Raw genomic sequence first — 72,089 nt, forward strand, 5'->3', positions numbered from 1 at the left:
TCAGAGGTACAACTTTATCAGGACTTGGCTCCGGTAACCCTATCTAAGCGGTGCATGCTGCGCCCGCTGCTAGAGGCATTGAAAGAGAAAGGCCTACAATACATGTGGTTGTTTCCATTTGGGCTGGCAGTCCTGAAACAGGGCCGCAGAATTGTGATACGCTCGCCTGCAGACCTCGAAGCCGCATGGCCCCTGTTGGGCATCCAGCCTATTCCCATTCCCTACTGGCAGGCACTCAATATGGACATAACTGCTTGGCCTTCGCTTCCCAGCATCACCGGGCCGGATCGCCCGTATAAGCCAAAGTCTCCCAAGGCAAGGAAGACACTTGTCCCCTGAACCCTGGATTTTCAGGATCTTATACGACTTCACCCAGACCCTGGACTTCTTTTTTGGCACATCTTCGCAGTTTTTTGAACTTGCGCTATGACCCCATACCCAGAGCGCCTCAGTATTGCTTAAATTTATGGTTTTCTTTATTCTCATGCTACGCCGGGTCTTAAGTCATGTTTCACATACTGGCAGTGTTGGTGGCAGATTGCTTGAGGCAATCTGATTTATACTAGTTCTTTGGCATTTTTATTGCTTAGTGTTATTGTATCCTTGGGGGGGGTTCCCGCCCGTGGCCCTGGGGTACCGAGGATGGGCCCCGCGGCCCCGGGTGGCCGCCCTTTCCCAGACCCTGCATTGCACACACGCAGCGGTTCAACCTGTCCAGCTTATATGGGCTGTGCGGGTATGTTTCGTGGGGCGCCTCAATCTCTAGTTTCCTCTGTGAATAGCCAGTTATTGCGTCTGTCCTTATCGGGCATGTGCAGATTTTGGGATATTCTGGTCTGCTAATTGAAACGCCGGTAATATGTGTCCTTCATGCTCTCTCTGTTTTCCCCCCTCAACTCACTCCCCTCATCCCCCCCCCCTCCTCTACCTCTTATGCCTACTTCCAGGGTCTCCTACCCTCTATGCTATGTGTCTACCCCTTCTTTAACTACTCTCCCCGTTTCACCCTCTTTGTATAGTTATTTATCTCCTGTTTGGAGTGGTTGGCCGATGACCACGATTGGACTTTATCTCCTACCTCCGTTTAGCTGTCGTTTGGACAGTGTTTTGCATAGCTAGCGGATATCAGGCTTGCCGCTGCTATAATACGCATAATTTGACTGTTATTGCTTTATACTGTTGATTGCTTTTCACATTAAACTGTGGTTGTTATTTGCAGTGAGAACCACTTCTGTCATTTGCAATTTCTCGCTCTTTTTTACTGACTACCTCTAATTGTACTCTCCTCCCCCTCTTGATCACCCTCTCCCAACCTTCCCTCCCCCCCCTCCCCTAATTGTTCCCTCTACCTGGGCCTTTAACATTATACCTCCCTGACCCTACGCCGGACCCATGGCTAAACTAGTGTTCACATCCTATAACACTAATGGGATGAACTCTCCCAATAAACGTTCTCAAATCTTTACAATCCTCAAACGGCTCCGCACGAATGTTGCTTTCCTACAGGAGACTCATTTTAAATCTGGTTCCATTCCCAGACTCCCTACTAATGCTTTTCCTTTAGGCTTCCACTCCACGAACTCGATTAAACGCACGTGCGGAGTCTCCATATTGTTTCACAGCTCAGTCCCGTTTCAATGCACACAGACTTATGAGGACCCGGAGGGCAGAGTCCTTTTCTTAAAGGGCACGATAGCTTCCCAGGCGTATACGTTTGCGAATGTATACGCCCCTAACAAGGGCCAAGTAGGTTGGCTTTTGTCGGTGTTGAAGATATTAGAGCTGTTTGCTGAGGGCCAGCTGATCCTAGCGGGGGACCTAAATGTCACTCTCACTCCAGCCTTAGATTCCTCTTCGGGGGTCTCCTCCATATCCCAGAAGGCGCTTGGTAAACTAAATCAGGCACTGTCAGAGGCGAATTTGGTAGACCTGTGGCGCACACACAATCCCTCATTGAGAGATTACTCATTTTACTCCAACCCTAGAAAATCGTACCAGAGACTGGACTACATATTTGTGTCCAAATCTATGGTCTGTAACTCCCTGGACTCACGTATTGACTTGATTTCGGTTTCGGATCACGCCCCGGTTTGGACGGCTTTGACTCTGGACCGGCTCCCTAGACGAGATTGGAATTGGCGCTTGAACGAAGCCTTGTTAGACAGAGCAGACTTTCACGCGACGGTTAAACGTCACCTTGATATGTATTTTGAGCTGAACGCGAACCCGGACACTTGCCCCGTGATTACATGGGAAGCCCATAAATCTGTTATAAGAGGAATTTTCATTTCTCTCGCTTCCAAAGCTAAGAAGGAGTCGCAGGGAAAAATGGACTCCCTCCTCTCTGAGATTGCGAAAATAGAACGCCTCAGAAAGTTGAGCACTCAACGCCCACTACACGACAAATTGTTCAAGCTGAGAGAGGAGCTTAGAGACCTAATAAACGTACGTACAGCAAAGCAATTTCTACACTTCCAACATAAGCTTTACGCTCACGGGGATAAGAGTGGGAAATTGATGACGTCCCTGATTAAGAAGAGGAAAGCTAAATGTTTCATTTCAAAAATCAGAGATCAGGCAGGTGCTTCCCATACTTCTACCCCAGATATCACTTCCGCTTTTCTCACATTTTATTCCTCTCTATACAACCTTAATGCTGATGATTCACCTTCTGACACAGAGGATAAGGGGAGAGAGAGGAAAGCCTTTCTGGAAGCTGTACCCCTGCCCTCCTTATCGGAGGAAGAGGCGACAGCCTTGTTAGACCCCATTTCCCATGAGGAAATTAAACAGGTACTCAACAGCTTTCCTACTGGGAAAAGCCCAGGCCCGGACGGCTTTCCGCTGCAATATTATAAAATTTTTCAGTCTGAACTCATCCCCCATCTTGCCAACTCATGTAATGCACTCCTTCAGGGTAAATCCCTCCCCAGCCAAGCCCAAGAGGCACACATTACACTCTTACCCAAGGAGGGGAAGGACCCCCTGTCTTGTGGCAGCTATCGCCCCATATCCCTTCTCAATTTGGATCTTAAAATCTGGGCAAAAATATTGGCCACCAGAATCAAACCCCTGATCCCACACCTTATTCACCCAGACCAGGCGGGGTTCGTGACGGGGAGAGAGGGCAGGGATAACTCCCACCGCTTGCTCCATGCCATTGCACACGCTCGTAAGCATAGATCTAAAGTAGTTTTGCTTGGACTAGATGCTGAAAAAGCATTTGATAGAGTGGACTGGAGTTTTATGCACGCAACACTTGAAAAGTTTAGCTTCCGGCTCCAGTTTATTAAGGCCATATTTTCACTTTACAATTCGCCTCATGCTAAACTCAAAATTAATGATACACTGTCTCCGAGCTTCCACATCAAAAATGGCACGAGACAGGGCTGCCCTCTCTCTCCCTCGCTCTTCTTACTGGTGCTGGAACCCCTTTTGCAAACTGTTCGCCTACATCCAGATGTATCGGGACTCCAAATAGGTGATTGCCAACTTTATTCTGCAGCTTTTGCGGATGATGTATTATTTCTGGTCTCCAATCCAGAGAAAGGCTTACCCACCATTATAAATTTGTTGTCCCAATACGGCTGGATCTCAGGCTATAAAGCCAATTTAGAAAAGTCGGAAGTTCTGAATATTACCCTCCCGAATTCTCAGGTCGCCTCTCTCGCATCCTCCTCTCCGTTCAAATGGTCATCCAAATCCTTGAAATACCTAGGCATTACCCTGACGGCGGATCCTAGCGACTTATACACTTCTAATTTTACCCCTTTGCTGAAAGAGATTCGAGCTCAACTGGCCTCATATAAGAAGCTGCCATTCTCCTGGCTAGGCCGTAAGAATCTTCTTAAATCATATGTCCTTCCTAAAATACTTTATAACTTACACATGCTCCCCATAAAACTGCCCCCAATTTTCTTCAAAGAAATCAAATCCATGTTTGCGACATTCCTTTGGAATGGCAAGAAATCCAGGCTCCCCCTCTCGCTCCTCATGAGGAAAAAGACGGAAGGAGGCATAGATATGCCGAGTGTCACCGACTACTATAAGGCGGTACAGCTGAAACGGTGGTTAGACCTGACCAATATCTCCACCCCTTCTCTGATTTCAAACATTTCTTTGAATACTTTTGGGGTACGATCCCAGGCAGATCTCTGGCTCTATGGGTCACCTGGACATCGTCCAAAGGACATAGACCAGCTCTTACTGGGAGCTTGCGAGACTTGGAGGGACATGAAGGGACAACTAGCCCCAGATTCCTCGCTCATGTTTCCTGTAGGTCTCATTCCCTCACAGTTGGGTCATTCTCACTCCTCCTACGGCGATGTTTGGGAACGTCTTCTGCCGCATAGGCTGGTTGATAATTTGGATAGTAACTCTGAGATTGATTGTGACATGCTGGAATCACGCCTACCCCGTTCTACACTCTCCTTTCTCCAAAAACATCACTTATCTAAGTTGACGGGTGATTGGTTACAGGTTTACAGACCTCGTACGGCACTCACGCCTTTTGAACGCTCGGTTTTGGCGAACAACTCACAGCTGAACAAGACATCCTTTGTCTTGAAACACTACATTAGCCCGAAAGTGTTTTATAAACCCGCCTATGTCTCGTCTTGGGAGTCCGATCTGGGGCTCAAACTAACGGACGAACAGGTCAGTGTAGTCCTGAGCAACTCCCATGGTTTTTCTCCGTGTGTGCGCCTACAGGAAACGCAATTTAAATTATTGACAAGATGGTATCACACGCCTGAACGCCTCTCACGCATGAAACTGGGTGTCTCAGAGTTATGCTGGAGATGTAAACTGCACACAGGTACCCTTTTCCACATTTGGTGGCAATGTCCACTAATTTGCGCCTTCTGGGATGACATCCAGGACACTGTCAGGAAAATTACCTCGCAACCCTTCACTATTCTCCCCTCTATGGTTATTCTTTCATTGCCTAGCTCCGATTATGCCCCATCCAGGTCCAACTTAGTCTCCTTTTTGTTGTCAGCAGCGAACTCTCTGATTCCGGGCAGATGGTTGAACTCTGAACCCCCAACCAGAGCTGAGTGGATTGCTAAAGTGAATCAGATTGCCAGGTTCGAGGAACTCTCTAGCTGGCGTCTGCGAAGGCACCAGGCTTTCCTTAACACTTGGGAGCCATGGAAACGTTTGAATTCATAATACACTATTAGCCATTCAGAGATCTCGTGATTATCAGGCCTTCCCCCCCCCCTACCCCCTTACCCACCCTCATCCCTTCGGCTCCCCTTCCATCCCACCCCTTCCCATTCCCCTCCCCCATTTTTCTGGGTACGTCTTCTTTCATCTATTCAGTGACCTAGGTTCTCAGATACTGCTTGCCACGTCATTTTGGTTCTTCTCACGATTTTCCTTATTCCCCTCTTTATTTATTGTTCATTTCCATAGGTAATGGTCATGTTGACCTCATTGGATTACCCTTTCCTTGTATGTAATTTTTTTTTTTGGTATTCTTATTCCCTTATGTATGACACCATGCGTATGTATCTTTTGTCATTGTATTTTCGCAGAAGCCGTGCCTTATTTATATATGCATGCTCCATTTTGGTATGTCTATACTTTTTGAAAATCAATAAAAATTATTATAAAAAAAAAAAAAAATGATGGCAATCAGCGGATACACCATACTATTGCTAGAGATGTTGGAAAAGAGTTAAAAACAAAGTACTAATAAAATACACCTTCTATTTTTGGTCCCACATTGGAGAAACACAGTTGTTGCAGATTTTCTTGTGCTATTTTGAGCCAAAACCAAGAATGGGTTCAAAAGGAAAGGGAAATATATAGTAAGTTCTTAGGGAGCTTTCACATAGGGCAAAATGGCTCGGATTCTAGCGCGACTCTGCGCGACTCCCCATAGAACTCTATAGAGAGGCTTTTTAACCGCGTGGATTCTGGCAGCAATCCTGCACGGAATTTGCGTGGACACTGCATGAATTTCACCCAGAGTCGCACCAGAATCCGAACCCTTTTGCCCCGTGTGAATGCTCCCTTACAGTTCTACCTTTGGTCAATCCACTCCTGACTTTAGCTAAAAAAAAAAATCAGCAAAATCTGCTACAAAATAAATTGTGTTTCTACAACAAGGGGCCTCAGACTATGGGATTTATAATATAAAACACCTTTTGCAACCAACACCCTACTTAAGCAAATCAATACAATTTTCTACATATTGTTGATGGTAAATAATATCAGAGATGAAGCTTTGGTTTTATTACTACATCCCATAAGGGTCCATTCACATGGTGAAAATGGTGAGAAATTTGGTGTGAAATTTCAGTGCTGAAAAAAAAAGCCTCCCATTGACTTCACTGGGTAGGAACTCATTGAAGTCAATGGGATGATTTTTTTTCAGCACTGAAATTCCACACCAAATTCCACACTATTTTTCTCCATGTGAATGCACCCTTATAATGCTATACATTCTCTAAGGGGATATTGTCACTCCTTAGGGAGAGACCACCATATCGGTGTGTGGAGACTCATTAAGCCTTTAGCACTCCACTTTGCAAAGGACCATGGGAAGAATATGCAAATCTGTCTTCCATGATGTAATTAGGAAGTCAGATGCTGCCTCTGTATTGCAAACCAATAGAGGGCGCTCACTGGAATGTGCAAGCCTATCTTCCCTGATGTAGTTGGGAAGACAGAATTCCAGTGAAATAACCCAATAAAGGTTGCTCCCTTTTGCGTCATGCCCAACCTTCCAAGAGGCTTGCACATTCCAGTGAGCGCCCTCTATTGGTTTGCAATACAGGGGCAGCATCTGACTTCCTAATTACATCATGGAAGACAGATTTGCATATTTTTCCCATATACATTCTCTATACATATCAATGTATTTATCTTATTTCTTATTTTCTTACTTCTTGTGAGCTGCAATGAATATGACGGCCTTATAGTCAGAAAGGTCACTCACAGCTGTTCTCTGTTGCACCTTACACTCATCTATTATAAAGCCTTCTTTTTCTAGAACTTTCCTGGCAAAATCCTCATCATATGAGAAAGCATGGAACTTCTCTTTCCCAACTGTGTAATATGTCTCTCCTAAACTCCCAATTAATAGAAAGTGTCCTCCAGGTTTCAGCAATCTTGAGAACTTCCTGAGATATCTGATGTAATCGTCTTGGTCTTTGCTGATAAACTCTAGTAGCCAAGCACTGATGATACAATCGGCTGGAGGTAAAACTATCGGCTCGGTCATATTTTCTTTCTCCAGGTTACATTTCATGACATGTTGTATTGCTGATCTCACTTTTACTTCTTTGTCTTCTAACTGGTGACTGAAAGAAATGGGAAAAGTGAAGAAAGTGATTGTCCCACATACTAAAAACATAGACATATTTGGCATAGCCATAACCTATACAATACAATGAAAACACTATTTATATTGATCACTGAATAGGATACATAAAAATGGTGCAATGTTTTTGCTCTTTTTTTAACATAATAGTTTCTTTTTGCATTTAATCAGTAACAATCTGAGGTCTGATATTATTATACAGAGTATGAAAAGATGCCACTCCAACTATTACTGTGACCTTCCATTCATGAGCTCTCCCAGGTTGACATGTCTGATTGTACCCCTGCTTCTGTAACATCTCTGCAATACACAAAATAATCTCTTGGTTCCAGTATATATTGGATGGTTCTTTAAGCATGACATGACTACACTCAACCATCAGCTTGGAGTCAGTTGGGCGAGTTTATGTATTGCATAAAACCGTCAGTTCTATTGCAGGCTGCATAAAGTAGCCTGTAATAGAAAATATTGCATGACAAGCCTGAGAGCCTTCACAAGGCTCCCGGCAGCCATGACAACTGGATGCCAGCCTTGGAGCTAGCTACGGGCACCAGCAATCCACAGGAAAATGGCGGCGCCCATGCGTCTTCGATAAAATGGTGCCTCGGTCAGCTTTGAAGGTTTAATTTCCTCAATTGGTGCAGGCACTGAGGCTTTAGCACTTGGTATCTGTTTTATAAAACAGCAGACACCTGGCGGCTAGGGCGCCCACCCAGCTCCCAAGTAGCTGCCATCTTTATACACCTGGCATCCACCATACTATTATGGTGGATGTCAGGAAGGGGTTAATTAAAAATGACCTTTCATGTCCTCCTGCACATGCAGTTTTATATACTGCTAGAGAACCAACAGTGCGATGAATTCAATGCTCAGTCGGCTTTCCCGTTATGTGCCCTGTGGTTGGAGATATTGGTGGTGTTAGTTTCAGCACCCATCTCTGTCCACTGCCAGAAGGGTGCAGGCGGACATGAAAGGTCCTCTAAGCATATCTAAAATTTCATCAGGTTGACAAAACAAAAAAAAGACATATAAAAAAAAAAAAAGTATGTGTTTTTTATATGCCTTTTTGACAACCTGATGAAATTTTAGATATGTTTAATTAAAAGCTAAGTCTTACCAAATGTTGGACCTTGCTGGAGACATATTTTACTGCTTTTGCCTTGGACCGGAGGAACATTATCCTGTTCAACTAAAGCGGTCACATTTGGATTCACTTTCTAATTCATGTTTGTGGGCTATACACTGTTACTAGTAGGGTGGAGCCGATCTTGAGATTTCAGGATCAATTTTAAAATCCGATTTCCAATCATTTTCCAGCCGATCCAGATCGCAAAATTTGCTCTATCTTTTTCGATCCCGATCGCTCAACCCTAGTTACTAGGTTTCTTTTTTGCTAACTTTGGTTTTCCTTAATAGTTGGACAAATACTTCACCTTTTTCCTTCTATGTCTGCATGATGTTTTGCGGCATGTCCCCAATGAAAGGCTCCTGTACGTTTGTCCACCCATCTTTTCAGCTCCAGGATACATCTGTCTTTGATCTTCAGCACTATGATGTCTTTGAAAAATTCACAGGCTGAATACAGATGATGAACCAGGGAACCAATGCTGAGGTCGAGCAAGATGTCTCCTTTAATATGACCTGTAGGAAAAATCCAAATATTGTAAGAACCAACACATTAAATCATAATATATGTTGTAGATAATAACGTGTCTATTAGAGATGAGCAGACAGTGAAATGTTCAAAGTTTGAAATTCGATTCGAATAGCCACTCAATATTCGACTGTTCGATAGAATATCGAGCCCCATTATAGTCTATGGGGAAAAAAATACTTGTTAAGGGGTAAACCACTATTCGACTCAGGAGGGTCACCAAGTCCACTATGACACCCCAGGAAATGATGCCAACACCTCTGGAATGCAACTGGGACAGCAGGGGGAGCATGTCTGGGGGCATCTAACAAGCCCAAGTCACTGTATTGGCCGAATGCTGTACTCTGTATGACATTCGGCCAATCAACGCTGGTCAATGCATTCCTATAGGAAAAAGTCAGCTCCCGCATATCGCAAGCTGACAGGGATCCCGACCAGATAGAGCCCCAAAGAGCTGGGTGAGTGACATTCCCCCCTAAATAAAGGTAATCCCTAGCTAACCCTGCCTGTACATCTGTCCCTGTCTCACAGTCACATAGTTCACAGTCTCATATGAACAGGATATTAAATCCACTATTCGTATAAATTGGAGGTCACCTGAATTAGCCAGCCAATTACTTTTTTCGATTTTTTTCTATGCCTCCGGTGTCGTAGTTCCTGTCCCACCTCCACTGCACAGTTATTGGTGCAAAAACAGCACCAGGGAAGGTGGGAGGGGAATCAAATTTTTAGTGAATTTGCCACCTGGTGTTCGACTTGAATCGAACATCTCAAACAGCCTGATATCTGATTGAACATGTACTCTATTGAACGCTGTTCGCTCATCTCTAATGTCTATCTCCAGATGATATCGTTTGGCCATATCGCCTCTGCTATCGCCAAGAGATGAAGATCCTGGAAGACTTCCCTAAATTTTCCAGTTTGGTATATGAGATTGGAGTATCAGTCTTGGATGTCTCTAGGATTAGACACTATCTTTAAAACATTTTTTTAAGAAAATAAATTCTTCTCTTTAAGGAACTGATATTATCTGTCTGGTTTCTCCACCATCATTGAAGATCTGTAACTATAGCTGGACTTGGGGCACCTATGACTTCTGATGTGTATACCCTTTGTTGGGTGCACTAGTGTACATATATCTGCCCTCTCTACATCTTCTCCCCACACATTTGCTTTGTGATTTAATTACGTTTTCATTTTTTAACATTTATAGTGTAGTCAAACTTTAACCTTTTCCTTACCTGGCAGTATTTGTGTAACTCATATTGTAATATACTTAATAATCACATTGTGTCTCCTTTCTGTGAAATTCTGCATTTCTCTATTCTTCCCCCTTGCTTCCCTGTTATGATCTGTCCCTGATTCCCACAATGTATAGTGTATGGGCTTGTGTGTAACGGTGGGTGATATAGCTTGGGAGTGATAGGCACATCGGGGTGTAGAGTTACCCTTTGGTCTGTATGATGGTCATTCATTATTGGGTGTTTCCTGTATATCTTGCTTTAAGTTTTGCAAGTTTATAGATCCTTCTTATTCCTTTATACTTTTATGGGATTGGGAATAGATTTTAGTATGATTTACATTTTTAGCTTACACATTATTGCCATTTCTGCCATTAGTGACACCCTGAGCATATAATGATTGTTGGTGCATTCTCTATGTAAGAAGTGATATCTTTCATTGTACAGGAGATTCTACACATTGTCAGGTTATCATTGGAGAGAGATCGGGAAGTGACATTAACACCAAGTGGTGGACCCCAAACTGCCAGAGGACAGCAGATTTACAAGGTATTGCACCCTTACATTTTGGAGTTGCCCTTTCATCATATCATTAAGTTTTCCTGGTTTTTGAAGACTACATAGGGGGAAACGATTCTACTAAACCCTAATGTCCTATATTTAACATTATGCTCAATGCTTAGTTGTTATACCTCAGCAGTCTGGTTGTCCCTTCTGATCTTCTATATCTCAAAATAAATCCATAATTCAATACATTTGACCAATGTGTATGCAAATAAATTAATCTTCATAGACAGTCCAGATACAGACCTGCTCTGAAAGCTTCTATAAGGCTTCTAATAGGAAATATCAAGGCGTCCTCTCTGAAGACCATTTCATGTTTATCTGAAAAATAATCCTCCAGTAATTTTCTGGTATCATGGCCGTGTATATGATAGCGCTTATAAGTACAGGGATCCATCGTGTAGTTACAGGGATCCATTGTGTAGTCTTGTGGTACAGATAATTCCTTCTAGACTGGTGCACAAGGTCTGTATATAAGTACTTGGGATCTCTGTACATTAGTAGGATAGTTACATTTACTTATCACATCATGTGTTATTATATGCATGAGCCAGTCATGGGGAGAGAAAATCACACGGAAAAGAAATGATACTTAAATATATCTGTTAACCCCTTACTGTTCCATGACTTCTTTTCTGCCATGAACAAGGGGCAATTTTTGCTTATTGTCAGATATCACGGTACTATGGAGTTTGTTTATGTACAGTGTTATGGTGATGTACAGTGCAAATGTCCCATCAAATAGAACTTGGATCTGGAAAGTTTATTTTCCTTAGTGATCAGCCTGTTTTGATCTTGAATTCCGTTGTGCTATCAAGAACACTAATCCCCTATCCACAAGCTGGAGGCTAAGTGTTGGATTTTTGAGGAGCCGACTGCTGGGTTCCCCAGCCAGCAGGAGAAAGCTCCCTATTCCTCCTCCTTGTGAATAGATTTCCAGTGCGTTTGATCAACCCTCCATTTGCTACTATGGGACTACCGGAGTTGCTGGCGATTGCAGTCCCTGCATCAGTCGATGGAGCGCTCGTCCTAGAAAGACACAAGGAGGCTTTTGGATAACTTTCGGTCCCCTCTTCATTCAATCACTGGGGGACCTGGGGGTTGGACACTCAATAAGTTGACACTTACCCCCTCTATAGGGAAAAAGTGTCCATAACTGCACAACCACCTTCATGACCAAGCCATTTTTTTCAGTTTTTCCGTATTTGCATATCAGGAACTCTAGCTTCTTTATTGTTCTCTCAGTGTATGTGGGCCGCTTTTGGTCAGGCAAGTTGTAGGGGATAATGACACCATTTTGGGATACATATGTATGACTGAATACATATCAGCAATTTTACCATTGTCATTTTGATCTATAAATTGTGTACCAGTCACTGTGCAACTTAACTAACCTGATAATTGTATTCTCGGGGTCGATATGACACCTCACATCACGATGGCACCTGCTCAGATACAGGTCTATGTTTATTCACACAGGAGGACCCCGCACCAGTGCCTGTATTGGGAAATGACTCTGATCATGGGATTTTGTTCAATAAAAGTAAGTTCACACGGGGTCCAAAATTTGGTGTAGCCGCGACTGAATGCTGGTGCGGTGCACTGGTATCCATCTGTGCTCTCCACTCTGGATTAGGGACAATGAATGGGCCTAGTTGGGAGGAGGGAGTGTCGTCAGGCCAAATCGCGAGACGAATCAGCCTGAAGAATGAGCACCTCGCTTCTTTTTCCGGGAGCCAGAACAAACATTGATTTCAATGGGAGCCCCTAAGGGTAAGTTCACATGGAGTATTTTGGTCAGGATTTTGAGGCCTCCAAGGGTTACTGCTAACAGGTCAGACAAAGTGTATGTAAAAAAAAAAAAAAAAAAGCCGTTTTTCACAAAATTTAAGGACACATTTGTTTTTTCATACAGGGAAAGGTTAATTTTATCACTCTATCCCTGTATTTAAGTGCCCAGGTCAAGGCCAAGTGGTTTATTGGTGCCTCATTTGGCATTCAGTACCCGGGGCACTTGTCCCTGATTCCACCTCAATGCTGTATCCCTGCATTGTGATGCATTAAAGCCATATCCCTTTTATCAGGACATATTCTTCCCCATGAAGCCATATCGCCTCTCAAGATAGAAAAATCTGGTCTAGAACTAAACATTCCAAAATAGTAATGCACAAATTTGCAACAGATTTTGGTGCTATCCAGAAACATCCAGCGATGACAGGTCCAGTAGAGATCGTGTCGCTGTTGCTTCCTCGATTCATTACATTTCAGCGCTCGTTGAGCGTTATGTAGGCTGGAAAAGACGAGACATAACAGGTATAAAATCAAAGCGGCCATTTTCTTGTAGCACGGGCATGCACAGTTGGCTCTGCCCAGGCCCAATACCTAGCAGAGTGAATTCAGACCCGGAAGGTGACGCTGGGACGCTGCACGGAGAAGACTTCTAATGGTAGGAGAAGAACCAGCGTTGATTGGCCGACTGTATAGCATTTGGCCAATCAATGCTGGTTCTGCATCAAATTTTTCCATTCGAACAGCGAGTGGCTTTTTTTTGGAGGCTAATTTTGAGGCGGATTCAGCGTCAAAATCCTTGCCAAAAAACTTTGTACTCTGAACTGACCCTAAGGTTAAAGTGTTAAAGCACTGCAGGAACAACCACGGCGGGAATGCAACACTTTGAACAGAAAGTGGAGAATTCCTCCACGGACTTTCTGTTATCCACCTGCCACGACCGTCGCGGTCCTCCACAGACTTTCTGTTACCATTAGGGCTCGTTCACACGGGGGGCATTGGGGCGGATTTTGGCACTGAGAGCGAGGCCGGGAGCCACATCACTCTCGGGTCAAAATCCACCTGCCACGACCGTTGCGGTCGTGGCTTCCCCCTTCGGAGTCGGCTCAAATGAATGGGCCAACTCTGGAGGTTGCTGCCACCAGGCTCAGCGAACCGGGGAATCTGCATGCAGAAAGGGCAATTCGCTAGTGGTCTCCATAGACCATCATTGTATGGAGGCGGAAAATCTGCCTCCTTGCCCCCATGTGAACTAGCCCTAATATCTATGGGGAAGCCATAGGTGTTTCTGTGGATATAATTGACATGATTCAATTTCCAAAACCATGCCGTTTGTGCATGCGATTTTTACTGCAATGTCTGCATAGGATTAGTTAGAATCACATCCGTTTGCAGGTAGTGTAAAACGCAGTGTTTTCGCAACATGGGATTTCAACCTAAGTCTCGGGTTTCTTTTTGGCAAGGAGTACAGCCATGGACCTAACAGAGTGGATAACTACAACATTGGCCAATATCCATCTTTCCCTTTCCTCCTTCTCTCTCTAAATATGATTTATCAATAATTTAATTGTTTTTGACTAGTTGTCACATACTGTATGTGTTATACCCGTTGACCTTCTAAAAATCGTGTGAAAAACAGAATTTATAGCTGTACTTGTTCAGTTATTTTGCCATATGTTACTTATCTGATGAAGGGGTTTGATGTTTATACCCTGAAATGTGTTATGCATTTGGAAATCTGTTTGGGGAGTCCGCATGCGGACCTACCCCGAACGGGACACAGAATGCATTGGCAAGCGGAGAGCTTATGAGAGCACATGGACCCCATAGACTATAATGGGGTCCGTGTGCTCTCTGCATGGTGTGCGCACAGAACATGTGGGCAGAAAGTACTTTGTGATCTACTTTCATGTCCACATGACTTGTGCGGGCATCGCACGGGAAGCTCATGGACCCCATTATAGTCTATGGGGTCCGTTTGCTTTCACTGCTCACCGCTTGCCAATGCGTTTGGGATTCCGTTCAGGGGGTTCCCAAGCAAACTCCCCGAATAGATTATCCAATGCAGATGTGAACCAGGCATTATCTAGAGATGTTGAATGAAGTAGCCTATACATGAAATCAGTTGGACTGCCACTCTTGCTACCCATAGAGTAGCATAGATTTTTATCTGAACATTTGGGCTCAGACTTCACTGTCCATAGGGAATACTTCAAATTGATGCAGATTAGAGATGAGCGAACACTAAAGTGTCCGAGGTTCGAAATCCAATTCGAACAGCCGCACACTGTTCAACTGTTCGAACGGATTTCGAACCCCATTATAGTCTATGGGGGGAAATGCTCATTTCAGAGGTAGGCCACATTTGATAAAATTATACTTACCAAGTCCACGAGTGATGGTCGGGCTGGATTCTGCTTGAAGTCTTCTCCCGGCACAGGGTCCCCGCGTCCTCTTCCGGGTGGAATTCACTCTGCCTAGGCATCCGGCCTAGGCAGAGCCGACTGCGCATGCGTGTGCGGCTCTGCCCAGGCCCGACGCCTGAGCAGAGCTGACTGCGCATGCGCGTGTATGCACGTGCATGCCCGCGCATGCGCAGTCCGCTCTGCCTAGGCCGGATGCCTAGGCAGAGTGAATTCCACCCGGAAGAAGACGCGGGGACGCAGCGCAGAGAAGACTTCGGAAAGGTAAGAGAAGAACCAGCGTTGATTGGCAGAATGTATAGCATTCTGCCAATCAACGCTGGTTCTGCATCGAACCTTAAACTTCGAACAGCTAGTAGTGTTCGATCGAGTACGAGTATTTTGAATACCATAGTATTCGATCGAACACCTACTCGCTCATCTCTAATGCAGATGAATAGTTTAGACTTCTGCAGGGATTTAATCACTAGATATATTTCAGGAATCCTCTTTCTATGTTTATAGTACCCAAGATATCAGTTTATAAAGTGACCTTCACCCTTCCCTTATTGTCCCTGTGCCCGTACACCATACACAGTGAGAATCAGAGGATCTCCATAGAGTAACAAGGTAAAGAATGCCGGATTTCACAGAAAGGAGACAAAATGTGAATAACAATGTATATTGCAAAATGTATCAATGACACAAATACTGTCAGAATTAAACGGTCCAAAGTTTATGGGGAAAGTTGCAGCAATATTTTGCCCATGTACAAATGCGTCTCAATAAATTAGAATATTTATAATTTTTTTTAGTAATATTATTTTTTTTTAGTATTTTTTTTTTTTTTTTTTAGTAATTCAATTGACCCCATATATTCTATTGAGTCATTACAAACAGAGAGAACTTTTTCAAGCGTTTATTTCTGTTAATATTGATGATTACGGCTGTAAGAAGAACCCAAAAGTCAATATCTCAGAAAATGTGAATATTATATAAGACCAACTGTAAAAAAAAAAAAAAAAAAGAAATATTGGCCAAATGAAAAGTCTGTCCTGTAAATTCCCTCAATACTTGGTGGGGGTTCATTTTGCATGAATGACAGTATCAATGCACAAATGTGACCTGGAGGCATCAGCCTGTGGCCCTGCAGAGCTCGGTGTATGGAAGCCCAGGTTATATGATAGCAGCCTTCAGCTCGTCTGCATTGTTGAGTCTGGGGTCTCTCATCTTGCTCTTGACAATACCCTATAGATTCTCTATGGGGTTAAGGTCAGATGAGTTTGCTGGCCAATCAAGCACAATTATATTGTGGTTATTAAACCAGGTCTTGGTACTTTTGGCAGTGTGGACAGGGGCTAAGTCCTGTTGGAGAATGAAAATTACATCTCCAAAAAGCTAGTCAGCAGAGGGAAGCCTGAAGTGCTCTAGAAGCTCCTGGTAGACAAGGCTGCGCTGACTTTGGTCTTGATAAAACACAGTGGACCTACTGTACACCAGCAGATGGCATGGCCCTCCAAATTATCACTGATCATGGGAAATTCATTACAGATAACTACTAGAGATGAGCGAACAGTAAAATGTTCGAGATTCGATATTCGTTTCGAGTAGCCCCTGACTACTCGAATCGAATATCGAACCCCATTATAGTCTATGGGGGAAAATGCTCATTCGATCAAATTATACTTAACAAGTCCACAAGTGAGGGTCAGGCTGGATCCTCTGAGAAGTCTTCTCCGTGCAGCTTACCCGCGGCGTCTTCCGGCTCTGAATTCACTCTGCCAGGCATCGGGCCTGGGCAGAGCCGATTGCGCATGTCCACACTACAAGCCCGATGCCTGGCAGAGTGAATTCAGAGCCGGAAGACGCCGCGGGGAAGCTGCACGGAGAAGACTTCTAAAGGTCGGAGAAGAACCAGCGTTGATTGGCCGACTGTATAGCATTCGGCCAATCAATGCTGGTTCTGCATCAAACTATTACATTCGAATAGCGAGTGGTACTCGATCAAAAACGAATATTTCGAATACCGTTGTATTCGATCGAATACCTACTCGATCGAGTACTACTCGTTCATCTATAATAAATACACCATAGAATGATAAGAGGTTAATAAAAAAAATGTTTACATAAAGATCATTTCTTTTCGATGTGGTTTTCTCTCCCCATGACTGTCTCATGAATATAATAACACATGATGTGATAAGTAAATTTAACTAGCAAACTAATTTACATAAGCGCCTAAGTACTTCTCTATAGACCTTGTGCACCAGTCTAGAAGGAATCCCATCATCTGTACCAGAAGACTACACGATGGATCCCTGCACTTATAAGCGCTATCATCTACATGACCACGATTCCAGAGAACATCTAGAGCAATATTTTTCTGATAAAGCTCAGATGGTCTTTGGAGAGGACGCCTTGATATTTCCAATTAAAAGCTTTACAAATGCTTTTGCAGCAGGTATGTATCTGGATTGCTTATGTTTCATTTATTTTACCCGTCATCTTTTTTTCATATTTTTCATCTATGCCTTTCTAAATTCATACCTTCTTTTTTTTCTGTTGCCACTGTTCATTTATCTTAACCCTTATGATGCAGGGCAGTTTATCTTTTAAGGCTTGATAACTTTTGTTAAGAATTTTACAGAAATAACAATTAAAACACAAAAATAAAAACAGTAAAAGAAGAAAGAAAAAAAAGGGGGGCAGTTAACATAACAGTGGGTGAAGGGTAAGGGAAACACTCCTGATGCAGCAGGGCAATGTGTGGCATATCAAGAATACAGCTCATAGCACAATATCACATATCAGAGGATTAGATACACAGCTCAGCACACACTATCATACATCAGAGGATTAGGTACATAGTTCAGAACACAGTATCACACATCAGATGATTAGATACATAGCTCAGCACACAGTATCACACATCAGAGGATTAGATAAACAGCTCAGCACACTATCATACATCAGAAGATTAGACACAAAGCTCAGTACACAGTATCACACATCAGAGGATTAGATACATAGCTCAGAACACAGTATCACACATCAGAAGATTAGATACATAGCTCAGAACACAGTATCACACATCAGAGTATTAGATACATAGCTCAGCACACAGTATCACACATCAGAGTATTAGATACATAGCTCAGAACACAGTATCACACATCAGAGGATTAGATACACAGCTCAGCATGCACCAACACACATCAGGGGATTAGATACCCAGATCAGCACACACTATCAAACATTAGAGGATTAGATACAAAGCTCAGAACAGAGTATCACACATCAGAGGATTAGATATGCAGCTTAGCACACAACATCACACGGGAGAGCTTTCCAATCCAACCCTGCCATTTTTCTTCACTACTGTATGTTAGCTTTAAAGGGGCAGGGTGCTGTGGATGACACTGTTACACAAGTTCACATTCACACAGATCTGCTGGTAATAGATATAATTTCTTGCAAGGGATGGGATAGTAAAGCATGTTCAATGGCGAGCAATTACTAACACAGGGGAAATAAGACATATTCCAGACAAATCCCAACCCTCTCCCTAATCTCCCCTCTGACCTCCCCTCAACCCCTCAAACTTCAGAGAGAAAATTAAAACAGCTGTAGCGCAGGAAACTCCAGATTAATTAATTTTTTTCATAGAGAAGAAGACAAAGGAAAAGAAATATGGCTAGAAATACAGACACATGTTATTATCTAGAATATATACTATAGTTTAACATGTAAGGTATTTCAATATTTGGATTTCTCCTACAGGTCATATTAAAGGAGACATCTTGCTTGACCTCAGCTTTGGTTCCCTGGTCCACCATCTGTATTCAGCCTGTGAGTGTTTCAGAGACATCATAGTACTGAAGATCAAAGACAGATGTATCCTGGAGCTGAAAAGATGGGTGGACAAACGTACCGGAGCCTTTCATTGGGGTCATGTCACAAAACATCACGTAGACATAGAAGGAAAAAGGTGAAGTATTTGTCCAACTATTAAAGAAAACCCACTGTCATACAGAGCATATGGACAACACCACCACATACCTCGCAAGCTGAGAATAATCAATTGCAAACACCAAACTACCACACCAATGTCTCAGCTGAACAATCAAGAACCAATATGTAAAAATCAATAAATATTTATTAAATAACATGAAAAATTGATTACAAACATGGACTGACTAACAGTCACTAGTGATCACTATTTTAGTGTTTATTATGACACATATCATCTGTTCCCTGATACTTTTCCAGTGTTTCACAATTGCTTTATTGCTCCAATGTTGTTAGTCAGTCCATGTTATTTAATAAATATTTATTGATTTTTACATATTGGTTCTTGATTGTTCTGCTGAGACATTGGTGTGGTAGTTTGGTGTATACAGAGCATATGGAGACATGTCAATCACACATACGGAAATGCTGTCATTTTCTGTATAGGTATCATAGAGGCAAAAATTCAGCAGAGGAAAACTCTGGATTTTATGTGAAAAGTGCTGCGGAAAAAAAAAGAAATATGATAGGTTTCTGCCACAGTCTTTCAGCAATTTTTGGCTGCGTCTCGCTATGTGAGGGCTTAGCCTAAGGGTAAGTTCTCACGTAGTTTTTTGGTCAGGGTTTTGAGGCAGTATTCGTCTCCAAATCCTGACCAAAAAGACGGCTCTCACTGAAATCAATGGGAGCCGCTCAGGTCTTTTTTCCGGGAGCTATTTCTTCCTGCTCCTGGAAATAAGAAACGAGATGCTGATTCTTCAGGCCGCGATTCGGCCTGAATACATTCCCTCCTCTGGACTAATTGGACCTAATCCGGAGCAGAGTGCGCGGTTGGATGCCGATGCAGTGCACCGGCTTTCAGTCGTGGCGACCCTTCTTTTGGACTGGAACCTAAGAATATTCCACACTATGTTTTCAAGCATTTTAACCACTTCCGGACCGCTCATAGACTATAAACAACCGGAAGATGGTTGCCTTGTTCTGACAGGACGTACTGGTACGAGATTGTGCAGTTGCTGATACTGGGAGCTGTCTGTAACTTCAGCCGGAGCTCTCAGAGAGAAGGCAGGGAAGGTTTATTACCTTCCCTGCCTTCTCGACTGCTGTGTATACAGCGCCATGATGCGGCTCCCTCTGACCCGGCGGTAATGACATCAATAGCTGCTGGGTCCTACAGGACCGATATCAACTCTAGTAAGGTGTATATACAATGTGCAGGAGGCTGGATTCCTCCTGCAACTGGGGGTAAATGTACCAGTTGCAGGGGAAATAAGAACCATAATTAAAAAAAAAAGTGATCAGATGACCCCCAAAGGTCTCTTATGAGCTTATGGGGACACAATCTGAAAAAAAAAAAATAAAAAAAAAAAAAATATATATATATATATATATATATATATATATATATATATATATATATGTTAAAAAAAAAGTAAATAAAATGATTTAAAAAAATAAATAAAATAATATACTAATAAAATGCCGTCATTAAAGATTATAGCTGGAGTTGAGCTGATCTTGAGATTGCAGGATTCATTTTAAAATCCGGTTTCCGATCATTTTCCAGCCGATCTCGATCATGAACGTTACAGCCCTCAAAACCGGACATACAAAAAAAACTAATGTGTCTGGTCCTGGACCAGAAAATGGCCCGGTACTGAAGTGGTTAATGTGTGGTTCGTACTGAACTTATTCGACTGGAAACTAATTTTGGTACTGAACCACCCAATCCCAACACAAATCCAATCTCAAGAGACTCACCCATCTCTATTGATGACATGCCTTATGGTCTGCTATGTTATTGGCTGCCTCTTGTTTGGTTCCCTGTACTGATTTATTTATTACAATGAGATCTAGTTGCCCTTTCAGGTCTAATTGACCTTTTTTTTTTTTGCCCTATTGATGATGACTGTGTGACAATCACCTTCTTCACTTTTTCCATTTCTTACAGTCACCAGTTAGAGGACAAAGAAGCAAAAGTGAGATCAGCAATGCAACATGTTGTGAAATGTAACCTGGAGAAAGAAAATATGACCGAGCCGATAGTTTTACCTCCGGCCGATTGTATCATTACGGCTAGGTTACTAGATGCTATCTGCAAAGACCAAGATGACTACATCAGATATCTCAGGAAGTTCTCAGGACTGCTGAAACCTGGAGGACACTTGCTATTATTTGGGAATTTAGGTATGACCTATTACACGGTTGGGAAAGACAAGTTCCATGCTTTCACATATGATGAGGATTTTGTCAGGAAAGCTCTAGAAGGAGAAGACTTTATAATAGATGAGTGTAAGGTCCATAAGAGAACAGCTGTGAGTGACCTTATTGACTATAAGGCTATGATATTCATTGTAGCTCACAAGAAGAAGTAGCTCTAGGTAGAAATGTAATGTACTAACAAGTACTAACAAGTACTAACAAGTAACAATGTAACTAATCAAGATGATTAAACAATGTATATCTCCAATAGAAGGTCCCAACATCCATTTGACAATGAGTAGGTGCTCTTAGGCTTACATGAAAAGTTTGCAGCTTATATACATTTTTGCAGAATGTCTCGACATAGAACGCACAGACAACTTCTTAGATATACACTCAGAAATATACAATAATATGAACATGGGCTTATATCTGCATGGTTGAAATTTGTTTGAAAATCATTAAAATGGGATAAAATAAACCAAGGCTTCCTGTGTGAGGTTATTTACCAACAATTTCGGAAGAATGAAGAATCTTCATAATTTTCTTAAGTAAGGTCTTGGTTATTAAACATTATTTTACACTATCGATTCCAGAAGGTGAATTTTATTAGTGTTTCTTTTTCAAACGTTCCTAATTATACAATGTAACTACTAATTTATAGTGAATACCCATCCTTGTAAATTTATGTCAATCCAAAACTCTTTGAGTTACAATTTCTTAAACCATCCTTCTATCAATTAGACCCATTGTTTCTTATACAGAGATTTAACTCATCTGCATAAACATTAAAGTTAAGCAAAAAAATGTCATGTGACTGCAGACACCACTAGAGGGAGCTTGTAAATAAAGTGGAATACAGTGAGAGACGCATACAAGCTCATAGTGGTGACTGTATAAAACCAAAATTTTCCTAATTTGGTGGGTGTGCGGGATTACAACTGTATAACTGAAGAATCTAAACTTTACAACATTTATAAGGATGTAATGTGGAATAAATCAATACAAAAGTATGGATGGAAGAAAGTATAATGGTGGAGAATGCAGAGCACTGCTCTTATGTCATATTCACAAGTTTGACATAATGAAAGACTAATGGATAAACTAAAAAGCACAACTGGTTTTGTTATAATTGAAGAATATGATTATAGAGGGATGTATACAGGACTTTATTTTTAAAATGAATGAATGAATTGAATGAATTTTATTTATATAGCGCCAACATATTCCGCAGCACTGTACAGTTTGTAGGGTTCAAATACAGACAGAAAGATACATTACAAGGAAAGTCATTTCACACAATGGGACTGAGGGCCCTGCTCACAAGAGCTTACAATCTATGAGGTAGAGGGGGTGACACAAGAGGTAGCAGGGGCGGCATTGCTTATGCAGTATTCAGACAATTCTGTAATAGAGGTGACTGTCATTACACAAACATAAAACTGTATGAGCCGTCACCAGTCGTGTCCTGTAGCATATGGATAGAGCTTCGACCTATAAAGTTAGCCTGAAATGGCATCATATGGGGTAATGTGGGAGCGGGGACAGAGGAAGGTTAAATTTTAGGGATTCTAATTACAGTGCATAAGGGTTTACATTAGGAATTGTGATAGGCCTGTCTGATAAGATGTGTCTTTAGTTTGCGTTTGAAGCTGTAGAAATTGGGAGTTAATCTGATTGTCCAGGGTAGAGCATTCCAGAGAAGTGGTGCAGCTCGGGAGAAGTCTTGTATACGAGCGTGGGAGGTTCTGATAATAGAGGATGTAAGTGTTAGGTCATTGAGTGAACGGAGAACACGGGTTTGGGCATTAAACAGAGATGAGGGAGGAAATGTATGGAGGTGCGGCATTATGGAGAGCCTTGTGGAGGAGGGGGATAACTTTATATTGTATTCTATAATGAATAGGCAGCCAATGTAGTGACTGGCACAGACCCGAGGCATCGCTGTAGTGACTGGCACAGGCCGGAGGCATCGCTGTAGCGTCTAGCCTGGTAGATGAGCCTGGCCGCTGCATTCAGAATAGATTGTAGAGGGGAGAGTTTAGTGAGGGGAAGACCGATTAGTAAGGAGTTACAGTAGTCAAGGCGAGAATGAATCAGAGAGACAATAAGTGTCTTTAATGTATCTCTGGTAAGGAAAGGGCGTATTCTGGAGATGTTTTTGAGGTGACATGAGCATACAAGTGATTCAATATGGGGGGTGATGGTCTGAGTAAAACATGACCCCGAGGCAGCGGGCATACTGCCTAGGAGTTATAGTAAGGCCTGAGACTGCAATGGATATATCAGGGACAGATCTATTAGATGGTGGAAACAGTAGTAGCTCAGTCTTAGAGAGATTTAGTTTCAGATAGAGCGAGGACATGATATTAGAGACAGCAGAGAGACAGTCGCTGGTGTTCTGTATGACTGAAGGCGTGATGTCACGGGAAGATGTGTATAATTGGGTGTCATCAGCATAAAGATGGTACCTGAAGCCAAATCTGGTGATGGTTTGTCCAATGGGGGCTGTGTAGAGAGAAAAGAACAGGAGGCCTAGGACCGAGCTCTGAGGAACCCCAACAGCAAGGTGTCAGGGGTGGTTTCAATGGGACCACTTAAGTATATTGGATGATAGTCAAATTTAAAGATAAAGACTCGAGTCAGTGATGCATTCAACACAGAGACAAATTGAACCTGGGTAGAAGCATACCTTTATTGTATACATCATACCTTTTATACCCATTAAATTGGGTGTACATGGGGTGTACATATATGAATAAACAATTTTAGTATCCAATGACAATTTCCCAAAAAGATAAATTCCCATCACACCACATGATAGCTGAGGTAATGTTAGCTGACGTCATCTTGTTACGTGACAAGGCAAAGTCCCAATGACTATCTACTATTAATTTTTATCTGTACTGTATTAATAGAAGTTTATGACTTTATTGTGATCTGGTTTATTATCTGGGTGCACCACTCAGTCTACACATATGCTTTAATATGGAAGATGGGTCAGGCTGGCCTGGAGAGAAGCATGCTACAAGCTTAAGTGTTATTGAAAGAATGTATACACATATGGGAAATATATATGAATGTATTCACTTCCCTATCAAAGGGAAAGGGGAAGAAACAGAGCCTGCAAGTGATACACTGAAAGTGCGGTCTGAGAGATAAGAGGAGAATCAGGAGAGCGCAGTGTCATTGAGGCCAACTGAGCGGAGCATAGTGAGGAGGAGTTGATGGTCAACAGTGTCAAAAGCTGCAGAGAGGTCCAGAAGAATAAGAAGAGAGAAGTCACCATTGGATTTAGCTCTTAGGAGAACATTGGAGACTTTTGTGAGAGCCGTTTCAGTAGAGTGCAGAGCGCGGAAACCAGATTGTAAGGGGTCAAGCAGAGAGTTAGGAGAGAGATAGCGGATTAAATGAGAATAGACCAGGCGTTCCAAGAGTTTAGAGATGAAGAGGAGGTTAGAGACGGGTCGATAGTTAGCAGCACAGGATGGGTCCAGGGAGGGTTTTTTCAATAGCGGGGTTATAACAGCATGCTTGAAAGAAGATGGGAAGATTCCAGGAGAGAGAGAGGTTAAATATTTTAGTAAGGTAAGTCATGACAGCAGGCGACAGAGATTGGAGAAGGTGTGAGGGGAAGGGGTCACTGCTGCAGGTTGTAGGGCGAGATGAAGAAAGTAGCTGAGAGACTTCCTCTTCTGTAACAGGTTCAAAAGATGAGAAAAGACAGTCTGAAGTGCGGTTGGTGAGGGGATCAGTACTATGGTAGGTGATGGGATCAATGCCACCTGGGGCTTGAGCAGCTATTTCCTGACAGATTTTATCAATTTTATCATGGAAATACGTGGCCAGGTCATCAGCACTCAGGTCTGTGAATGGCGTCTGCACCTTGGGTGTGAGTAAGGAGTGAAAAGTTTCAAAAAGCTTTTTAGGGTTGCTGGAGAGAGAAGAGATGAGGGTGGTGAAATACTCTTGTTTGGCGTGGTAAAGGGCAGAACTATATGTTTTAAGCATAAATTTGAAGTGGAGGAAATCTGCAGGTGAGCGTGATTTTCTCCAGAGACATTCAGCACACCTAGAGCACCGCTGAAGAAATCATGTCTGTGGCGTGTGCCAGGGTTGTTGCCTCCTATGTGGGACTTTACAAGTGGAGGGGGGAGCCAACTCATTCAATGCATTTTTAAGGGTTTCATTATAGTAACTGGTGGCCAGATTGGGACAGGAGATTGAGGAGATGGGGGACAGAGAGGACTGTAGAGTATCTGAGAGGTGCTGGGTGTCAATAGCACGCAAGTTTCTATATGTGTGATGGGTAGGGGTATCTTGTGAAGGGGAGAGAGCACTGATTGTGAGAGATAGAAGGTTATGATCAGAGAGTGGCAGAGAAGAGTTAGTAAATTTAGAAACTGTGAAGAGACGATGAAAGACAAGATCAATCGTGTTGCCATCTACATGTGTGGCGAAAAAAGAACATTGTGAAAGACCAAAAGAAGGGGTCATTGAGAGAAACTGTGAGGCAGCTGGGGAGACAGTGATGTTACAGTAACCCATGATGAGGGTAGGAATGTCACTGAATAAAAAATGTGGAGAAGCCAAGAAGCAACATGGTCCAAAAATTGGTAGGGTGAGATAGGTGGACGGTAGATCACAGCTACATGTACGTAGAGTGGGCGGAAAAGTCTGATAGCATGGACTTCAAATGAGGGGAATGTGAGTGAGGGTAATGGTGGAATGGACTGAAAAATGCACTGTGGTGACAGAAGTAAGCTTACCCCACCACCCTGCCTGTTGTCAGGCCTAGAGGTATGTGACTAGAAATAATGCATCACAATACAGCTTTGCTTGCTTAAAATCAAATGAGAGAAGTCAACAGAACCAAGGACCATATAACTCAACAGCTGCAGACAGTGACAGACACTTATGGCGTGAAGTGTCACTTGATCCTATCACCACTAAAGACTGATCTGCAAATGGTATATTAGTACAGCAAATAACACATGATGGTATTAACAGCACATGTATGCCTATCTGTTAGGATGGGGTCCCGCAGATTTGCCTTCCGGCGCACAGCGCCACCTGCGGGCCAATCCAACCCTCGCTCCCGGCGGCGTGCGGTGAAGTCTCTGGAGACTAAGACTCAGTTTTCTCCGACTGAGCATGCTCGGACTTTTTGGAGTCGCTCACAGCCTAAGTGCCAGTTCTCTCTGACTGAGCATGAGCGGTGAGGTCATGGCCACCGCCCCTATTGGGCGGGGACTTTCCTTTAAAAGGAGTGAGTCGACGCCCACCCGGCGCTCACACTTTATCTGAAACTACCAGTCCAAAAGACAGTAGTCCCAGGGAGAGTCTCCAGTGTATAGGCAGGTGGCAGTCTAGGGTGCTAGTAGATAGACCTGTAAATCCTGAAGGACTGTCAGCTCTACACCAAGGCCTGGAGCAATAGACATTGTTCCAGCCTGTGGAGCTGCAGCAGGTGCGGTTTCCAAGTTAGCCGTGCCCGCCCTGTCTAACACCGTTGGTAGCTCCTAGCTGTGTGCAGGAGCACCCCTAGCTACTGCAGGGGATTGTGTTTGTCGCTGACCTGGGGTGAGTGTTAACCCTGGGCAGCTGTCTTGTGTTTGTTTCCAGCCTGTTCACATTGGGAGTTGCACTGTCATTCACTCAGTGAGATTAACTGGTGAACTTGTGTTGCTCCCAGTTCACACTGTGCTGTACCGCCGTACTGTTGCATATTGACATACAGCCGCCCATAGGGCCTGTGGACCTCGCTGCAGTGCCTTGCAGTCCAAGAGTTTCTGTGGTTTAAAAATATTATTTTTGTATAAATACCCAGAACCATAACACTGCCACAAGCAATTGGTGCAGAACATGATGGAGATGTTTCCATCAAGTGTCGTTGGCGGCAGAGAGGACAGTTCCTCCATGAGGCGAACAAGTGCCGTCCGGTCCACACCCACAAGGGGCACACTGTCTAAGGTCTGGGACATGCTAATGGCACCCCCTCACCAAACTCCCACCACTGAGGGGTCTAGTGTCACCAGGTGGGAATAGTATAGGCGCATGTTGTGGGAATACCTGTCCGACCACAGCCCTGTCCTCTCCGATCCCTCTGCGCCCTACACGTATTGGGTATCGAAATTGGACCTGTGGCTTGAACTTGCCCTATATGCCTTGGAGGTGCTGTCCTGTCCTGCCGCCAGCGTGCTATCTGAAAGGATTTTCAGCGCAGCCGGTGGTATCATCACGGATAAGCGCACCCGTCTGTCAGCTGAGAGTGCCGACCGGCTCACTTTCATCAAAATGAACCACCACTGGATAGAGCCTTCATTTTCGTGCTCACCAGTGTCAAGCATTCCAACATGAATTGTCATGCCTGCGCTCAACCTCTACAATTCCTCCTCATATTCCTCCACCATCTGCGTTGCACAATTCTGATCCTTCTAGGCTAAATCCACTCTGATTTCCCCAAACTCTGCTGGTTAGAGGCTCCCTCCACCCTGATTTCCCCAAACTCTGCTGGTTAGAGACTGAATCCACCCTTATTTCCCCAAACTCTGCTGGTTAGAGGCTCAAATAACCCCAATGGCCAAAAACACTGCTGGTGCAAAGCTCAACTAAGTTAAAGGGCCTCAATCTCTGCTGGTAACTCAGCTTATGGGCCTCTAACTTAATTTGGAAGGGCTCATGTTAAGGGCCATTAAAGTGAATTTTGGAAGGTCTTAACACATCACACACATCCACAATGACAGGTCAGGGTGGGTACTGTTGGATTTCCCATTGCCTATTCCAACTGTGGTTGTCATGGGGAACATGATTTAAAGGGGTGCTTGTTAAGCTTTCATTAGAGTAAAATTTGGGTTTCTGTCCATCCAATTGGGGAGTAAAGAAGGTTTCCAGGTATTTTTCAACTTTCATAGTGTTTTTTTTTTTGAGTGTGTAAAGTGTGTAGTTGTTAGGCTGTGATGTTGGGGTAATAGAGGGTCTTTGGTGTGTTAGATGCCCCCAGACATGCGCCCCCTGCTGTCCCAGTTGCATTGCAGAGGTGTTGGCATCATTTGCTGGGGTGTCATAGTGGACTTGGTGACTCTCCTATGTCGAACATTGGTTTCCCCCTAAACGGGTAGTTTTCCCCATAGACTATAATGGGGTTCGATGCTCAATAGAACAGTCGAGTATTGAGCGGCTATTCGAAACGAACTTCAAACTTCGAACATTTCACTGTTCGCTCATCTCTAATAACTGGCCTTCTGCTTATGACCATGGAGACAGTAACAGTGCCCACACAATGTCCATGATGTGTATATCAGTCAATGAGCATAAATCTCTATTCATTCATGACAGATACATACATCATAGAATGATAAGATGTGAATAATAAAAAAAATTGTTTAAGTAAAGATCATTTCTTTTCCTTGTGACTTGTTCCCATGACTGGCTCATGCATATAATAACACATGATGTGATAAGTAAATTTAACTAGCAAACTTTACATAGGATCCCAGGTGCTTATAGACAGACCTTGTGCACCAGTCTAGAAGGAATCCCATCATCTGTACTGCAATACTACACGATGGATCCCTGTACTTATAAGCGCTATCATCTACATGACCATGATTCTAGAGAACATCTAGAGCAATATTTTTCTGATAAAGCTCAGATGGTCTTTGGAGAGGACGCCTTGATATTTCCAATTAAAAGCTTCACAAATGCTTTTGCAGCAGGTATGTATCTGGATTGTCTGGGTTTCATTTATTTTACCTGGCATCTTGTTTTCATAATTTTTATCTATTTCTTACCCCTCGTTCACATCTGCGTTCGGTAATCCGTTCGGGGAGTCCGCATGGGAACCCCCCGAACAGAATACCAAATGCAATTGCAAGCGGTGTGCAGTAAAAGCACACAGATCCTCATAGACTATAATGGCGTCCATGTGTTTGCCGTGGACAGGAAAGTAGATTGTGAACTATTATACTGTCCGCAGGTTCTGTGCAGAGATTTGATGGCAAGCACACGGACCCCATTATAGTCTATGGGGATCCTTGTGCTATTACTGCACACCGCTTGCAATTGCATTTGGTATTCCACTATTCATTTATCTTAATCCTTATGATACAGGACAGTTTGTGTTTTAAGACTTGACAACTTTTAAAAAAATAGTTTTCCTAATATCCAAAATTTCTAACTTCTTTACTTTTATGTTGAATTTTGTTGATGGAGCTGTATGAGAGAACTTTTCTGGGGAATAAGTTTTGCTTTAATTACATTTTTTGGTATGTACAACTTTTGTTTTTACATTGAAAAATGTTAAGAATTTTCCAGAAATAACAATTAAACCACAAAAATAAAAACAGTAAAAGAAGAAAAAAAAAGGGGGTGGGGGGATCACACATCAGGGGATTAGATACACATATCAACACACAGTATCACACATCAGAGGATTAGATACACAGCTAAGCAGATACCAACACACATCAGAATAAATAATAAATAATAATAAATTTTATTTCTATAGCGCCAACATATTCCGCAGCGCTGTACAATTAGTAGGGTTCAAATACAGACAGAAAGATACATTACAAAGAAAGTAATTTCACACACTGGGACTGAGGGCCCTGCTCACAAGAGCTTACAATCTATGAGGTGTGGGGGGGGGGGGTGACACAAGAGGTAGCAGGGGTGGCATTGCTTATACAGAGGTCAGACAATTTTGTTATAGAGGTGACTGACATTACACAAACATAAAACTTTATGAGCCATCACCATCAGAAGATTAGATACTCAGCTAAGTACACACCAACACACATCAGAGGATTAGATATGCAGCTCAGTATACAGTATTACACATCATAGGATTAAATACACAGGCCAGCACACAGAGAATTAGATACACAGCTCAGCAGACAGTATCACAGATCAGAAGATTAGATGCACAGGTCAGAACACAGTATCACACATCAGAGGATTAGATACACAGCTCAGTATACACCATCACACATCAGGGGATTACATACACAGCTCAGCACACACCATCGCACATCAGAGGATTAGATACACATCTCAGCACACACCATCGCACATCAGAGGATTAGATACACATCTCAGCACACACCATCGCACATCAGAGGATTAGATACACATCTCAGCACACACCATCGCACATCAGAGGATTAGATAAACATCTCAGCACACACCATCATACTGGAGAGCTTTCCAAACCAACCCAGCCATTTTTCTTCACAGGTGTATGTCAGCTTTAAAGGGGCAGGGTGCTTTGGATGACACTGTTACACAAGTTCACATTCACACAGATTTACTCCAGGTATCCATAACAACCAATCACAGGTTTTTCACTGATATCCAAACTGAGATACACATGATCACATGACACTTATGGACACACACATACAACATAGAAACTACACCAGTGCAAAACTGGGCAATTCTTATGGGGCCACTACACAAACAAAAAAATGAAATATACCCGTGCAAAGCCGCATCCTCCTGTTGGTAATAGATATAAGTTCGTGCAAGGGATGGGATAGTAAAGGATGTTCAATGGCGAGCAATTACTAACACAGGGAAACTAAGACATATTCCAGACAAATCCCAACCCTCTCCCTAATCTCCCCTCTGACCTCCCCTCAACCCCTCAAACTTCAGAGAGAAAAATCAAACAGTTGTAACGCAGGAAACTCTGGAATAATTTATTTTTCCATAAAGAAGAAGCCAAAGGAAAGGAAATATGGCTAGAAATATAGACACATGTTATTATCTAGAATACATACTATAGTTTAATATGTAGGGTAGTTCAATATTTGGATTTCTCCTACAGGTCATATTAAAGGAGACATCTTACTGGACCTCAGCTTTGGTTCCCTGATTCATCATCTGTATTCAGCCTGTGAGTGTTTCAAAGACATCATAGTCCTGAAGATCAAAGACAGATGTATCCTGGAGCTGAAAAGATGGGTGGACAAACGTACCGGAGCCTTTCATTGGGGACATGCTGCAAAACATCATGTCGACCTAGGAGGAAAAAGGTGAAGTATTTATAATAATAATGATACATTTTATTTACATAGCGCCAACATATTCCGCAGCGCTGTACAATTAGTAGGGTTCAGATACGGACAGAAAGGTACATAACAAAGAAAGTTTCACATTTCACACAATGGGACTGAGGGCCGTCACCAGTCGTGTCCTTTAACATGTAGATGGAGCTTGGACCTATAAAGTTAGCCTGAAAAGACATCATATCATGTGGGGTAATGTGGGAGCTGGAACAGAGGAGGGTTACATTTTGGGGTTTCTAATGACGGTACAGAAGGGTTTACATTAGGAATTGTGATCGGCCTGACTGATTAAATGTGTCTTTAGTCTGCGTTTGAAACTGTAGAAATTGGGAGTTAATCTGATTGTCCGGGGTAGAGCATTCCAGAGAAGTGGTGCAGCTCGGGAGAAGTCTTGTATACGAGCGTGGGAGGTTCTGATAATAGAGGATGTAAGTGTTAGGTCATTGAGTGAGCGGAGAGCACGGGTTGGGTGGTAGACAGAGATGAGGGAGGAAATGTAGGGAGGTGCGGCATTATGGAGAGCCTTGTGGGGGAGGGGGATAACTTTATATTTTATTCTATAATGAATAGGCAGCCAATGTAGTGACCGGCACAGACCAGAGGCATCGCTGTAGTGACTGGCACAGACCAGAGGCCTCACTGTAGTGACTGACACAGACCAGAGGCCTCGCTGTTGTGACTGACACAGACCGGAAGCATCGCTGTAGCGTCTAGCCTGATAGATGAGCCTGGCCGCTGCATTCAGAATAGATTGTAGAGGGGAGAGTTTAGTGACGGGAAGACCGATTAGTAAGGAGTATTTGTCCAACTATTAAGGGAACTCCAGTCATTGTCATACAGAACATATGGAGAGATAACAATCATACCTACGGATCATAGAGGCAAAAAGTCAGTAGAGGAAAAATGTATGGACTTTCGGTGAAAAGCGCTGCGGAAAAAAAAAAAAACATGATGGGTTTCTGCCTCAGTCTTTTCCTCAGCAATTTTTGGCTGCATCTCCCTATGTGAGGACTTAGCCTAAGAGTATTCTACACTATGTTTTCAGCCAATTCAATTCAACTGAACTTATTAGACTACAAACTAATTTTGGGACTCAACCACCCAAACCCAAAACAGAACTAATCTTGAGAGCTTCACCCATCTCTATTCATGATATGCTTTATGGTCTGCTATGTTATTGGATATTTTATTGGCTTCCTCTTGTTTGGTTCCCTGTATTGATTTATTTATTACAATGATATCTAGTTGCCTTTTCAGGTCTGAGAGTAAGTTCACACTGAGTTTTTTGGTCAGTATTTTGAGGCCGTATCCGCCTCAAAATCCTGACCAAAAAGACAGCTCCCATTAAAACCAATGCGAGCCGCTCAGGAGTTTTTTCCGGGAGCCGTTTCTTCCGGCTCCCAGAAAAAACAAGCAAGATGCTCATTCTTCAGGTCGAGTCGCCTCGTGGTTTGGCCTGAAGACACTCCCTGCAGACTAGGCCCATTCATTGGGCCTAATCCAAAGTGGAGTGCGCACCTCCACCTCAGGTTTTGGTTCCAAAAACCCGGTGTGAACCTTACCCTTATTGAGCTTTTATCTTCCCCTATTGATGATGACTGGGGTAAAAGTCACTTTCTTCACTTTCTCCATTTCTTTCAGTCACCGGGTTGAGGACAAAGAAGCAAAAGTGAGATCAGCAATGCAACATGTTGTGAAATGTGACCTCGAGAAGGAAAATATGACCGAGCCGATAGTTTTACCTCCAGCTGATTGTATCATTACGGCTAGGTTACTAGATGCCATCAGCAAAGACCAAGATGACTACATCAGATATCTCAGGAAGTTCTCAAGATTGCTGAAACCTGGAGGACACTTGCTATTATTTGGGAATTTAGGTATGACATATTACACGGTTGGGAAAGACAAGTTCCATGCTTTCACATATGATGAGGATTTTGTCAGGAAAGCTCTAGAAGGAGAAGATTTTATAATAGATGAGTGTAAGGTCCATAAGAGAACAGCTGTGAGTGACCTTGCTGATTATAAGGCTCTCATATTCATTGTAGCTCACAAGAAGTCGCTCTAGGTAGAAATGTAATGCACTAACTATATCCAAGCCTTCCATTGTGTGTATACATCAAGAGGATTAAACAATGTATATCTCCAATAGAAGGTCCCAACATTCATTTGACAATGAGTAGGTGCTCTTAGGCTTACATGAAAAGTTTGCGGCTTATACACATTTTTGCAGAATGTCTCTGCATGGAAAGCACAGACAACTACGCTTAGATATACACTCAGAAATATACAATAATATGAACATGGGCTTATATCTGCATGGTTGAAATTTTGTTTGAAAATCATTAAAATGGGATAAAATAAACCAAGGCTTCCTGTGTGATATTATTTACCAACAATTTAGGAGGAATGAAAAAATTTCTTAATTTGCTTTAATTGGGGTGTTAAACATTATTTTACACTATAGATCTCAGAAGGTGAATTTTATTAGTGTTTTGCCTTCAAAAGTTTCTAATTATACAATACAATACTGCTACTTTTTAGTGAACTAGCCTCTGCCCATGACTTCATCTGCAGGTTGTTGGAGTGGATGATCCGCCTATATTCAGCAAATTACTGCCATCGATGGTTTGCCTGCTCTGGCGTTTTGGCAGCTCTTAAGCTGAACTTGCTCCTCGCACCGTGCCTGTGATTGTTCCTGTGATTGTTCAGGCATTTCAGCAGCTTGCTGCGACGCCATATAATGAGCGTGTTGTTGATGTTGATGATCCGCCTGCTCCGGCATTTCGGCAACTCTCGAGCTGGCCTGCTGCTGAGCTTGTTCCTTGCGCTGTGCCCGTGATTCTTCCGGCATCTCAGCAGCTCGTTGGGACGCCATATAATGAGCGTATTGTTGCATTGATAAATCCCCTCAGCTCTACTTAAGGAGAACTCTGTTGACTTCTGGCTACCTTCATAGCTCTCGTTGTTTGCAACAAATTAGATTTTCTTATTCCCGGCATGTTTAAAAATGACAAACTGCCAATTTGGATGAAAGGTGTTTGCCCATGTCAGTTTGTCAGCACTGGAGCAGATCAGATAATATGCAAATATGTGCACACAAACCACTGAAGGTTAGCGTGTGTTTACACCTAGAGATAACAGCCCTGGAACCTGAGATAAGTGGCTGCAGGAACAGTGTAATGTAGTATGTGAACATAAATTCATAACAGTGGTGAAGCCATGTCATTTACTTGCATACAAAGTAGCCTATGTTTTAAATGAGGTTACAATCTATCTATGTGCCAAAGTTCATTGAAATCCGTTCAGCCGTTTTTGTATGATTGAGGAACAAACACACACACATACCAACACACAAACTTTCACATTTAGAATATTAGTAAGATAGGATAGGATGCCCATCCTTGCAAATTTATGTAAATCCAAACTTATTTGAGTTACAATTTCTTAACCCATCCTTATCTAAATTAAACCCATTGTTTCTTATACAGTGATTTAACTCATCTGCATAAACATTAAAGTTAAGCGAAAAAATGTTATCCGACTGCAGACACCACTAGATGCACCACTAAATAAAGTGCCATGGACCCTAAGGCTAAGGCCCCACGGGCCGAAAATGCTGCGGGAACAACGGCGGCGTGAATGCATTGTGGTTCTTACTGCAGAGCTTTGTGGTCGGTCTTCTGACTGTGAGAGTTGCTAGCCTATGAGCACCTGGCGTGGGCACCTGGGGCTTGCTGTTTAGACCCGCCTTCCTTCTATTTAAGGAGGCAGGTATGTTCGCCCCGTGCCTTAGCCTTAACTCACAATTGTGCACGTCTGCAGACATTAGTTTGGCAGAGTTCTGCCTTACATAGGTAGGGCTTTACTTAAAATTGTTTCCCCTAGTAATTACCCAGGGAATTCCTACCTTAGCCAGTCTGAGACCTGTAGTGCTTCTATAGAAGGTGGCTGTAGTGGGTGCAACTAGGAGCACACGGTCAAATTTGTGTTTGTCTTTCAGTGCAGTAACTTCAAGGCTTTAGAATTAATTTAAGCGGTTGTTTCGTTCTGCAGTGGCAGGTAATAGGGAGAACCTAGTTTGTGGTGTAACCCGGCAGTGAGGTTAACTGTGCGCCCTGCAGTTGGGCTCCGCAAGACATTTATTATTTAGGGTTTTTTTAATAGTATCCTGCTGATCGTAACACCCCACTACATATATGGTGCAGAAGGTTTAGCATGATTTGTCACCAGTTGGCATACAGTATATACTCCTCCTAGTTACAATCACTGCACATGAAAAATGAGTTGACTGCCATTTTGGTTATTCCTCCATTCAACACAACCTTTGAAATGTGAAGGAAACCATTTCTGATAAAGTTTGTACAGATGAATAATAAATTAACCATACAAGTTATGGAGGATGTCGGGAAAGTGATATATATAATTAAAATCTCTTCTTCCCACCAGCTCTGGCAGGGGTCAGCAAACTTTGGCTGTGAAATTACTCCCAACATGCTCCATTCACTTCCATGGGAGTTCCAGGAACAGCAGAGCAAGTATGCATGCTGGGAGTTAAAATCTTGGACCCAAGAGTATAATAGGGGTAGGCCCAAGGGAGCCGTAAGAAATTTAAAAAAAAAATCACTTTCCCTCAACTTTTTCGGGTCTTCTCGCAGCATCCGGCGATTTCCGTCTTCCTCCTCTGTGCGCGTGATGTCTTTGATGTTATTTTTTACATAATGATTTTTGGTACAATTCCATTTGCTATTACATCAGTAGATTTATAGTTTTAGCTGTTATGGGGTTAATGTATGGAGCACCTGTAATCTCGCATGCACAAGGTTTTGTTAAAGCTGATTGGAGGAAGAAGCAAAGAAAAGGAGGTGAAAAAGAAGGAAGAAGGGGCGGCAATGCAGAGAGGAGGAGATGACGCGGGTGTGCTCCATGAAGGCTAATTTAATAACAAGAAAAGGGCTTTTTCTGAAAAATTCTGGCAAGATTCAGGAAATAAAAGGTTTGCCTGCAATAGTCTTTCTAAAGGCCACATAGCCTTAGCTAACAATTGAAAATCGGAATGATAGACTCCCTTTAAAGATTGACCACAAATATTAGAAACTGGGTAACCTCTTTAATATTTCTTATGCCAAGGGGCAGGCGGGTAACGCTGATGAACTGAAGGGAATGAAGACAACTCCATGTCGTATGTGAAGCTTTATTGCAACGCTAATACAAAGGAAAAAGCTAGAAGTCTTATAATACCGCACAAAGTCCCAGAATTATCATCACTCTAAAAAAACTCTAAAAAACATTCAAACAAAGACATGTATGTCACTATAACTTTGACATAACTTTTGACAGTTAATACCTTATAGAGCTAGAAATTAGCTACATAGATTCCCTAAGTAGCCCTAAGAGTATTCTACACTATGTTTTATAGATAGGTTCCTGGGAGCCCTAAGAGTATTCTACACTATGTTTTATAGATAGGTTCCTAGGAGTCCTAAGAGTATTCTACACTATGTTTTATAGATAGGGTCCTAGGAGCTCTAAGAGTATTCTACACTATGTTTTATAGATAGGTTCCTAGGAGCCCTAAGAGTATTCTACACTATGTTTTATAGATAGGTTCCTAGGAGTCCTAAGAATATTCTACACTATGTTTTATAGATAAGTTCCTAGGAGTCCTAAGAGTATTCTACACTATGTTATATAGATAGGTTCCTAGGAGCCCTAAGAGTATTCTACACTATGTATTATAGATAGGTTCCTAGGAGTCCTAAGAGTATTCTACACTATGTATTATAGATAGGTTCCTAGGAGTCCTAAGAGTATTCTACACTATGTTTTATAGATAGGTTCCTAGGAGTCCTAAGAGTGTTCTACACTATGTTTTATAGATAGGTTCCTAGTAGCCCTGAGAGTATTCTACACTATGTTTTATAGATAGGTTCCTATGAGCACTAAGAGTGTTCTACACTATGTTATATAGATAGGTTCCTAGAAGTCCTAAGATTATTCTACACTATGTTTTATAGATAGGTTCCTAGGAGTCCTAAGAGTATTCTACACTATGTTTTATAGATAGGTTCCTAGGAGTCCTAAGAGTATTCTACACTATGTTTTATAGATAGGTTCCTAGGAGTCCTAAGAGTATTCTACACTATGTTTTATAGATAGGTTCCTAGGAGTTCTAAGAGTATTCTACACTATGTTTTATAGATAGGTTCCTAGGAGTCCTAAGAGTATTCTACACTATGTTATATAGATAGGTTCCTAGGAGCCCTAAGAGTATTCTACACTATGTATTATAGATAGGTTCCTAGGAGTCCTAAGAGTATTCTACACTATGTATTATAGATAGGTTCCTAGGAGTCCTAAGAGTATTCTACACTATGTTTTATAGATAGGTTCCTAGGAGTCCTAAGAGTGTTCTACACTATGTTTTATAGATAGGTTCCTAGTAGCCCTGAGAGTATTCTACACTATGTTTTATAGATAGGTTCCTATGAGCACTAAGAGTGTTCTACACTATGTTATATAGATAGGTTCCTAGAAGTCCTAAGATTATTCTACACTATGTTTTATAGATAGGTTCCTAGGAGTCCTAAGAGTATTCTACACTATGTTTTATAGATAGGTTCCTAGGAGTCCTAAGAGTATTCTACACTATGTTTTATAGATAGGTTCCTAGGAGTTCTAAGAGTATTCTACACTATGTTTTATAGATAGGTTCCTAGGAGTCCTAAGAGTATTCTACACTATGTTTTAAAGATAGGTTCCTAGGAGTCCTAAGAGTGTTCTACACTATGTTTTATAGATAAGTTCCTAGGAGTCCTAAGAGTATTCTACACTATGTTTTATAGATAGGTTCCTAGGAGTTCTAAGAGTATTCTACACTATGTTTTATAGATAGGTTCCTAGGAGTCCTAAGAGTATTCTACACTATGTTTTAAAGATAGGTTCCTAGGAGTCCTAAGAGTGTTCTACACTATGTTTTATAGATAAGTTCCTAGGAGTCCTAAGAGTATTCTACACTATGTTTTATAGATAGGTTCCTAGGAGCCCTAAGAGTGTTCTACACTATGAATACAACAGAGAAAGTTAGGGCTGCGTCTTACCACCTGGCTGGGCTTAGTAGGGAGGTGCAGGATCTTTCCTCCGGACCATGAGGTGAGTTCAATAGTAGAAATGAAGTAGAAAGGGCGATCCGTAGACACTCCTCAGCCTTTAAAATATTCAAGTCTTTATTCCATTTAGGTTAAAAAGAAGATACACAAAATAGGGTGTCCATCAGAAATTACACATGGTGCGTTAAAAAAGTCGCTTACGCGTTTCAGGGTGTCCCCCCTTTAATCATAGCATGATTAGCAAGAAAAAAAGCAAAATAATGCTAAAATGTTTTATAGGACAAGATTGTGTGTCATTCATCTATTAGTTTATTAATTAAGTCAAAGTTTTCTCCACTTTAGACAGTCCTGACTTTTTAGAAGGTTCCTGTTAGGGAATTGCCTGTTGAACAATTCTCCATTGGCTGCAGCTGAAACCTGGAAGGAAGGGAATGACAGAGACAACTTGGGGGGGACAGTCCCTTCTCTGTGTAAGTCAAGACAAAACTACGCAGATGAGGATTCAGAAAGCCGAGGTCAAACCAGAGAGACAAACAGGACCAAACCAGAATCCAAAGAGAAGTCAAACAAAAAGCAAAGGTCAGTAATACAAAGCAAGAGCAACGACAAACACTTAGCAAGCTCAGGGATACAATAGCCATCCAACACGATTGGACTATTGACCTGTTCAAATTCCTATTTTTTTTAGTCTCCTCGACCCCCCTCAATTATAGTAATAAAAAAATGTAATCAAAAAGTTGAACATTCCAAAAAATGGTTCTAAAACAAAAAGTTGCCAAATAAAAAAATCCCCAAAAACCTAAATAGCTCTGGCAACAAAAAAAGTAAAGAGAATAAAAAGTTACAGACATGAGAACATATTGTCAAGTGACAACTAAAAGTACAACTTGCAAAGAATAGAGATGAGCGAACACTAAAATGTTCGAGGTTCGAAATTCGATTCGAACAGCCGCTCAATGTTCGTGTGTTCGAACGGGTTTCGAACCCCATTATAGTCTATGGGGAACAGATACTCGTTAAGGGGGAAACCCAAATCCGTGTCTGGAGGGTCACCAAGTCCACTATGACACCCCAGGAAATGATGCCAACACCTCTGGAATGACACTGGGACAGCAGGGGAAGCATGTCTGGGGGCATCTAACACACCAAAGACCCTCTATTACCCCAACATCACAGCCTAACAACTACACACTTTACACACTCAATACCACCTCTCTGACAGTAGGAAAACACCTTGAAACATGTGTATTTGGCACTTGCAGTGAGGAGAGCTTGTCACCAGCAGTGAATTTGGCCCTTGTAGTAAGTTGAGGTTGGCACCAACATTTGTTTTGAAAATCAGGGTGGATTGAGCCTCTAACCAGCAGAGTTTGGGCAAATTCATGGTGGAGGGAGCCTCTAAAAACCCCAGTTTGGACCAATTCATGGTGGAGGGAGCCTCTAACCAGCCCAGTTTGGGCAAATTCATGGTGGAGGGAGCCTCTAAAAAACCCAGTTTGGACCAATTCATGGTGGAGGGAGCCTCTAACCAGCCCAGTTTGGGCAAATTCATGGTGGAGGGAGCCTCTAAAAAACCCAGTTTGGACCAATTCATGGTGGAGGGAGCCTCTAACCAGCCCAGTTTGGGCAAATTCATGGTGGAGGGAGCCTCTAACCAGCCCAGTTTGGACCAATTAATGGTGGAGGGAGCCTCTAACCACCCCAGTTTGGACCAATTCATGGTGGAGGGAGCCTCTAAACAGCCCAGTTTGGGCAAATTCATGGTGGAGGGAGCCTCTAAAAAACCCAGTTTGGACCAATTCATGGTGGAGGGAGCCTCTAACCAGCCCAGTTTGGACCAATTAATGGTGGAGGGAGCCTCTAAACAGCCAAGTTTGGACCAATTCATGGTGGAGGGAGCCTCTAAAAACCCCAGTTTGGACCAATTCATGGTGGAGGGAGCCTCTAACCAGCCCAGTTTGGGCAAATTCATGGTGGAGGGAGCCTCTAAACAGCCCAGTTTGGGCAAATTCATGGTGGAGGGAGCCTCTAACCAGCCCAGTTTGGACCAATTAATGGTGGAGGGAGCCTCTAACCAGCCCAGTTTGGACCAATTAATGGTGGAGGGAGCCTCTAACCAGCCCAGTTTGGACCAATTAATGGTGGAGGGAGCCTCTAACCACCCCAGTTTGGACCAATTCATGGTGGAGGGAGCCTCTAACCAGCCCAGTTTGGACCAATTCATGGTGGAGGGAGCCTCTAAAAAACCCAGTTTGGACCAATTCATGGTGGAGGGAGCCTCTAAACAGCCCAGTTTGGGCAAATTCATGGTGGAGGGAGCCTCTAAAAAACCCAGTTTGGACCAATTCATGGTGGAGGGAGCCTCTAACCAGCCCAGTTTGGACCAATTAATGGTGGAGGGAGCCTCTAAACAGCCAAGTTTGGACCAATTCATGGTGGAGGGAGCCTCTAAAAACCCCAGTTTGGACCAATTTATGGTGGAGGGAGCCTCTAACCAGCCCAGTTTGGACCAATTAATGGTGGAGGGAGCCTCTAACCAGCCCAGTTTGGACCAATTCATGGTGGAGGGAGCCTCTAACCACCCCAGTTTGGACCAATTCATGGTGGAGGGAGCCTCTAAACAGCCAAGTTTGGACCAATTCATGGTGAAGGGAGCCTCTAAAAACCCGTTTGGACCAATTCATGGTGGAGGGAGCCTCTAAACAGCCCAGTTTGGGCAAATTCATGGTGGAGGGAGCCTCTAAAAAACCCAGTTTGGACCAATTCATGGTGGAGGGAGCCTCTAAACAGCCAAGTTTGGACCAATTCATGGTGAAGGGAGCCTCTAAAAACCCGTTTGGACCAATTCATGGTGGAGGGAGCCTCTAACCAGCCCAGTTTGGGCAAATTCATGGTGGAGGGAGCCTCTAAACAGCCCAGTTTGGGCAAATTCATAGTGGAGGGAGCCTCTAAAAAACCCAGTTTGGACCAATTCATGGTGGAGGGAGCCTCTAACCAGCCCAGTTTGGACCAATTAATGGTGGAGGGAGCCTCTAACCACCCCAGTTTGGACCAATTCATGGTGGAGGGAGCCTCTAAACAGCCAAGTTTGGACCAATTCATGGTGGAGGGAGCCTCTAAAAACCCCAGTTTGGACCAATTCATGGTGGAGGGAGCCTCTAACCAGCCCAGTTTGGACCAATTAATGGTGGAGGGAGCCTCTAAACAGCCAAGTTTTGGGAAATTCATGGTGGAGGGAGCCTCTAACCAGCCCAGTTTGGACCAATTCATGGTGGAGGGAGCCTCTAAACAGCCCAGTTTGGGCAAATTCATGGTGGAGGGAGCCTCTAAAAAACCCAGTTTGGACCAATTCATGGTGGAGGGAGCCTCTAACCAGCCCAGTTTGGACCAATTAATGGTGGAGGGAGCCTCTAACCAGCCCAGTTTGGACCAATTAATGGTGGAGGGAGCCTCTAACCACCCCAGTTTGGACCAATTCATGGTGGAGGGAGCCTCTAAACAGCCAAGTTTGGACCAATTCATGGTGGAGGGAGCCTCTAAAAACCCCAGTTTGGACCAATTCATGGTGGAGGGAGCCTCTAACCAGCCCAGTTTGGACCAATTAATGGTGGAGGGAGCCTCTAACCAGCCCAGTTTGGACCAATTCATGGTGGAGGGAGCCTCTAACCAGCCCAGTTTGGACCAATTCATGGTGGAGGGAGCCTCTAACCACCCCAGTTTGGACCAATTCATGGTGGAGGGAGCCTCTAAACAGCCAAGTTTGGACCAATTCATGGTGAAGGGAGCCTCTAAAAACCCGTTTGGACCAATTCATGGTGGAGGGAGCCTCTAAACAGCCCAGTTTGGGCAAATTCATGGTGGAGGGAGCCTCTAAAAAACCCAGTTTGGACCAATTCATGGTGGAGGGAGCCTCTAAACAGCCAAGTTTGGACCAATTCATGGTGAAGGGAGCCTCTAAAAACCCGTTTGGACCAATTCATGGTGGAGGGAGCCTCTAACCAGCCCAGTTTGGGCAAATTCATGGTGGAGGGAGCCTCTAAACAGCCCAGTTTGGGCAAATTCATGGTGGAGGGAGCCTCTAAAAAACCCAGTTTGGACCAATTCATGGTGGAGGGAGCCTCTAACCAGCCCAGTTTGGACCAATTCATGGTGGAGGGAGCCTCTAACCAGCCCAGTTTGGACCAATTAATGGTGGAGGGAGCCTCTAACCACCCCAGTTTGGACCAATTCATGGTGGAGGGAGCCTCTAAACAGCCAAGTTTGGACCAATTCATGGTGGAGGGAGCCTCTAAAAACCCCAGTTTGGACCAATTCATGGTGGAGGGAGCCTCTAACCAGCCCAGTTTGGACCAATTAATGGTGGAGGGAGCCTCTAAACAGCCAAGTTTTGGGAAATTCATGGTGGAGGGAGCCTCTAACCAGCCCAGTTTGGACCAATTCATGGTGGAGGGAGCCTCTAAACAGCCCAGTTTGGGCAAATTCATGGTGGAGGGAGCCTCTAAAAAACCCAGTTTGGACCAATTCATGGTGGAGGGAGCCTCTAACCAGCCCAGTTTGGACCAATTAATGGTGGAGGGAGCCTCTAACCAGCCCAGTTTGGACCAATTAATGGTGGAGGGAGCCTCTAACCACCCCAGTTTGGACCAATTCATGGTGGAGGGAGCCTCTAAACAGCCAAGTTTGGACCAATTCATGGTGGAGGGAGCCTCTAAAAACCCCAGTTTGGACCAATTCATGGTGGAGGGAGCCTCTAACCAGCCCAGTTTGGGCAAATTCATGGTGGAGGGAGCCTCTAAACAGCCCAGTTTGGGCAAATTCATGGTGGAGGGAGCCTCTAAAAAACCCAGTTTGGACCAATTCATGGTGGAGGGAGCCTCTAACCAGCCCAGTTTGGACCAATTCATGGTGGAGGGAGCCTCTAACCAGCCCAGTTTGGACCAATTAATGGTGGAGGGAGCCTCTAACCAGCCCAGTTTGGACCAATTAATGGTGGAGGGAGCCTCTAACCAGCCCAGTTTGGACCAATTAATGGTGGAGGGAGCCTCTAACCAGCCCAGTTTGGACCAATTAATGGTGGAGGGAGCCTCTAACCAGCCCAGTTTGGACCAATTAATGGTGGAGGGAGCCTCTAACCAGCCCAGTTTGGGCAAATTCATGGTGGAGGGAGCCTCTAACCAGCCAAGTTTGGACCAATTCATGGTGGAGGGAGCCTCTAAAAAACCCAGTTTGGACCAATTCATGGTGGAGGGAGCCTCTAAACAGCCCAGTTTGGGCAAATTCATGGTGGAGGGAGCCTCTAAAAAACCCAGTTTGGACCAATTCATGGTGGAGGGAGCCTCTAACCAGCCCAGTTTGGACCAATTCATGGTGGAGGGAGCCTCTAAACAGCCAAGTTTGGACCAATTCATGGTGGAGGGAGCCTCTAAAAACCCCAGTTTGGACCAATTCATGGTGGAGGGAGCCTCTAACCAGCCCAGTTTGGACCAATTAATGGTGGAGGGAGCCTCTAACCAGCCCAGTTTGGACCAATTAATGGTGGAGGGAGCCTCTAACCACCCCAGTTTGGACCAATTCATGGTGGAGGGAGCCTCTAAACAGCCAAGTTTGGACCAATTCATGGTGAAGGGAGCCTCTAAAAACCCGTTTGGACCAATTCATGGTGGAGGGAGCCTCTATCCAGCCCAGTTTGGGCAAATTCATGGTGGAGGGAGCCTCTAAACAGCCCAGTTTGGGCAAATTCATGGTGGAGGGAGCCTCTAACCAGCCCAGTTTGGACCAATTAATGGTGGAGGGAGCCTCTAACCAGCCCAGTTTGGACCAATTAATGGTGGAGGGAGCCTCTAACCACCCCAGTTTGGACCAATTCATGGTGGAGGGAGCCTCTAAACAGCCAAGTTTGGACCAATTCATGGTGGAGGGAGCCTCTAAAAACCCCAGTTTGGACCAATTCATGGTGGAGGGAGCCTCTAACCAGCCCAGTTTGGACCAATTAATGGTGGAGGGAGCCTCTAAACAGCCAAGTTTTGGGAAATTCATGGTGGAGGGAGCCTCTAACCAGCCCAGTTTGGACCAATTCATGGTGGAGGGAGCCTCTAAACAGCCCAGTTTGGGCAAATTCATGGTGGAGGGAGCCTCTAAAAAACCCAGTTTGGACCAATTCATGGTGGAGGGAGCCTCTAACCAGCCCAGTTTGGACCAATTAATGGTGGAGGGAGCCTCTAACCAGCCCAGTTTGGACCAATTAATGGTGGAGGGAGCCTCTAACCACCCCAGTTTGGACCAATTCATGGTGGAGGGAGCCTCTAAACAGCCAAGTTTGGACCAATTCATGGTGGAGGGAGCCTCTAAACAGCCCAGTTTGGACCAATTCATGGTGGAGGGAGCCTCTAACCAGCCCAGTTTGGACCAATTAATGGTGGAGGGAGCCTCTAACCAGCCCAGTTTGGACCAATTCATGGTGGAGGGAGCCTCTAACCACCCCAGTTTGGACCAATTCATGGTGGAGGGAGCCTCTAAACAGCCAAGTTTGGACCAATTCATGGTGAAGGGAGCCTCTAAAAACCCGTTTGGACCAATTCATGGTGGAGGGAGCCTCTAAACAGCCCAGTTTGGGCAAATTCATGGTGGAGGGAGCCTCTAAAAAACCCAGTTTGGACCAATTCATGGTGGAGGGAGCCTCTAAACAGCCAAGTTTGGACCAATTCATGGTGAAGGGAGCCTCTAAAAACCCGTTTGGACCAATTCATGGTGGAGGGAGCCTCTAACCAGCCCAGTTTGGGCAAATTCATGGTGGAGGGAGCCTCTAAACAGCCCAGTTTGGGCAAATTCATGGTGGAGGGAGCCTCTAAAAAACCCAGTTTGGACCAATTCATGGTGGAGGGAGCCTCTAACCAGCCCAGTTTGGACCAATTAATGGTGGAGGGAGCCTCTAACCACCCCAGTTTGGACCAATTCATGGTGGAGGGAGCCTCTAAACAGCCAAGTTTGGACCAATTCATGGTGGAGGGAGCCTCTAAAAACCCCAGTTTGGACCAATTCATGGTGGAGGGAGCCTCTAACCAGCCCAGTTTGGACCAATTAATGGTGGAGGGAGCCTCTAAACAGCCAAGTTTTGGGAAATTCATGGTGGAGGGAGCCTCTAACCAGCCCAGTTTGGACCAATTCATGGTGGAGGGAGCCTCTAAACAGCCCAGTTTGGGCAAATTCATGGTGGAGGGAGCCTCTAAAAAACCCAGTTTGGACCAATTCATGGTGGAGGGAGCCTCTAACCAGCCCAGTTTGGACCAATTAATGGTGGAGGGAGCCTCTAACCAGCCCAGTTTGGACCAATTAATGGTGGAGGGAGCCTCTAACCACCCCAGTTTGGACCAATTCATGGTGGAGGGAGCCTCTAAACAGCCAAGTTTGGACCAATTCATGGTGGAGGGAGCCTCTAAAAACCCCAGTTTGGACCAATTCATGGTGGAGGGAGCCTCTAACCAGCCCAGTTTGGGCAAATTCATGGTGGAGGGAGCCTCTAAACAGCCCAGTTTGGGCAAATTCATGGTGGAGGGAGCCTCTAAAAAACCCAGTTTGGACCAATTCATGGTGGAGGGAGCCTCTAACCAGCCCAGTTTGGACCAATTAATGGTGGAGGGAGCCTCTAACCAGCCCAGTTTGGACCAATTAATGGTGGAGGGAGCCTCTAACCAGCCCAGTTTGGACCAATTAATGGTGGAGGGAGCCTCTAACCAGCCCAGTTTGGACCAATTAATGGTGGAGGGAGCCTCTAACCAGCCCAGTTTGGACCAATTAATGGTGGAGGGAGCCTCTAACCAGCCCAGTTTGGGCAAATTCATGGTGGAGGGAGCCTCTAACCAGCCAAGTTTGGACCAATTCATGGTGGAGGGAGCCTCTAAAAAACCCAGTTTGGACCAATTCATGGTGGAGGGAGCCTCTAAACAGCCCAGTTTGGGCAAATTCATGGTGGAGGGAGCCTCTAAAAAACCCAGTTTGGACCAATTCATGGTGGAGGGAGCCTCTAACCAGCCCAGTTTGGACCAATTAATGGTGGAGGGAGCCTCTAAACAGCCAAGTTTGGACCAATTCATGGTGGAGGGAGCCTCTAAAAACCCCAGTTTGGACCAATTCATGGTGGAGGGAGCCTCTAACCAGCCCAGTTTGGACCAATTAATGGTGGAGGGAGCCTCTAACCAGCCCAGTTTGGACCAATTAATGGTGGAGGGAGCCTCTAACCACCCCAGTTTGGACCAATTCATGGTGGAGGGAGCCTCTAAACAGCCAAGTTTGGACCAATTCATGGTGGAGGGAGCCTCTAAAAACCCCAGTTTGGACCAATTCATGGTGGAGGGAGCCTCTAACCAGCCCAGTTTGGACCAATTAATGGTGGAGGGAGCCTCTAAACAGCCAAGTTTTGGGAAATTCATGGTGGAGGGAGCCTCTAACCAGCCCAGTTTGGACCAATTCATGGTGGAGGGAGCCTCTAAACAGCCCAGTTTGGGCAAATTCATGGTGGAGGGAGCCTCTAAAAAACCCAGTTTGGACCAATTCATGGTGGAGGGAGCCTCTAACCAGCCCAGTTTGGACCAATTAATGGTGGAGGGAGCCTCTAACCAGCCCAGTTTGGACCAATTAATGGTGGAGGGAGCCTCTAACCACCCCAGTTTGGACCAATTCATGGTGGAGGGAGCCTCTAAACAGCCAAGTTTGGACCAATTCATGGTGGAGGGAGCCTCTAAAAACCCCAGTTTGGACCAATTCATGGTGGAGGGAGCCTCTAAACAGCCCAGTTTGGGCAAATTCCAGGTGGAGGGAGCCTCTAAACAGCCCAGTTTGGACCAATTAATGGTGGAGGGAGCCTCTAACCAGCCCAGTTTGGACCAATTAATGGTGGAGGGAGCCTCTAACCACCCCAGTTTGGACCAATTCATGGTGGAGGGAGCCTCTAAACAGCCAAGTTTGGACCAATTCATGGTGAAGGGAGCCTCTAAAAACCCGTTTGGACCAATTCATGGTGGAGGGAGCCTCTAACCAGCCCAGTTTGGGCAAATTCATGGTGGAGGGAGCCTCTAAACAGCCCAGTTTGGGCAAATTCATGGTGGAGGGAGCCTCTAACCAGCCCAGTTTGGACCAATTAATGGTGGAGGGAGCCTCTAACCAGCCCAGTTTGGACCAATTAATGGTGGAGGGAGCCTCTAACCACCCCAGTTTGGACCAATTCATGGTGGAGGGAGCCTCTAAACAGCCAAGTTTGGACCAATTCATGGTGGAGGGAGCCTCTAAAAACCCCAGTTTGGACCAATTCATGGTGGAGGGAGCCTCTAACCAGCCCAGTTTGGACCAATTAATGGTGGAGGGAGCCTCTAAACAGCCAAGTTTTGGGAAATTCATGGTGGAGGGAGCCTCTAACCAGCCCAGTTTGGACCAATTCATGGTGGAGGGAGCCTCTAAACAGCCCAGTTTGGGCAAATTCATGGTGGAGGGAGCCTCTAAAAAACCCAGTTTGGACCAATTCATGGTGGAGGGAGCCTCTAACCAGCCCAGTTTGGACCAATTAATGGTGGAGGGAGCCTCTAACCAGCCCAGTTTGGACCAATTAATGGTGGAGGGAGCCTCTAACCACCCCAGTTTGGACCAATTCATGGTGGAGGGAGCCTCTAAACAGCCAAGTTTGGACCAATTCATGGTGGAGGGAGCCTCTAAAAACCCCAGTTTGGACCAATTCATGGTGGAGGGAGCCTCTAACCAGCCCAGTTTGGACCAATTAATGGTGGAGGGAGCCTCTAACCAGCCCAGTTTGGACCAATTCATGGTGGAGGGAGCCTCTAAACAGCCCAGTTTGGGCAAATTCATGGTGGAAGGAGCCTCTAACCAGCAGAGTTGTGGGAAAGCAGGGTGGAGGGAGCCTCTAACCAGCAGAGTTGGTGGAAATCAGGGTGGAGGGAGCCTCTAACCAGCAGAGTTGGGGGAAATCATGTTGGAGGGAGCCTAGTATTAGCAGAATTGTGCAACGCTTATGGTGGATGAGTATGAGGATGCGGAGGAATTGGAGAGGTTGAGTACAGACATGGAGTTTCATGTTGGGGTGCTTTACACAGGTGGGCACAAAAATGAAGGCTCTATCCAGTGGTGGTTCATTTTTATCAAAGTGAGCCGGTCGGCACTCTCAGCTGACAGACGGGTGCGCTTGTCAGTGATGATGCCACCGGCTGCACTGAACACCCTCTCAGATAGGACGCTGGCGGCAGGACAGGACAGCACCTCCAAGGCATATAGGGCAAGTTCAAGCCACAGGTCCAACTTCGACACCCAATACGTGTAGGGCGCAGAGGGGTCGGAGAGGACAGGGCTGTGGTCGGAAAGGTATTCCCGCAACATGCGCCTATACTTCTCACGCCTGGTGACACTAGGACCCTCCGTGGCGGCACTTTGGCGAGGGGGTGCCATCAAGGTGTCCCAGACCTTAGACAGTGTGCCCCTCGTTTGTGTGGACCGGTGAGAACTTGGTTGCCTACTGGAGGAACTGCCCTCCCTGCCGCCAACGTCACATGCTGGAAACATCTCCATCATATTCTGCACCAATTGCCTGTGGCAAGCATTGATGCGATTGGCCCTCCCCTCTACCGGAATAAAAGACGAGATGTTGTTTTTATACCGGGGGTCAAGGATAGCAAAGATCCAGTACTGGTTGTCCTCCATGATTTTGACAATACGCTTGTCGGTTGTAAAGCACCCCAACATGAACTCAGCCATGTCTGCCACAGTGTTAGTTGGCATGACTCCTCTGGCCCCACCGGAAAGTTCAATCTCCATTTCCTCCTCATCCTCCATGTCTACCCATCCGCGCTGCAACAATGGGACGATTCGAAGTTGCCCGGAAGCCTCCTGTATCACCATCACATCATCGGACAACTCTTCTTCCTCCTCCTCCTCCTCCTCCTCCTCCATTAAACGCAGTGAAGCGGACAGATGTGTGGACCTACTCTCCAGCTGTGACGGATCGGATGCTATCCCTAACTCCTCTGTGTGATCTGAGTTATCCCTGATGTCAATCAGGGATTCTCTCAGAACACACAAGAGCGGGATTGTAAGGCTCACCATCGCATCCTCAGAGCTCACCCTCCTTGTGGACTCCTCAAAGACCCGTAGGATGTCACAAAGGTCTCTCATCCATGGCCACTCATGGATGTGAAACTGAGGCAGCTGACTTTGTGGCACCCTAGGGTTTTGTAGCTGGTATTCCATCAAAGGTCTCTGCTGCTCAACCACTCTATTCAACATCTGAAACGTTGAGTTCCAGCGTGTGGGGACGTCGCACAAAAGCCGGTGTTGTGGCACATGCAGGCGTTGCTGGAGAGATTTTAAGCTAGCAGCGGCTACTGTCGACTTGCGAAAGTGGGCGCACATGCGCCGCACTTTCACCAGTAGCTCTGGAACATTGGGGTAGCTCTTTAGGAAACGTTGCACCACTAGGTTGAAGACGTGGGCCAGGCATGGAACATGTTGGAGTCCGGCAAGCTCCAGAGCTGCTACCAGGTTCCGGCCGTTATCACAAACGACCATGCCTGGGCCCAGGTGCAGCGGCTCAAACCATATTGCCGTCTCATCGAGGAGGGCATCCCTCACCTCGGAGGCAGTGTGCTGTCTGTCCCCCAAGCTGATCAGCTTCAGCACAGCCTGCTGACGTCTACCAACGCCAGTGCTGCAACGTTTCCAACTCGTAGCTGGGGTCAATCTAACAGCGGAGGAGGAGGCGGTGGCGGAGGAGGAGGCGGTAGAGGAGGAGGAGGAGGGGGGTGTTCTTCTCGTGTCCCTGCCAGGAATGTTAGGCGGGGAGACGAGGTACACCGGGCCAGTTTGGGAAGCAGTCCCAGCCTCAACTACATTCACCCAGTGTGCCGTCAGTGAAATGTAGCGTCCCTGTCCGCATGCACTTGTCCACGCGTCGGTGGTCAAGTGGACCTTTGTGCAAAGCGCGGAACTAAGGGCCCGCCTGATGTTGAGTGACACGTGCTGGTGCAAGGCGGGGACGGCACACCGGGAGAAGTAGTGACGGCTAGGGACGGCATAGCGAGGTGCCGCAGTTGCCATCAGGTCCAGGAAGGCGGGAGTTTCAACAAGCCGGAACGCCAACATCTCCTGGGCCAGCAGTTTAGCGATGTTGGCGTTCAAGGCTTGCGCGTGTGGGTGGTTAGCAGTGTATTTCTGCCGCCGCTCCAATGTCTGAGAGATGGTGGGTTGTTGTAAAGAAACGCCTGATGGTGCCTTTGATGGTGCAGGAGAAGGAGATAAGACAGGACCAGGGGAGGATGAGGTAGAAGTCAACAAAGTGGCGGAGGCAGATGAAGTGGTGTCCTGGCTCGTCCTCTGGAGTGCATCGCCAGCACAGTCAGCAGTGGCAGTGGCAGAGGCAGAGGCAGTGGCAGAGGCAGTGGCAGTGGCGTGAACGGCAGGCGGCCTTTGTCCTGCCGTTGCTGCCTGCCACTGATTCCAGTGCTTGGATTCCAAATGACGGCGCATTGAAGTGGTGGACAGGTTGCTCTTCTCAGAGCCCCTAATCAATTTCGAGAGGCAAATTGTGCAGACAACACTATATCTGTCCTCGGCGCATTCCTTGAAAAAACTCCACACCTTCGAGAAACGTGCCCTCGAGGTGGGAGTTTTTCGGGGCTGGGTACGAACTGGAACATCTTGGGAGATTCCGGGTGTGGCCTGGCTTCGCCTAAGCTGCTGACCTCTGCCTCTGCCTCTAGCTACCCTTTTTGGTGCTGCACCTGCCTCAACATCCACACTACTTTCCCCGCTTGACATCCCCCCTGTCCAGGTCAGGTCAGTGTCCTCATCATCCACCACTTCCTCTTCCAACTCCTGTCTCATCTCCTCCTCCCGCACAATGCGCCGGTCAACTGGATGCCCTGACGGCAACTGCGTCACATCATCGTCGATGAGGGTGGGTTGCTGGTCATCCACCACCAAATCGAACGGAGATGGAGGAGACTCTAGTGTTTGAGCATCTGGACACAGATGCTCCTCTGTTAGGTTCGTGGAATCGTGACGTGGAGAGGCAGGTTGAGGGACAATGAAAGGAGCGGAGAACAGCTCTGGGGAGCAGGGATAGTTTGGGTTATTGTTCTGTAAAGCTTCGGAATTTTGGGAGGAAGGAAGACAAGACTGTTGGGTAATAGGAGGAGAGGAGGCAGAGTCTGACTGGCTGCTGGACAATGTGCTGTAAGCGTTCTCTGACAGCCATTGCAAGACCTGTTCCTGGTTCTCGGGCCTACTAAGGTTTGTACCCTGCAGTTTAGTTAATGTGGCAAGCAACCCTGGCACTGTGGAGTGGCGCAATGCTTGCTGCCCCACAGGAGTAGGCACGGGACGCCCTGTGGCTTCACTGCTACCTTGCTCCCCAGAACCATTCCCCCGACCTCGCCCACGGCCTCGTCCACGTCCCTTTCCGGGAGCCTTGCGCATTTTGAATTCCTAGTTAGAAATTGGCACTGTATACCAGTAGTAAAAATTGTGGGTGCACGTAACCCCAATATATTCTTTGAATTACCAGTCAGAAACTGGCACTATATGGCAGTAGCAAGAAATGAGGGTATTTATAACCCCAATATATTCTTTGAATTCCCAGTCAGACAATGGCACTGTATACCAGTAGTAAAAATTGTGGGTGCACGTAACCCCAATATATTCTTTGAATTACCAGTCAGAAACTGGCACTATATGGCAGTAGCAAGAAATGAGGGTATTTATAACCCCAATATATTCTTTGAATTCCCAGTCAGACAATGGCACTGTATACCAGTAGTAAAAATTGTGGGTGCACGTAACCCCAATATATTCTTTGAATTCCCAGTCAGACACTGGCACTATATGGCAGTAGCAAGAAATGAGGGTATTTGTATTCCCAATATACTCTTTGAATTCCCAGTCAGACAATGGCACTGTATACCAGTAGTAAAAATTGTGGGTGCACGTAACCCCAATATATTCTTTGAATTACCAGTCAGAAACTGGCACTATATGGCAGTAGCAAGAAATGAGGGTATTTATAACCCCAATATATTCTTTGAATTCCCAGTCAGACAATGGCACTGTATACCAGTAGTAAAAATTGTGGGTGCACGTAACCCCAATATATTCTTTGAATTACCAGTCAGAAACTGGCACTATATGGCAGTAGCAAGAAATGAGGGTATTTATAACCCCAATATATTCTTTGAATTCCCAGTCAGACAATGGCACTGTATACCAGTAGTAAAAATTGTGGGTGCACGTAACCTCAATATATTCTTTGAATTCCCAGTCAGAAACTGGCACTATATGGCAGTAGCAAGAAATGAGGGTATTTGTATTCCCAATATACTCTTTGAATTCCCAGTCAGACAATGGCACTGTATACCAGTAGTAAAAATTGTGGGTGCACGTAACCCCAATATATTCTTTGAATTACCAGTCAGAAACTGGCACCATATGGCAGTAGCAAGAAATGAGGGTATTTATAACCCCAATATATTCTTTGAATTCCCAGTCAGACAATGGCACTGTATACCAGTAGTAAAAATTGTGGGTGCACGTAACCCCAATATATTCTTTGAATTACCAGTCAGAAACTGGCACTATATGGCAGTAGCAAGAAATGAGGGTATTTGTATTCCCAATATACTCTTTGAATTCCCAGTCAGACAATGGCACTGTATACCAGTAGTAAAAATTGTGGGTGCACGTAACCCCAATATATTCTTTGAATTACCAGTCAGAAACTGGCACTATATGGCAGTAGCAAGAAATGAGGGTATTTATAACCCCAATATATTCTTTGAATTCCCAGTCAGACAATGGCACTGTATACCAGTAGTAAAAATTGTGGGTGCACGTAACCCCAATATATTCTTTGAATTACCAGTCAGAAACTGGCACTATATGGCAGTAGCAAGAAATGAGGGTATTTGTATTCCCAATATACTCTTTGAATTCCCAGTCAGACAATGGCACTGTATACCAGTAGTAAAAATTGTGGGTGCACGTAACCCCAATATATTCTTTGAATTACCAGTCAGAAACTGGCACTATATGGCAGTAGCAAGAAATGAGGGTATTTGTATTCCCAATATATTCTTTGAATTCCCAGTCAGACAATGGCACTGTATACCAGTAGTAAAAATTGTGGGTGCACGTAACCCCAATATATTCTTTGAATTCCCAGTCAGAAACTGGCACTATATGGCAGTAGCAAGAAATGAGGGTATTTGTATTCCCAATATACTCTTTGAATTCCCAGTCAGACAATGGCACTGTATACCAGTAGTAAAAATTGTGGGTGCACGTAACCCCAATATATTCTTTGAATTACCAGTCAGAAACTGGCACTATATGGCAGTAGCAAGAAATGAGGGTATTTATAACCCCAATATATTCTTTGAATTCCCAGTCAGACAATGGCACTGTATACCAGTAGTAAAAATTGTGGGTGCACGTAACCCCAATATATTCTTTGAATTACCAGTCAGAAACTGGCACTATATGGCAGTAGCAAGAAATGAGGGTATTTATAACCCCAATATATTCTTTGAATTACCAGTCAGAAACTGGCACTATATGGCAGTAGCAAGAAATGAGGGTATTTGTATTCCCAATATACTCTTTGAATTCCCAGTCAGACAATGGCACTGTATACCAGTAGTAAAAATTGTGGGTGCACGTAACCCCAATATATTCTTTGAATTACCAGTCAGAAACTGGCACTATATGGCAGTAGCAAGAAATGAGGGTATTTGTATTCCCAATATACTCTTTGAATTCCCAGTCAGACAATGGCACTGTATACCAGTAGTAAAAATTGTGGGTGCACGTAACCCCAATATATTCTTTGAATTACCAGTCAGAAACTGGCACTATATGGCAGTAGCAAGAAATGAGGGTATTTATAACCCCAATATATTCTTTGAATTCCCAGTCAGACAATGGCACTGTATACCAGTAGTAAAAATTGTGGGTGCACGTAACCCCAATATATTCTTTGAATTACCAGTCAGACACTGGCACTATATGGCAGTAGCAAGAAATGAGGGTATTTGTATTCCCAATATATTCTTTGAATTCCCAGTCAGACAATGGCACTGTATACCAGTAGTAAAAATTGTGGGTGTATATAGCCCCAATTCTATTGCTAGGGGACTTGCAGGGTATTTCTGGGGTGAAGGTGGGGGGGCACACCGTTGGAACGGGTATCGGGGTATATATCGGGTATACGGGAATACACTGACAGTGTATTCCATTCAGGATCCTGGGAAAGCTGGGTTGCGGCGATTGAGCCCGTCAGTGCCACGTTACACTGACAAGCTTCTCCCTGGAATTTAGCTCTTATAAGAGCTGTTGGTTGTCTTCTCCTTCCTATCCTAGCCTGTCCCTGCCTACCCAGAATCTAAGCCCTAGCTAGCTGGACGGAAACCTCCGTCCCCGGTGAATTGCAAGCTCAGAATGACGCGAACCTGGGCGGCGCTGTTCTTTTAAATTAGAGGTCACATGTTTTCGGCAGCCAATGGGTTTTGCCTACTTTTTTCAACGTCACCGGTGTCGTAGTTCCTGTCCCACCTACCCTGCGCTGTTATTGGAGCAAAAAAGGCGCCAGGGAAGGTGGGAGGGGAATCGAGTAATGGCGCACTTTACCACGCGGTGTTCGATTCGATTCGAACATGCCGAACAGCCTAATATCCGATCGAACATGAGTTCGATAGAACACTGTTCGCTCATCTCTAGCAAAGAACAATCTCTGATGTTACTCTGTTGTCAGAAAAAGAAAGCAGTTAAGAATTTTGGAAGGTGAAGATAAGAAATATGAAGAAAGTTGTTGAGTGTTAACTTACAAACTCCTCGACGTCCTTAAAGGTTTAAAACAAATTAACCATAGAGAGTCCAGATACAGACCTGCTGCAAAAGCTTGTATAAGACTTTTAATGGGAAATATCACCATGTCCTCTCCAAAGGCCATCCCAGGTTTATCTGAAAAATAATCCTCCAGTAATTTTCTGGTATCATGGCCGTGTATATGATAACGCTTGTAAGTACTGCAATCCATCGTGTAGTCTTGTGGTGCAGATGATGGAATTCCTTCTAGACTGGTGCACAAGGTCTGTATAGAAGTACTTGGGATCTCTGTACATTAGTAGGATAGTTACATTTACTTATCCCATCATGTGTTATTATATTCATGAGCCAGTCATGGGGAGAGAAAATCACATGGAAGAGAAATGATCTTTACTCACACAAATATGTATTTTTCTGTTTGCCCCTTCTATATTGTAATAATCTGAGTGTGGAAGAATTTGTGCTGGTTGACAGATATAGACATCATAGAGATTCAGTGGACAATGACCAGCAGTTATACATGGACAGACTTTTGGTGTAACTGCCCCAATCGGAGTTACAGTTCCATAATGGGCCTCTCCTATAGAAATTAATATGGTTTGCTCCAGACCATCGTGTCCTATGGCCCATGGTCCATCCCAAGTTGGCGGCAACAGTAGGAATTGCAAATTTTTTATGATTTATTTTAAATACAGGTAACTTGGAAAATTAAAAGCATCATCAAAAATTCTTGAAAGGTATGTTTAATATATAATGTATGGAATTGTGTATATATTGGTCTAGTTATAGAATTTAATTCAATGTAGGGGTGACGTCATGTCTTCCTTTGTGTAAAATAATTCCAAATCAAGCAAGTTTTTGTAGGTCCTTGTAACAAGAGGTGACTAGTAGAGATGAGTGAACACTAAAATGTTCGGGGTTCGAAATCCGATTCGAATAGCCGCACACTCTTCAACTGTTTGAACGGGTTTCGAACCCCATTATAGTCTATGGGGGAAATGCTCGTTTCAGGGGTAGGCAACATTCGATCAAATCCTACTTACCAAGTCCATGAGTGATGGTCGGGCTGGATTCTTCTCCCTGCACAGCATCCCCGCGTCCTCTTCCAGCCTTGAATTCACTCTGCTAGGCATTGGGCCTGGGCAGAGCCGACTGCGCATGCCCGCACTACAAGTGGACACGCGCAGTCGGCTCTGCCTAGGCCTGATGAATTCAGAGCTGGAAGAGGATGTGGGAACGCTGCGCAGGGAGAAGACTTCTAAAGGTAGGAGAAGAACCAGTGTTGATTGGCAATGTATAGCATTCGGCCAATCAACGCTGGTTCTGCATCGAATCTTAACTTCGAACAGCTAGTAGTGTTCGATCGAGTACGAGTATTTCGAATACCGTAGTATTCTATTGAATACCTACTCGATCGAGTACTACTCGGTCATCTCTAGTGACTAGGGTTGAGCCCATCTTGAAATTTCAGGATCATTTGTAAAATTCGATTTCCGATCATTTTCTATTCAAACCCGATCCCAATTCCAATCCCAATGCAAGTCAATGGGATTTTTTAAATATTCGGAGATCGGATTTTAAAAATCCTATTCTCTACACAGCATGAAGTCCAAAAATTGATTCAATTTTTGGACTCCACGCTGTGTAGCCAAGCATTGTTTAAAATAAGCCCCGATCTTGATCTTGCCCGAAAAGATCGGGTTCGGAATTCCGATCGCGATCGTGAAATATTCTTGATCGCCGATCAGAATCCAATCTTTTCCGATCACGATCACTCAACCCTAGAGGTGACAATTTTTTTTTCAGTAAAGAAGCATCTATCTAAATCTGTATCTGAAACAAACGGGAAGATAACATCAGAAGAAGGGATGTCAGATGTAATGTATGTTTTATAAATATCCATCCAAAGTTCACCAGAAGAATAACCCTTGGACATTAATAAGCACCCACATTATGTATCTGGAGAAGGCAGCATAGTTATATCTTCATGTTTGATTTGCCTGGACTCGTAAAAGTGTTTGGTATCATTTGCTGTACATATCATACCTATATGCAGAATCCAGCAAGATGTATGGCTTATTCAGATCCCTGACATAATTGGTTGGCAGCAAGTGGGATATATATTTTCATTAGAGCGATACTCGATAGTTATTTTCCATCACACATCATCTTTAGAGATTTTCATATTCTATAGCTGCAAAGAGTATTTGTGACTCTTCTTGACAAGAACTGACTCCCCCGCCTTATAACCAGGCCTATCTGACACTGGCACAGTATGGAACTATGTTTGATACAAAAGACACTGTATGGATGTAAGGATAGACCATCATTATTACATTGTCCGAGATCTCCAATAAATACACAATTATGGCAAGATGAATTGTTTTGTACAGTTGGGAAATGATTTCAGTAGTAAATATTGAACACCAAACCAGGAGACTCCATGTGATCATCTGGTTCCTTGTTATTTCTCTGTCAATAAGAACTAAGAATGTTTTTGTGTGTAGAAGACATTTACAAGAACCCATGACTGTACATGAGGATCAGAAGAAGTATCAATAGCAAACAGCAAAGTCTACTAACCATATACTGTGATAGAAAGGTACAGGACAAGAATTATTTTATTTAACCACTTACAGGGTCAAAGCCAGTAACCCTCAACCACAGGGTATACAAGAAACTGATTGGGGGGGGGGGGGGGTGTCATAATAGTCCTGCTCCAGAATTTATCCCAAAATGGTGTTCATTGACCTGTTGCCTGTGTGGTCCAACTGGAGGCATCAGCTGAAGACTTAGCACCTGAGGCTTGTGGACATCACCTATGGGAGTGTAGTTACCCGTACTATGATCTAACTAAAATCAGCCTTGGGCAAATGGAGGTCAGCCATACCCCCAAAAGTATAATGCGGCAAACAGACAAACTGGTGGATGACTTGCATTAGATTGCACCCTAATAAACGGCACAATTCCTGCATGTAGGGGATGCTGTTTGTCTTAATGCAGCCTTTGCTAATAATATATTAATGGTTATCGCAAACCCGGCAGATGCTTTCCCGCAGCTTACTTGCATTGTCAAGTTTGGTAAATCATCTAACTTTAAAATAGATTACTCTAAATTGGAAGCTCTTATTATCTCAGCTCGTCACAAACTAGCGTCTGATATTAAATCTACCTATCTCTTTCATTGGCAAACTCATCAACTGAAATATTTAGGTATCCAAGTAACTGCTGATCCTGACCAACTCTATCGGGCCCATCACACTCTTACTCTATCTAAAAGCAAGTCCCAACTTAGTTCAAGATAACTTCTATTTTCTTGTCATTTGTCTCCTGAATAGACAAATAATCTCCTGAAACTCTCCATCCTCCCTAGTATAGTTACATAATTACATAGTAGATATGTTTGGATGAAACCACCAAACCATTAAGTCCAACCTATAACCCTACAGTCCCCTACAGTGTTCATCCAGAGGAAGACAAAAAAAAAAAAAAAAACATGAGGCTTACGCTAATTGTACCATGTCAGTGGGAAAAATTCCTTCCCAACTCCTACCTCCAATTTGTATAAAACCCTGGATCAACTTGTCTTTAACAAAATCTAGAACCCATAACCCATAATATTTTTCCATTTGAGAAAGCCCTATAGGCCATCTTTGAACTTGCTCAATGAATCCAACATCACTACCTCCTAGGACAGGGAGTTCCTTAGCGTTGCTGTTCTAAGTCTATGTTTTTGGTGGAAATTTTTCTCTTCTAGACGTAAATGATGTCCCCTTGTCACTGTCACTGGCCTAGAAGTAAAAAGATCATTAGAGAGTAGGGTTGAGCCGATCTTGAGATTTCAAGATCGATTTTAAAATCCGATTTCGGATCATTTTCCAGCAAATCTCGATCCTGATCGCGATCATGAAATTTGCTCGATCGCCGATCGGAATCCGATCCTTTCCGAACCCGATCCTCAATTCTAGTCAATGCTTATCTATGGGAAATGTCACTTTTAGGGTTGAGCCGATCTTGAGATAGCCTCCGATCTCGATTCCGCTGGAAAAGATCGGGTCAGAATTCCGATCGCGATCGTGAAATTTACTCGATTATCGATCGAAATCCAATCTTTTCCGATCCTGATTGCTCAACCCTATTAGAAAGTTCTCTGTGCTATCCCTTCATGTATTTGTTCTCACCACCCATTTGTCCAAGGCTGATTTTAATTAGAGCATAAGTCCCTAATTCTTGGGACACCAAGGACCTAAGAGATGTCCACAAGCCTCAGGAGCTAAGTCTTCAGCTGAAGCCTATAGTTGGACCACACAGGAAATAGGTCAATGAACATCATTTTGGGATAAATTCTAGGAAAGACTTACATGACCCCCCCCCCCCCCAATCAGTTCCTTGTATTTCCTGTGGTTGACGGTGGTTACTGGCTGTGAACCTGTAAGTGGTTAAATAAAACAATTCTTGTTCTGTACCTTTGTATCACAGTATATGGTTAGTAGACTTTGCTGTTTGCTATTGATACTTCTTCTGATCCTCATGTACAGTCATGGGTTCTTGTAAATGTCTTCTACACACAAAAACATTCTTAGTTCCTTTTGACAGAGAAATAACAAGGAACCAGATGATCACATGAAGTCTCCTGGTTTGGTGTTCAATATTTGCTGCTCAAGTCATTTCTGAACTGTACAAGACAATTCATCTTGCCATACATTGTGTATTTATTGGAGATCTCGGAGAATGTAATAATGATGGTCTATCCTTACATCCATACAGTGTCTTTTGTATCAAACATAGTTCCATACTGTGCCAGTGTCAGATAGGCCTGGTTATAAGGCGGGGGAGTCAGTTCTTGTCAAGGAGAGTCACAAATACTCTTTGCAGCTATAGAATATGAAAGTCTCTAAAGATGATGTGTGATGGAAAATAACTATCGAGTATCGCTCTAATGAAAATATATATCCCACTTGCTGCCAACCAATTATGTCAGGGATCTGAATAAGCCATACATCTTGCTGGATTCTGCATATAGGTATGATATGTACAGCAAATGATACCAAACACTTTTACGAGTCCAGGCAAATCAAACATGAAGATATAACTATGCTGCCTTCTCCAGATACATAATGTGGGTGCTTATTAATGTCCGAGGGCTAGATGTTATATGTAACTAACTGGTTATTCTTCTGGTGAACTTTTGGTGGATATTTATAAAACATACATTCTGACTTCCATGCTTGTGATGTTATCTTCCCGTTTGTTTCAGATACAGATTTGTAGCTTAAACACAATTTTCCTCATAATATAAACAATACTGGCTCAGATATATAGCTCAGCATACAACACGGAAAAAGCACAAGCCAATAACAATCACAACATATCTATAAAAAGTATCAAAATATTTTATTGTATCAGGTAAACAAAAATACCATAAAAACAAATAATGCAGCAGGGCAGATGAAAATAGCCAAAAAAGGACGACACAAATAGTGACACAAAAGACTAGAAAATATAAGACATATAGCTAGATGGTCAAAAAAGTCATTCAATAGTATTAACCATTACAGGTAACATATCTCCTACTATATATCTGGCTCAACACTCCTAATGATGAATGAAAGAGAGTGCTATGCTACAATATCTAGCATGCACTTCTAAATAACCTTAGATGAAACAAATCCCACAAGTGTGAACTAGTGCATATAAGCTAGTAATCATGCTGCAATGGCAATAATAAGAACACACAGGGACTACTCAAAGAGTGACATAGAAGATAAAGAGTAACCATGGAGGTTAATCCCCATTTAAATAGTATAATACATAGGTCATAGGGTAACCATGGTACTACACGGAGCCAACTAATTACATTAGTGTCATAAATTACCTGTAGTCATAGTGGCAAATAAAGAGACCATCAGCCAGACGCCCAATAAGATCACTGACAAGGTAGGACCACCCCTACGCGTTTCGCCAAACCACTGGCTTCCTCAGGAGGTGACATTGACAGGAGGCAGATGACAGCCTTATATAGGGGGAGAGACGAGTGTTTGTGGCGCGCAATCAATGTGTTGACGTCCCGAGGAGCTATATGTCTTATATTTTCTAGTCTTTCGTGTCACTATTTGTGTCGTCCTTTTTTGGCTATTTTCATCTGCCCTGCTGCATTATTTGTTTTTATGGTATTTTTGTGATACAATAAAATATTCAGATACAGATTTGGACACTTTCTTACCGAAAAAAATGTTGGAACCTCTTGTTACAAGGACCTACAAAGACTTGCTGGTTAGATTGACCATAATTGGATTAGTCCCATCTGTAGCCTCAACTGTGACTTGGAATTATTTTACACAGAGGACATGACGTCACCGCTACATTGAATAAAATCCATAACTAGACCAATATATACACAACTCCTTACATTATATATTAAACATACCTTTCAAGAACCTTTGATGATGCTTTTAATTTTCCAAGTTATCTGTATTTAAAATAGATCCTAAAAAATCTTGTAATTCCTACTGTTGCCACCAAGCCTAAAATAATCTGTTTACATGGGATGGACCATGGGCCATAGGACACGATGGTCTGGAGGAAAACATATTGATTTCTATAGGAGAGGCCCATTGTGTAACTTTACTGTAACTGTAACTCTGGGGCAGATACAGCAAAAGTGTGTCCATGTATAACTGCTGGTCATTGTCCACCCAGTCTCCATGATGTCTATCTGTCAACCAGCACAAATTGTTCCACACTCATGACAGATAGATACAGTATAGAAGGAGTTAACAAAAAAAAGCAGATTTTCTTGAGTAAAGATCATTTCTTTCCATGTGGTTTTCTCTCCCCATGACTGGCTCATGAATATAATAACACATGATGTGATAAGTAAATCTAACTACATACACAGAAATGCCAAGTACTTCTCTACAGACCTTGTGCACCAGTCTAGAAGGAATCCCATCATCTGCACCACAAGACTACACAATGGATCCCAGTACTTATAAGCGCTATCATATACACGGCCATGATACCCGACAATGGATGGACCATTATTTTTCAGATACAGCAGAAATGGTCTTTGGAGAGGACGTCTTGGTATTTCCCATTAAATGCCTTATAAAAGCTTTTGCAGCAGGTCTGTATCTGCACTGTCTATGGTTAATTTATTTGAACCCTTTAAGAATGTTTGGGAATTTTTAGGTTAATACTTCGCAACTTTCTTCATATTTTCCATGTTCACCTTCTAAAATTCAGAGATTGTTCTTTGCAGGTTGTACTATTAGGTTTGTGGGACTCCAGAAGCACCAGTAGCTTCATATCACTCTTTGTTGCTTTGTATTTTAGGAGCTGCTTTCTTAATCAATGAATTTGTCAGGCAGAAACATTCCGCATTATACCTTTATCTGCACGAACCCATCTGTGCTCTAAATCGGCCACAAATCTTTTCACAGTACAATGGTCACACTTAAGAGCTTGTGAAATCTCTAAAGGTTTCATACCTTACCCAAGGCAGTTGACACATTTTAGCAACAGAGACATCCTTTTAAATTCCCATATTGCTTGAAATTTGCACCCTGCTTAATAAAGTGGAACATCCTTCCTAAGGGTTGGTTCACATTTGCACTTGTATTCTGTCCGGGGAGAGTTAGCATGGAGACACCCCCCCCCCCCCCCCCCGGATAGAATACTATCGCAATTGCAAGCGCAATGCTGTCGAAGCGCACTGATCCCATAGACTATAATGATTTGTGTGGGCAGTGCGCGGCAAGTCCACGGATCCTATTATAGTCTATGGGGTCCATGAGCTTTGACAGCACAGCCTTTGCAGTTGTGCTTGTATTGCATCAAGGGGGGTCCCCATGCGGACCCCAGAGTATAATGTTCGGAAAACCATAGGGCATACAAACTTAAAAAAACACTGTTACTTACCTCTCCCTGGCTCCGGCTCACTCCCCGCAGATCTCCTCAATGTTGGACCAGACCTCACCTGACCCAGGTTGGCATCGTGACTCATAATGATGCTTGCCTGGGCCATGTGATGTCTGTGATGTCACAAAACAGGCCCAAAGCCTACTGGATTGCAAGAGAGGTAAGTAACAGTGTTTATTTTGTTGTCACAACTTCCTTGGGTCTCCGATCGTTATACTCGATAGTCTGAAATTACTCCACAATATAATGATAGCAATGTTTGTGGGGTTCATTTGCCCGTGGCCTCAAGTACTGATCCTCGCTCTTGACCACAGCCGCCTCTGCCGTAGGGGAAGGGCAGGCGACCATGAGCAGGAGCGAGGATCGGTAACTAAGTAGGGTCTGTTACCTCCTGGGATTACTGTATGGCACAGGAGGATGGCCGCTCATGATTACCTGCTCCTGGACTCTGGTCATTATGTGTTGGAACGGTTAGGGTTACCTTTGTGTGATTGACAGCCTATCTACCAAACAAGCCTGGGGCGGGTTCTGGACTTTCTATAAACAGGTCATCAACCCACATGTGTTTGTTTCCTATTGTGTCCCTGTCCTTGCTAAGTTTTTGTCCTTTTTCTTGCTTTGTATTACTGACCTCTGCTTTTTGACTTTTGACTTCTCTTTGGATTCTGATTTGGTCCTGTTTGTCTCTCTGGTTTGACCTCGGCTTTCTGAATCTTCATCTGTGTTGTTTTGTCTTGCCTTATTCTGTGTAACACTTACCTTTTGACTCTACCATTTAGGGTATTTTAGGCAAGTAGGTAGTGACAAGGGCTGGGACAAGTTTTGGACTCACTGTCTCTGTCATTCCCTTCCTTTCAGCTGCAGCCAATGGAGAATTGTTCAACAGGCAATTCCCTAACAGGAACCTCCTAAAAACTCAGGACTGTCCAAAGTGGAGAAAAGTTTGACTTATTTTATGAACTAATAGATGAATGACACAAAATCTTGTCCGTTAAGAAATTTCAGAATTATTTTTGCTTTTTTTTTTAGTTTTGGGGTATTTTATAAGCAATATTCCAATATTTTCTGGAGATGGCTAGATCTCATATTATCTACCATATAAATTATGGTTTAGCACATTGCATGTTTTAATACTTGGATTTTTTTCTACAGGTAAAATTAAAGGAGACATCTTGCTTGACATCAGTCATGGATCCGTAATACATCATTTGTACTCAGCCTGTGAGTGTTTCAAAGACATCATAGTGCTGAAGGTCGACGACAGATGTATCATGGAGCTGAAAAGATGGGTGGACAAACGTACCGGAGCCTTTCATTGGGGACATGCTGCAAAACTTCATGTGGACATAGAAGGAAAAAGGTGAAGTATTTGTCCAACTATTAAGGAAAACTTGTCAGTGAAAACAGAGATGTCTACTTCTGGCTCTGAACAACGTGCAGAAGAAAGCTGATCGATGTCAGACCCAACTCTTCTGATATTGGTGTTTTATTATATCTTAAAGAGGACCTGTTATCAGGTCTGAAAATCTCAGTGTTATATAAAATCTTACAAAAGTTGCCAACCTAAATTTTTATGATTCTGTTTATAAAAATCTGTTCAGCTATTCCAAAGATAAGTCATTTTAGTGTTGATACAAATTAGGGTCTTCTAGCTACATGGGCTGAAACCTGCATAAAATACAATACACAGATCACTGCTGTCACCCACTTGTATACACTAGTTTACATCAACACTAAAATGGCTTATATCTTTGGAATATGGATGATTACATACATTGAAGGACATCATCTTTCTGTTGGAAGGGCTCAGTATAGCCTGGACACTTAGTACACCAGTTTTGGCTGAATTCAAGATTCTCAGCCATTATTTGGAAGCCAATAATCTAGGGATACCTACTGAGCTTTTATCTTGCCCTATTGATGATGACTGTGGAACATTCACTTTCTTCACTGTTTTTCCATTTCTTTCAGTAACCTGTTAGAAGACAAAGACGTGAAAGTGAGATCATCAATACAACATGTTGTGAAATGTGACCTTGAGAAAGAGAATATGACCGAGCCAATAGTCTTACCTCCAGCTGATTGTATCATCAGTGTTTTGCTACTAGATGTTATCAGCAAAGACCAAGATGACTACATCAGATATCTCAGGAAGTTCTCAAGATTGCTGAAACCTGGAGGACACTTCATATTAATTGAGGGTTTAGGTATAACATATTACACAGTTGGCAAAGAGAAGTTCCATGCTTTCAACCATGATGAGGATTTTACCAGGAAAGCTCTAGAAAGAGAAGGTTTTATAATAGATGAGTGTAACATTCATAAGAGAACAGCTGTGAGTGACCTTGTTGACTATAAGGCTATGATATTCATTGTAGCTCACAAGACGTAGCTCTAGGTAGAAATGCAGTGAACTGATGAGACTCTTGTCAGATTATATATTTCAATCTTCTATTGTGGGTATACATCAGGAGGATTAACCAATGTATATCTCCAATACAAGGTTCTAATATCCATTTGACACTGGTGGTTCTAGGCTTACATAAAAAGTATACAATAAGAATACACAGATATCTATGCTTTGCAAATAAAAAATAAAAAGTACAAAATATTTAGATAGCTACATATGTAGAAATTACAGGAAAAGCTTAAAAAATAACATGTAATAATTAGAGATGAGCGACTAGTATTCAATCGAGTAGGTATTCAATAGAATACTACGGTATTCGAAATGCTCGTACTCAATCGAATACTACTAACTATTCGCAGTAAAGTTTCTATTCAGAACCAGCATTGATTGGCCGAATGCTATGCAGTGTATGGCATTTGGCAAATCAATGCTGGTTCTGCTGCAGGCTCTTCTTTGATAGTCGGGAGAGCTGGCAGCTTGCGGTTATGAGAGAGCTGACTTTTTCTCATAGGAATGCATTGACCAGCGTTGATTGGCTGAATGCTATACAGTGTACAGCATTCGGCCAATCAACGCTGGTTCTGCCGGAGGCTCATCTGTGACCAGGCGAAGTCTAAGATCGGACCACAATGGAGACTGCTGTGGTCCGATCTTAGACTCCGCCTCATCACAGACAACCCTCTGGCAGAACCAGTGTTTATTGACCAAATGCTGTACACTGTGCAGCATTCAGCCAATCAACACTGGTCAATGCATTCCTATGAGAAAAAGTCAGCTCCTGCATAACTGCAAGCTGCCAGCTCTCCCAACTAGCAAAGAAGAGCCTGCTGCAGAACCAACGTTGATTGGCCAAATGCTATGCACTGTATAGCATTCAGCCAATCAATGCTGGTTCTACAGGACAAGTAAGTTCACATTAGCGCTTGCTTCCCGTCTGGAAGGAGTCCGCAGGAGGACCCCCGCGAACGGAATATCAGCGCAACTGCAAGCGCTGTGCAGATAAAGCGCACAGACCCGTTATAGTCTTTGGGGTCCGTGCGCTTTAACTGCACTTCGCTCCTCCTAAACACTCTCCTCCTACTACTCGTGGACTTGGTGACTCTCCTGAGTCGAATAGTGGTTTTCCCTGAAATGAGCATTTTTTCCCATAGACTATAATGGGATTTGATATCCGATCGAATAGTCGAATATTGAGGCTCTACTCGAAACGAATATCGAATCTTGAATATTTCACTACTCGCTCATCTCTACTTAGAATGTCTTATTCCTACCATCTCTGGAAACCCCAGTTCTGGCTCTGTTCCTCAATTTGTTTCAGGTTGAATAAGTTTGATAGTAAACACATTTATTTTGCCTTAAAACATATTGTAGAATACTCAAGGGTCAACTAGGAACCTATCTATAACACATAGTGTAGAATATTCTTAGGACTCCTAGGAACCTATCTATAAAACATAGTGTAGAATACTCTTAGGACTCCTAGGAACCTATCTATAAACCATAGTGTAGAATACTCTCAGGACTCCTAGGAACCTATCTATAAAACATAGTGGAGAATACTCTTAGGACTCCTAGGAACCTATCTATAAAACATAGTGGAGAATACTCTTAGGACTCCTAGGAACCTATCTATAAACCATAGTGTAGAATACTCTCAGGACTCCTAGGAACCTATCTATAAAACATAGTGGAGAATACTCTTAGGACTCCTAGGAAACTATCTATAAAACATAGCGGAGAATACTCTTAGGACTCCTAGGAACCTATCTATAACACATAGTGTAGAATACTCTTAGGACTCCTAAGAACATATCTATAAACCATAGTGTAGAATACTCTTAGGGCTCCTAGGAACCTATCTATAAAACATAGTGTAGAATACTCTTAGGACTCCTAGGAACCTATCTATAATACATAGTGTAGAATACTCTTAGGACTCCTAGGAACCTATCTATAACACATAGTGTAGAATACTCTTAGGACTCCTAGGAACCTATCTATAATACATAGTGTAGAATACTCTTAGGACTCCTAAGAACATATCTATAAACCATAGTGTAGAATACTCTTAGGGCTCCTAGGAACCTATCTATAATACATAGTGTAGAATACTCTTAGGACTCCTAGGAACCTATCTATAAACCATAGTGTAGAATACTCTTAGGACTCCTAGGAACATATCTATAAACCATAGTGTAGAATACTCTTAGGACTCCTAGGAACCTATCTATAATACATAGTGTAGAATACTCTTAGGACTCCTAGGAACCTATCTATAAAACATAGTGTAGAATACTCTTAGGGCTCCTAGGAACCTATCTATAAAACATAGTATAGAACACTCTTAGGACACCTAGGAACCTATCTATAATACATAGTGTAGAATACTCTTAGGACTCCTAGGAACATATCTATAAACCATAGTGTAGAATACTCTTAGGACTCCTAGGAACATATCTATAAACCATAGTGTAGAATACTCTTAGGACTCCTAGGAACCTATCTATAATACATAGTGTAGAATACTCTTAGGACTCCTAGGAACCCATCTATAAAACATAGTGTAGAATAATCTTAGGACTCCTAGGAACCTATCTATAAAACATAGTGTAGAATATTCTTAGGACTCCTAGGAACCTATCTATAAAACATAGTGTAGAATACTCTTAGGACTCCTAGGAACCTATCTATAATACATAGTGTAGAATACTCTTAGGACTCCTAGGAACCCATCTATAAAACATAGTGTAGAATACTCTTAGGACTCCTAGGACCCTATCTATAAAACATAGTGTAGAATACTCTTAGGACTCCTAGGAACCCATCTATAAAACATAGTGTAGAATACTCTTAGGACTCCTAGGAACCTATCTATAATACATAGTGTAGAATACTCTTACGGCTCCTAGGAACCTATCTATAAAACATAGTGTAGAACACTCTTAGGACACCTAGGAACCTATCTATAAAACATAGTGTAGAATACTCTTAGGGCTCCTAGGAACCTCTCTATAAAACATAGTGTAGAATACCCTTAGGACTCCTAGGAACCTATCTATAAAACATAGTGTAGAATACTCTTAGGGCTCCTAGGAACCTATCTATAAAACATAGTGTAGAATACTCTTAGGACTCCTAGGAACCCATCTATAAAACATAGTGTAGAATACTCTTAGGACTCCTAGGAACCTATCTATAATACATAGTGTAGAATACTCTTACGGCTCCTAGGAACCTATCTATAAAACATAGTGTAGAACACTCTTAGGACACCTAGGAACCTATCTATAAAACATAGTGTAGAATACTCTTAGGGCTCCTAGGAACCTCTCTATAAAACATAGTGTAGAATACCCTTAGGACTCCTAGGAACCTATCTATAAAACATAGTGTAGAATACTCTTAGGGCTCCTAGGAACCTATCTATAAAACATAGTGTAGAATACTCTTAGGGCTCCTAGGAACCTATCTATAAAACATAGTGTAGAATACTCTTAGGACTCCTAGGAACCTATCTATAAAACATTGTGTAGAATACTCTTAGGATTCCTAGGAACATATCTATAAAACATAGTGTAGAATACTCTTAGGACTCCTAGGAACCTATCTATAAAACATTGTGTAGAATACTCTTAGGATTCCTAGGAACATATCTATAAACCATAGTGTAGAATACTCTTAGGACTCCTAGGAACATATCTATAAACCATAGTGTAGAATACTCTTAGGGCTCCTAGGAACCTATCTATAATACATAGTGTAGAACACTCTTAGGACACCTAGGAACCTATCTATAAAAAATAGTGTAGAATACTCTTAGGGCTCCTAGGAACCTATCTATAAAACATAGTGTAGAATACTCTTAGGGCTCCTAGGAACCTATCTATAAAACATAGTGTAGAATACTCTTAGGACTCCTAGGAACCTATCTATAAAACATAGTGTAGAATACTCTTAGGGCTCCTAGGAACCTCTCTATAAAACATAGTGTAGAATACCCTTAGGACTCCTAGGAACCTATCTATAAAACATAGTGTAGAATACTCTTAGGACTCCTAGGAACCTATCTATAATACATAGTGTAGAATACTCTTAGGACTCCTAGGAACCTATCTATAAACCATAGTGTAGAATACTCTTAGGACTCCTAGGAACCTATCTATAATACATAGTGTAGAATACTCTTAGGACTCCTAGGAACCTATCTATAAAACATAGTGTAGAATACTCTTAGGGCTCCTAGGAACCTATCTATAAAACATAGTATAGAACACTCTTAGGACACCTAGGAACCTATCTATAAAACATAGTGTAGAATACTCTTAGGACTCCTAGGAACATATCTATAAACCATAGTGTAGAATACTCTTAGGACTCCTAGGAACATATCTATAAACCATAGTGTAGAATACTCTTAGGGCTCCTAGGAACCTATCTATAATACATAGTGTAGAATACTCTTAGGACTCCTAGGAACCCATCTATAAAACATAGTGTAGAATAATCTTAGGACTCCTAAGAACCTATCTATAAAACATAGTGTAGAATATTCTTAGGACTCCTAGGAACCTATCTATAAAACATAGTGTAGAATACTCTTAGGACTCCTAGGAACCTATCTATAATACATAGTGTAGAATACTCTTAGGACTCCTAGGAACCTATCTATAAAACATTGTGTAGAATACTCTTAGGATTCCTAGGAACATATCTATAAACCATAGTGTAGAATACTCTTAGGACTCCTAGGAACATATCTATAAACCATAGTGTAGAATACTCTTAGGACTCCTAGGAACCTATCTATAATACATAGTGTAGAACACTCTTAGGACACCTAGGAACCTATCTATAAAACATAGTGTAGAATACTCTTAGGGCTCCTAGGAACCTATCTATAAAACATAGTGTAGAATACTCTTAGGGCTCCTAGGAACCTATCTATAAAACATAGTGTAGAATACTCTTAGGACTCCTAGGAACCTATCTATAAAACATTGTGTAGAATACTCTTAGGACTCCTAGGAACCTATCTATAAAACATAGTGTAGAATACTCTTAGGGCTCCTAGGAACCTATATATAACACATAGTGTAGAATACTCTTAGGAACCTATATATAAAACAAGTGTATAATACACTTACCACTCCTTGGAACCTACCTAGCTAAATTCTAACACTATAAGGTAAACACAGCCAAAGTTATGTCAGAGGGATAGTGACATGTATGATAATTTACACCTGAATGGATGAGGATTGAGGGTGGCAGAGCATTTAATCTAGGAATGGGGGGGGGGGGACTGGTAATCTTTTGTCTTTTCATGAATATATTTTTTAGACACTATCTAGGCTGTCTGTTTAGGCACGGTCTTCCTATTTACATCATGGAAGACAATTTTGCATATTCTTCCCATAATCCTTTTCACAGTGGAGCGTCTATGGCTTAATACATCTCCACACACCTAAATGGTGGTCTCTCCCTAAGGGGTGACAATATCCCCTTAACCCTGTCTAGAAGCCTCTCACCTCTGCCAAGTCAGTGTTCTCTGGGACAGATGAGATCCAATCAGATTGAAACAGCTGTCCTCGGCTGAGAAGACTGGTTTGATAAATTCCCACATCATTTGCAGCAAAGGCCTCTGGGAAGGTCGGGCATGATGTTAAAGGGAGCGCCCTCTATTGGACTCTCTTCCTATTTACACCATGGAAGACAGATTTGCATATTTTTTTAGAGTGAAAATAGTTCTGGGACTTGTGATCATTTCTGACATTGTGCGATATTATAAGACTTCTGGCTTTCTCCATTGTATCACCGTTGTAATAAAGCTTCATATACAACAGGGAGTTGTGTTCATTCCCTTGGCTTTCCTTTGACCTTTCCTTAAAGGGAGTCTATCATTCAGATTTAAAATTTTTAGCTAAGACTATATTCATGTAGCCTTTAGAAAGACTATTGTAGGCAAACCTTTTATTTCCTGAATCTTGCCAGCATTTTTCAGACACAGCCCTTTTCTTGTTATTAAATTAGACTTCATGGAGCACACCCGCGTCATCACCTCCTCTCTGCATTGTCGCCCCTTCTTCCTTCTTGTTCTCCCCCTCTTCTTTTCTTCTTCCTCTTCTCAGCTTGAATGAAATCTTGCACCTGCGAGATTACAGATGCTCTATTCATTAACTCCATAACAGCCAAAACTATAAATTTACTGATGGAATAGCAAATGGAATTGTACCAAATATGGTTGGAAACTAAGAAAATGACATTGTCCCTCTAAAGCTCCAATAGGGGTGTGACACAGTGTATGACAGAGTGCTCTTGTCATTGGCCATGTCATCCATACAGTGACAAACCTCATTCTTTCCTAATTTATTTTTTTTTTTAATAGTGTGTTTTGTAAAAACAAATAAATGTCAACAAAATAAAAATTAGGGAGCTTTCACACCTCCGCTCTTTCTATGGTTTATGCATTCTGCCGCAATTCCGTCTTCAGCCCCGGCGAAACTTGACAGTGGTCAGTGGAAA

At 43.3% G+C, this 72,089-nt stretch overlaps 4 protein-coding genes across 4 annotated transcripts; 3 read left to right on the forward strand and 1 right to left on the reverse strand.

Moving 5' to 3' along the window:
• Window positions 1-6,892: 6,892 nt before the first annotated feature.
• Window positions 6,893-55,451, reverse strand: LOC142209033 (nicotinamide N-methyltransferase-like). The gene is made up of 3 exons (XM_075277969.1): window positions 55,301-55,451; window positions 8,767-8,974; window positions 6,893-7,313 (listed from the first exon to the last, which is right to left on the reverse strand). Exons 1-3 carry the CDS (start codon window positions 55,449-55,451, stop codon window positions 6,893-6,895), a joined length of 780 nt encoding a protein of 259 aa, XP_075134070.1.
• Window positions 17,263-21,365, forward strand: LOC142209035 (nicotinamide N-methyltransferase-like). Its single transcript, XM_075277971.1, has 3 exons — window positions 17,263-17,443; window positions 18,763-18,970; window positions 20,942-21,365. Exons 1-3 carry the CDS (start codon window positions 17,293-17,295, stop codon window positions 21,363-21,365), a joined length of 783 nt encoding a protein of 260 aa, XP_075134072.1. The 5' UTR covers window positions 17,263-17,292.
• Window positions 28,745-33,330, forward strand: LOC142209037 (nicotinamide N-methyltransferase-like). Its single transcript, XM_075277973.1, has 3 exons — window positions 28,745-28,910; window positions 31,022-31,229; window positions 32,904-33,330. Exons 1-3 carry the CDS (start codon window positions 28,760-28,762, stop codon window positions 33,328-33,330), a joined length of 786 nt encoding a protein of 261 aa, XP_075134074.1. The 5' UTR covers window positions 28,745-28,759.
• Window positions 55,452-62,215: 6,764 nt separating the features above from the next.
• Window positions 62,216-65,552, forward strand: LOC142209177 (nicotinamide N-methyltransferase-like). The gene is made up of 3 exons (XM_075278109.1): window positions 62,216-62,366; window positions 64,313-64,520; window positions 65,132-65,552. Exons 1-3 carry the CDS (start codon window positions 62,216-62,218, stop codon window positions 65,550-65,552), a joined length of 780 nt encoding a protein of 259 aa, XP_075134210.1.
• The last annotated feature ends 6,537 nt before the right edge of the window (window positions 65,553-72,089 follow it).

This window comes from Leptodactylus fuscus, chromosome 6 (genome assembly GCF_031893055.1).
Source record: "Leptodactylus fuscus isolate aLepFus1 chromosome 6, aLepFus1.hap2, whole genome shotgun sequence".
In the NCBI taxonomy this organism is placed as follows: domain Eukaryota; kingdom Metazoa; phylum Chordata; class Amphibia; order Anura; family Leptodactylidae; genus Leptodactylus; species Leptodactylus fuscus.

Coding starts and splice junctions, on each gene's coding strand:
- LOC142209035 (XM_075277971.1), top strand. CDS start 17,293: ATGGATCCCTGCACTTATAAGCGCTATCATCTACATGACCACGATTCC. Junction 17,444..18,762: donor TACAAATGCTTTTGCAGCAG/GTATGTATCTGG, acceptor TTTCTCCTACAG/GTCATATTAAAGGAGACATC. Junction 18,971..20,941: donor GTAGACATAGAAGGAAAAAG/GTGAAGTATTTG, acceptor CATTTCTTACAG/TCACCAGTTAGAGGACAAAG.
- LOC142209037 (XM_075277973.1), top strand. CDS start 28,760: ATGGATCCCTGTACTTATAAGCGCTATCATCTACATGACCATGATTCT. Junction 28,911..31,021: donor CACAAATGCTTTTGCAGCAG/GTATGTATCTGG, acceptor TTTCTCCTACAG/GTCATATTAAAGGAGACATC. Junction 31,230..32,903: donor GTCGACCTAGGAGGAAAAAG/GTGAAGTATTTA, acceptor CATTTCTTTCAG/TCACCGGGTTGAGGACAAAG.
- LOC142209033 (XM_075277969.1), bottom strand. CDS start 55,451: ATGGATTGCAGTACTTACAAGCGTTATCATATACACGGCCATGATACC. Junction 8,975..55,300: donor TATACAAGCTTTTGCAGCAG/GTCTGTATCTGG, acceptor TTTTTCCTACAG/GTCATATTAAAGGAGACATC. Junction 7,314..8,766: donor GCAGACATAGAAGGAAAAAG/GTGAAGTATTTG, acceptor CATTTCTTTCAG/TCACCAGTTAGAAGACAAAG.
- LOC142209177 (XM_075278109.1), top strand. CDS start 62,216: ATGGATCCCAGTACTTATAAGCGCTATCATATACACGGCCATGATACC. Junction 62,367..64,312: donor TATAAAAGCTTTTGCAGCAG/GTCTGTATCTGC, acceptor TTTTTTCTACAG/GTAAAATTAAAGGAGACATC. Junction 64,521..65,131: donor GTGGACATAGAAGGAAAAAG/GTGAAGTATTTG, acceptor CATTTCTTTCAG/TAACCTGTTAGAAGACAAAG.